At 37.7% G+C, this 71,597-nt stretch overlaps 5 protein-coding genes across 5 annotated transcripts in view; all 5 read right to left on the reverse strand.

Annotated features, from left to right (window-relative positions):
• The window catches only part of LOC100928205 (keratin, type I cuticular Ha1), a 3,591-nt gene extending 1,101 nt beyond the window's left edge, over positions 1–2,490 (reverse strand). The window contains exons 1-5 of the mRNA XM_003768230.2: positions 2,084–2,490; positions 1,811–1,893; positions 1,346–1,502; positions 381–542; positions 161–286 (exon numbers count right to left, since the gene is read on the reverse strand). Of these exons, the coding sequence (XP_003768278.1) occupies positions 161–286; positions 381–542; positions 1,346–1,502; positions 1,811–1,893; positions 2,084–2,431 (876 nt within the window). The 5' untranslated portion in view covers positions 2,432–2,490. The remainder of the gene's footprint in view (positions 1–160; positions 287–380; positions 543–1,345; positions 1,503–1,810; positions 1,894–2,083) is intronic.
• Positions 2,491–12,081: 9,591 nt separating this feature from the next.
• On the reverse strand, positions 12,082–22,108 carry LOC100929747 (keratin, type I cuticular Ha8-like). The gene is made up of 7 exons (XM_012548290.3): positions 21,688–22,108; positions 18,303–18,385; positions 17,177–17,333; positions 15,684–15,845; positions 15,464–15,589; positions 13,607–13,827; positions 12,082–12,521 (listed from the first exon to the last, which is right to left on the reverse strand). The coding sequence occupies exons 1-7, from the start codon at positions 22,051–22,053 to the stop codon at positions 12,395–12,397; spliced, it is 1,242 nt and encodes a 413-aa protein (XP_012403744.2). The 5' UTR covers positions 22,054–22,108; the 3' UTR covers positions 12,082–12,394.
• Positions 22,109–29,353: 7,245 nt separating this feature from the next.
• LOC105748988 (keratin, type I cuticular Ha8-like) lies at positions 29,354–34,255 on the reverse strand. The gene is made up of 7 exons (XM_012548293.2): positions 33,665–34,255; positions 32,893–32,975; positions 32,142–32,298; positions 31,513–31,674; positions 31,293–31,418; positions 30,511–30,731; positions 29,354–29,767 (listed from the first exon to the last, which is right to left on the reverse strand). Exons 1-7 carry the CDS (start codon positions 34,157–34,159, stop codon positions 29,632–29,634), a joined length of 1,380 nt encoding a protein of 459 aa, XP_012403747.1. The 5' UTR covers positions 34,160–34,255; the 3' UTR covers positions 29,354–29,631.
• Positions 34,256–41,843: 7,588 nt separating this feature from the next.
• LOC100929496 (keratin, type I cuticular Ha4-like) lies at positions 41,844–53,196 on the reverse strand. The gene is made up of 7 exons (XM_003768234.2): positions 52,646–53,196; positions 50,201–50,283; positions 47,056–47,212; positions 45,641–45,802; positions 45,421–45,546; positions 43,534–43,754; positions 41,844–42,237 (listed from the first exon to the last, which is right to left on the reverse strand). Exons 1-7 carry the CDS (start codon positions 53,159–53,161, stop codon positions 42,102–42,104), a joined length of 1,401 nt encoding a protein of 466 aa, XP_003768282.1. The 5' UTR covers positions 53,162–53,196; the 3' UTR covers positions 41,844–42,101.
• Positions 53,197–68,505: 15,309 nt separating this feature from the next.
• Positions 68,506–71,597, reverse strand: part of KRT32 (keratin 32) — a 13,423-nt gene continuing 10,331 nt past the window's right edge. The window contains exon 7 of the mRNA XM_012548291.3: positions 68,506–69,769. Within this exon, the coding sequence (XP_012403745.2) occupies positions 69,649–69,769 (121 nt within the window). The 3' untranslated portion in view covers positions 68,506–69,648. The remainder of the gene's footprint in view (positions 69,770–71,597) is intronic.

A 71,597-nucleotide genomic window follows, 5' to 3' on the forward strand; every position in this document is an offset into this window, starting at 1 on the left:
CAATGCTTCAACCATCAGCACTTCTTAGCCTTTGTAAATATTAAAGGATGTTTGATAAATATATAAGGATTCAGGTTTTCTCTCCTTCTCTATCACACTTTTAAATTCTTCCAGTCAAGATTAAAACAATTGACCAAGGTAGGACCCAAACAGAACCTACCAGGTTGTGCTGGGCCTGCAACTCAATTTCCAGGGCGTTGACAGTGCGTCTCAACTCGATGATCTCTGCCTGGCAATTCTGTAGCTGTTCGGAGCTGGACACCACCTGCTTGTTCAGTTCCTCTGTCTAAAAATATTCCAAGGGGAGAACCAAGAGGTGAGAATATGATCATTGGGACCCCAGGAAGCCTCAGGTTCTGAAGTTTCCATGAGCACCTCACCTGAGTGGTGAACCACTCCTCTACATCTCTACGGTTGTTCTCTACCAAAGTCTCATACTGACACCTGGTCTCATTCAACACCCTGTTGAGGTCCACAGTTGGGGCAGCATCCACCTCCACATTGAGACGATCTCCAATTTGGCAGCGCAGGGTGTTAACTTCCTATGGACACAGAAATTGTTAGGGTAAACAAGCTCAGAAAATATTTATTTCTAAAAAAAAAAATATCTTGGCCCTTAGAAATTGCTGTCTGCAAGCACATTTTATAGGAGATAACAGAACCAAAATAACTAATACAAATTAGTTAAAAGAAGGTCCATGCTTCATCTCTCCATGTTGGAACCCCTATTACCATTACATTGCCTTTAATATTTGAGTGGTGATGAGTTCCTATCGCTTCTGGGTTTTTTTGCTTCTTGAATGCTACTAAATTCAATCTATCTCTTGACTGTGTCTCCTTTGATATAAACATGCTTTCTCTCCCAATAGAATATACGGTCCTTGAGGGTAGAGGAAGTTTTTTTTTTTTTTTCCTTTTATTCCCAGCTACTTTTATGGTGCCTGACACATATGAGATTCTAAAATCTGATAATGATCAGCCAAATTTAACTTGTAGTTTAACTCAAAGAATCTATGGGTCTAACTTTTGCATATCTCAGAATTGAACTGAAAGGAGATTATTCTACTACTCCTCTCAGAAAAAATATGGTTAAGCATTAAAGAAGCTTCTGTAAGTGTCATTAAAACCAGATTTGAGGATGAAAATGAGTTTGCCCACATCATCAAAATGTCTTCCACAGTAAACTATAGTTTTCATGACTATCTGCCTTTAAATGTGGAAGCTCCTTGGAACTCTCATTTAGTCACCTTATTTAAAAGTAAGTCCTCTTCCCTCCTTATCCCTAATCCCACTCTTTGTAGTGAGATGTAACCAGTCTTCTTTTGTTCTTCCCAACAATCCTAACCTCTTCATGATTCCTCTTGAGACAGATCAGCTCTTCTTTCAGGGACTCCACTTGGGCTTCTAGATCAGACTTGCACAGAGTCAGTTCATCCAGGATCTTGCGTAGGCTATTGATGTCAGATTCTACCAGCTGGCGCAGGGACAACTCAGTCTCATACCTATGATCATAGGATACAATTGGAACCAAAATATACAAGTTGCAGGTTTCCCCCTTTGTGCAAATTATGCAGAAAAGACGAAGAATCTCAAGTTCTCTTGTTAGTCAATATGTCAAAATGTAATTCTGAGCAAGAAGCTTCTTAATGGATTTAGATTATTCTATTTAGCCAAAAAGGTGAGTTCTTTGGAGACATCTTTAAAGGCAGGAACACCCCTGGTATACCATCCTATATTTAATGTATCTATGTCTATTTATTAAATGCAAAAGAGGAAAGACAAGAGCATCCCCTCCTTCTGAAAAACTCACTTGGTTCTGAAGTCATCAGCAGCCAGCTTGGCATTGTCAATCTGAACCACTAGCCTGGCATTCTCTGCCTTAGTGCACAGGATCTTTGGAATGAAGAGTTACACATTGAGCAAGATTTCAAAATATAGATACAATCTTAATATAGGAAAAAAAAACATTTTTGTTAAAAATATCCAAAAAATAAGTTTGGACATTGCCCCAACTTCCAAGTTATGAAATCAATAAGTGACTTCTAGACACTAAAAGATTTACAAAATATCTGTCCATCTTTACCTTCTGCTGGAGCTCCTCAATGATCCTGAAGTAGTTCTGGTAGTCTGGGCACACGTAGGGAACTTGCTCTTGGCACCACTCCCGGATCCTAGACTCCAGCTCGGCATTCTCCCTCTCCAGTTGCCGAACCTTCTCCAGGTAGTTGGCCAGACGGTCATTCAGGAACTGCATAGTCTCCTTCTCATTGCCATTGAAGGAGCCTTCACAGAACCAGCCACAGGTGCCTATGTTAGCGGGGATGTTGCAGGCCCCAGGGAGGGTGCAGCCATGGCAGCTGGGAGGCAGGCAGGGCCTGGAAGCACAGCTGGTACGGCAGCTGATGCTGGGGAGGCAGCAATTGTAAGGCATGGTGGTGAGTAGGATGGTGGATTGGTTGGATGCAGAAGTCTTGTCTCCAGAGCCAACAGGGTTGTGGAGCTTCTATTTACCAAGGAACCTTTATAGTTCTCTAGTATTGGGTGTGGACAGAGTATCCAATGTCTTTTTTCTTTTTACTTCTTCACTGATTTTCAAAAGCCCTACCCATCAGTCTGTTCCTTACCTTCCTCAGAAGAGTCCCTCACCTCATAAAAAGACTTTACTTGAGCTTCTTGCTAAGTCAGGACTCCTCTGCTGTGCTCTACACCCATGAAATAAGAGTTTTGTGGTACATCTTCAAAGAGAAAATATTCTCCATACCCAAATACTTGCCCTCATTAAGTAGGTGTTGTTCCCTAAGATGGCATTCCATTTGTGTCACTTGGAAGGGGGAATGACTTTGTAGGACATCGCAGTGATGGACTTTTGTCCCAATTCTTTTTCAAAGCATTATTAGGTCCAGGATCTTGAGAAATTTCAGCACTAAGCATATGCCACCTTCTTCCATGGGCATGCATATGTTGATTTATTTCAAGGGAATGTGAAAGAAGACCATAGTATGTTGGTGAAGATTTAGCATAGTTAAGACTTCCATTGTAAACTTCTAAAAAATTTGAGGAATAGAGTGGTGTAAAGGTGGGCCCTCTGATGTAAGTTGGAGGCCCAAGAAAACTGAAAACTTGTGATCTGAGTTCATAGCATCTTAGATTCATGGAGTTTAGACCAGAAAAGATCAACAGAATGTAAACTTCTTGAATGCAGGGAATCATTTCATTTTTGTCTTTCTATCTCTAGTACCTGGCAAAACACTTGGAAAAGGATTTATTAATTGATTGCTCCAAGGTCATTGAGGCCAATGTATTCATTTTCAAAGTGAGGAAAATGAGACACAGATAGGTTGTGACTTGCCCATTTTCACAGATGTAGTAAGGAGCAAAGCTGGGATTCCAACCCTGGTCCCCTGATTTTAAATCTGGCTATGTTTCGATTATAACACACTCGCTTTGAAATAGAGGGGCGAAAGACAACTTAATGAATGCAAAACATAGAGACAATCCAGATAAGTGGACTGTCCTAGAAAAAAGCCAAAAGAGGAGGCAAAAAAAGGATCAAGAGAACAAAGCGCTTATTTAAATGTAAGGATCTGACTGGGGAAAGGAAAACCTAACAGAATTATTTCAATAACCTTTATTAAGAGCCTCCTATCTCCAAGGAATGGGATTTCTGAATAATAATCAGATAAATAAATAGAATTAAATAAATAAAAATACAAGATAAATTGGGGATATTTTTAGAGGGCTCTTAGGATTTGGGGATCCAAAATCTGAGCATAAAATAACATGTAGGACAAACACTTCTTTTTTATACATGTACGATAATTTTAAACATATTTCCATATTTGTCATATTATGCAAGAAAAAGTAGGCCAAAAGGAGAGAAAAAACAGGAGAAGGAAAAAAGCAAGCAAACAAACAAAAAATGAAAAAACTATGTTTTGATCTAAATTCAGTCTCCATAGTTCTTGCTCTGAATGCCAATGGCATTTTCCATTCCAAGTCTATTGAAACTGTCTTAGATCACTGTATTGCTGAGATGAACTAAGTCCATTACAGTTGATCATATATGTTATAATCTTGTTATTACTGTGAACAATGCTCACTTCTGTTCATTTCACTCGGCATCAGTTCATGTTAGTCTTTTCAGACTTTTCTGAAATCAGGCTTCTCATCATTTCTTAGGGAACAATAATATTCCATTACATTCATATACTATGACTTATTCAGCCATTCCTCAATTGATGAGCATCCACTCAATTTCCAATTCCTTTCCAGTACAAAAAGAGTTGCTACATTTTTGCACATGAAGATGCTTAGGAAAAATACTTCCTGACTAGACAGCATCTGTAACTCAAGTTGCAACATACCTGTTTTACTTCACAGGCATCCCTATTTTTACTTTAGACTTCTGCCAGGTTTACAATATAAAACTGCACTTCTTGTACTTTGCCAATCTCCATGGCAAAGGACCAATTGTGCTGTTTTCTATCTCCCGAAAGTTGTTTATCCCCCGAATTAAAAGGTTTTCTCACCATACAGGTCAGTGTTATTATCACTGATTATTGGCATATTCTTCAGATGAAAGACAAATGGGACTACAAAGGACAGCTGTGGTTACAATGGAATTACTATTTCTGTGTTTCTTCCCCAAGACAATTAAAGGGTGGGAAGGGCTATTTTCTGAGTGAAATGCTCCCAAGGCTTTTCAAAACCAGGAAATAAGATTGTTTTACTTGAAAGCATCCATCTTAAAGAGGGGCTTCTAAGCATTCCAACTCCTTCAGAAATCTATAAGCACTTGGGATTGTGACATATGGGAAGACCTGCAGTGGTAGCTGCTTCACAAAAGGGAGAAGAACTCCATATGGGGTGCAGAGTCCAGATCTTGTCCTTCCACAGCTCTCTACAGCCACCCAAATGTATTCCAGAGCATTGACTTTCCAAAAAGGAGAAACCTGTCCAGCACTTATCCCTTCTACTTGAGGGATAAAGGAATGGGCAATGTTACACAAAATGTTTGGACCAAATATCTGAAGTCTTTCCAGTTGGCATCACTTATACAAGGATATCTCCTGTCTTAACTGTAGCCTCTGAAAAACCGTGGTCTGCTGGAAATGTGTGGAGCCAGAACAATAAGACTGAAGGATGAACTGACAAGAAGCAAAGCATATACATACATATGTATGTATGTATATTTGAACATAATGCTGGATGCCAGGAGAAGATAAAGTAAGGACATTAAGAAAAAACCAAGATGAAAAGTTCTTCTGAGGATTTTAAATTAGCAAAAAGAAGTGATGTCAAAACTGTTGATAAATATATTCTGCTGGAAAAGTAAAAGAGGAAAAAGTCCAAAAGAGAATCTATCATTTGACAGCAGGGTGGTCCAAGCTGCTCAGTGCCCCAGGGAGACAACAGTGGAGCCATCTCTTGAAAGGATTTGAGATCACAGAAACCACAGAATGTCTGTGGCCTCTGGAAGAAGATGCTAACAGAAATTCCAAGTACTTCAAGGTTGTAAAAGTTAGTCCAGCAAAGGTTAAAGATCTCAGTAGAGAAGGTAGAAGGTGAATTGGAAGCTGAAAATATGCTGGTGTCTACAGCCAAGCAGTTATTGGAAATTAAGAGTTCTTTCAAAGCCTCGTTGTCACTTTTTTAATACTTATGAATAGCAGAGGAAAGGCTAAAAGGGGCTTGGAATGCCAAGCATGGGAGTATTGGGTCTGACAAGGTAAAAAGTGAACAGCAAACTCCTGGAAACAATCTTTACTGAAGAGAAGAAAGAACCTGCTGTTTTCTGGATTCCTTGCTTTTGTTAGGATAACAGCAAAAGACAAGAGATAATGAGAGAAATTAAAGACAAAGACTGACATGAAACCTTCAACATCTGAACAGTAAGTAGACAAAATTCTGCCATTTTCTGAATATCTCTTTCTTTTTCTAAGATGCTCAAAACGCTAAATGAATCATGAGGTTTTTTTGCTCCTTTAATTAATGAGAAAAATTGGTCAAGGAGAAGTGGAAAGTTGTTTCTGAGCTGAGATTGAAAAGCCCAGCTATCGATCCCAGCTCCACACCCATACCCATAAACATTGGCTGCTGTAGTGGGTGAGAAATGAGTACACACACACACACACACACACACACGTACACATGGCGCGCACACGCACACATGTGCACACATTGGCCACTGCAGTGGGTGAGGGATCAGGGATTCTGAATAGCTTGTGTTTCAAGCAGATAGAACAAATAAGGCAAAAATCTCCAAGAGATATGGAAACTGAGAGGAACTTAGAGGAATGACAGGGATATTATTTCATCTAAAAGCTAAATGAATATTTGGAAGTATGTGTTTGTTTACTTCATGTAATATAAAAAACAATGTAATATATGCATTTGTATAAAAATAGAGACTGCATCTTTGATTTTACTGATGTAGGAAAATCCTGAGTAAAATTTTTGATGAAGAATAGTACCTTTTCTTGCAAATAATGGTCTTGGAGAATTACCCAGTGAACTGAGAATATGTCAGAAGTAGGATCATTTTAATATAAAAAGTTCCCACATAATTTTTCAAAGAAGCTGACTTCTTTTTATGATGTTTAAGATTATTTAATAGCATCCTAATGGGATTTTTTTTTCTTTTTTCTCTTTTGCACAATTCTCTAGGTATCTTACTGATAACTTTAAAAGAAGTGCCAATAGATAGTGTGCTAAAAAATAAGCTAATTACTTAGCTCAGCCCTTCAAGGAACCCAAAATAGAATAATGTCCATTATTAGTTTTTCTGCCATTTTAATTTTTTAATAAAGAGAAGAAGATGCTATCAATCATGCTTATTAATTCTTGTAGCTCCTCTGATTTTTGAACATGAAAATTAGTTTAAAATAAAGGGAAAATCCTTCAACACATGGTATGGGATAAAAGAGGGTATGAATATAGAAATGGCCAAAAAACATTGAAGAAATCTGCTGACTGGAGCAAAGGAAAGGAAGAAATTAAGCATCTATTCTCTTTTTTTTCCCATGAGATAATTAGGGTTAAGTGACTTGCCCAGGGTCACACAGCTAGTAACTGTTAAGTGTCTGAGGTGGAATTGAACTCAGGTCCTGACTCCAGGGCTGATGCTTTATTCACTGCACCATCTAACTGCCCTGAATTAAGCATTTATTAAGTGCCTAATATGTACCAGGCCCTTTAGAATATTCTCTCATTTATTTATCTCAAAAACTCCAGGCGATAGATGCTATTATTATCTCCATTTTACAAATGGGGTAAACAGAGCTTAAATGATTTGCCCAGAATCACAAAGCTGGTGGTTAGAAGCTGGGTTTGAATTCCCATCATCCTGATTTCAGGCCCAGCACACTATCCACTGTGCCATCTAGCTGCCAGAGTAGGAGTAGGGGAGATGAGGAATATTAAACAATTATCTGGAATTAGGCAACCTAGATATAAATTCCTCCTTTGCTACTTCTTAAGATATGAATCCCACTGGGCAATATCATTGAACTTCTCCGGACCTCAGTTTCTTTATCTATAAAAATGGGAGGAATGGATTAAGATGGTTTCTAAGGAGTAGATTCTTCCTACAAACAGGACCAATCTGGCAGAGTAGCTTAGAGTAAATGACCAGAAATGACTATCCATGTTTCAGAACTGGGCAAGGAAGCTGTAGAAGGCTGGAGTGGTTTGGTTATCATGGTAGACAAGGAAGATAGCTTCCTACTCAGTGCTGGTACATCAGACTGACTGAAAGGCAGGAAGGTGAAGAGCCAGTCTATTGCAAATATCTGCCTTATTGAAATTAAATGCCAGGGTACTCAGCCTGGTTTAGTGTTGAGTTGGGGAAGGGACAATTTTGGACTTTGAATCAGGAAAACGAGTTTAGATCTTGCCTCTGATGCTCACTAGCTATGTGATCTTAGACTAGCCATTAATTTCTTGAGGCCTCAGTTTCTCCATCTATAAAATAGAGTAAATGGAGAGAATTGTAGTATTAACTCTATAAAGGTCAAATTAGATAATGTAGAAGCGCATTTCAAATGCTAAACAAATGACTATTGCCATGATGATGATGATGATCATAATAATAATGTTGATAGTGATGATCATGATGATCATGGTGATGGAAATGATGAAGAACAATTGGGAAAAACCTTTTGAACTCAAAACCATAGTCAGGATTTGAGCAATGAACTTAGAGATGTACTGAGAAGCTATCTAGACCATCATTTTAAAGAAAAAAAAACTAAAGTCCAGAAAGGGTTATAGAATTTGTTGGAACTTGTAAATTGGTGACCTCCTTATATCCTAGAAAGCTTTTCCCTATGAAATTTTCCAGAGCCACAATATCCTAGAATCTAAGACTACATAGAAAGGTAGAATAATATTTATACATCTTGCCCTTTCAGTGAATTCTTTACCCTTTTTCTCCTACTCTTTCTCCTCCCACCTCACTCCCATTTTTAGTATATTTAGCTTTAGCAGAAGGGTAAAAATATCATCCCATTCAGATACTAACCTGAGAGTATTAAAGAGGACATTGTGGACAATCATTTAGTAAGTACTTGCTGTGCTTCAGGCATTGTGTTAAGCACTGAGGTTACAAAAACCAAAAACAATATCATGCCATATAACGATAGCCCAGGAAGGGAAAATGTTGATCCTGGAAAAGAGAAAGCTCAGAAATGATAGCTTTCTTCAAGTATTTAGAGAAGTCTCATTTGTAAGAAAAACTAGACTTGTCTTGCTTGGCCACAGAAAATAAAAGTAGAATAGGTGAACCTTGCATAAAGGTAGATTTGGAGCTGGCATAAAGAAAAAATTTTTTAATGATTTGTTCACTTGTTTGTTTAGTTGTGTTCAGTTCTTCATGACCTCCATGGACCATATTCTCCATACTCTATATGGGTTAGTTGAGCATTTTTTTTGTTTGAGTTTTTGGTTTTTGTTGGGGGGATTTGCAAATTCAATAATTATAGCTGCCCCCCAAAAATGGAACAAGCTGTCACAAGAGATCCCCCTTTATTAGAACCATTCAAGTAAAGATTGGATGACCATTTCGTAAATACATTGTAGAAGGAATTCTTATTTGCTTATGGGTTAAAATTGCTAATCTCTAAGGTCTCTTCCAATTCAGATTCTGTGATTTCATAATTTAGTTATTGACAACAGAGCAGGGAGTATGGAATTTTCAGTCACTATATCCTTCTTTGCTATACAACTATTATTGTCCCTCTTCTCTCATTAAAAAAAAAAAAAAGAAAAGAAAAAATGTGTCTCTCTCTAGAGCAGGGCTTTTTAGCATGGGTACACAGACTCCCAAGGAATCTGTAAGTAGATTTCAGAGACTCCCTGAGCTAGGATAGAAAAAACATATCTTTATTTCCATATTATTGGTTTTTTATAATCCTATTGTTGAGGTTGGGAAGGGGATCCCAAAAGTTTGGGGTCATAGACTGGTGTCATGAAGTATCTCAAAAGAATTTGCAGGCTCGAACCCATTTCCTAATCAAGGAATTTTTTGTTTATTTGTAACTGTTAACACCATTACAATTACAAGTTCCAAAAGAATCTAGCAAAGTTCTAAGAGAGAGGAGACCTTTTTATCCAGCTTTCTGTCATTGACATGCTCATTCTATAGCCAGAAAGTGGTCTCTTCCCTATTGTTTCAGGAGTTTGATCTGTGGGACTATCCTGAGGCCAGAAGTTATCTGACTAAGGAGTGGTCTATTCAGAATCAGACAGATTGGGAGTGGGAATTTCCTGAGGCAGACTTCAAAGCCAGAAGATTTAGGATCACTGACTTATTGATAGAACAAAAGTCCCCCTAAAATCAGGAGCCCACAAAATTATTGTTATATTACATCACTATGTCTTATTTTATCCATTTAAAAACATTATTCTGAGAAGGGGTCCCATAGGCTTCACCAGTCTGCAAAGTGGTTCATGACACAAAAGAGTTGAAAAGACCTTGGGCTGCCAACTAGTGTCAGGATACCAAAAGGATTATAGCCCCATCTTCTTGCTAGGGAGACTTTGGGCAGAGTGGAATTTATTTGTTGCTTGCTTGCATTTTGCACCATCAGCTGAACATGGATGCCAAATTCCAAGGAAATATTCCTCTGTGTTTTATTCTGATGCCAAGGAATTACACTGTATTTTATCCCTTAGACTTACACTGGAACTTTTTCTAATTCACTTCTCTAATCCCCCCTTATTAGAACCATTCTAATGGTTCTAATATGTATGTCATCAAAAGTATGTCATCGAAACTCCAGTTTATTTGTTTTAGGGGAGAAGGTTGTATTTTTTAAAACTGTAGTGGGAGCATTGGATTTGACCTGGAGAAATACAGGTCAATCATTTCTACTGACTCATTTTAGAGAAACATGGAAATCTTTTCATTCCTCCACTGACTCACTCTCTCTTCCTTAAATAAGAATAATCATGTTTACCTAACAACTCTGTCATGATGCTGGGAGGATGAGTAGGTTCTTTGGGTAAAAGCTTTGAACTCAGATGAAAGGAGCTATTTAAGTACAAAGGAAGAGGAGTGGTTTAGTTGGATGCTAAATTAAGACTATTTGCAATTGTTCATTCTTAGGAGGAGCTTCAGGGATGTGTCATCTGTTCCAAACACCTGGATTGGTAAACTAAGCAAAAGCCTAGCAAATGACTAAATATAAAGCCCTGTCATAGCTTTCTCACAATGCCAGCAGGTCCTAAACCCTGGTCCCAAAGTCGCCCAAATCAGCTATGCCTTAAGATGTAGCCATTGGCCAAAGAAAATTCTGATGTTCAGAGATCTTCCCTAGAATTTGAAAGAAAAAACTGGATGACCATTTAAGATTTTCCAGTGGGCATTACTCTATGATTCTACAGCCACAGGGATTGATCTTATATGTGAAAGATATCTCACAGGGATGGGAATTTCTAAACAACATGCTATGATTGGAAGACAAAAAGCAATGGTGAAAAAAAAAACTTCCAGGAGAACTTTTCTGGAGCATTCACCCCTTGAAACTCGCTACTTAAAGCATAATTGTGACCACAGAGCAAGAAGACCTGATTCATAGCAGATGACAACAGACTCTGAGATCTTCTCACTCACCTGTTTTAATGCCTGGTCTGAAAGATCAGGACAATCATTGGAAAGGTCCTGGAAAGTAGACCCAGAAAAATGTTCTGCATAGGTGGAATTAAGGGAGCCCTTTTGGTCTGGTAGACTGGCACAGACCAGTTTACAAGACTGCTCAATTTCAGAGCTATAGTCTATTCCATAATTCTCCAAGGATCACTTCTACAAAATATGTGACAAACCTTTCTTTGCACATCTCAAGTGAAGAGGAGCCCATCATTAAGGAAATCTATTACACTTTTGGATCACTCCAATTGTAAGGAAGATTTTCCTTAAATCAAGTTTAAATTTGCTTCTTTGTAAAGGGCATCTATTGCTTTTAGTTCTGTTCTATGGAGACAAATGGCAGCTAGGTGGCGCAGTGGATAGAGTGTTGAGCTTGGAGTCTTCTTGAGTTCAAATCTGACCTCAGACACTTTCCAACTATGTGACCCTGAGCAAGTAATTTATCCCCATTTGACTCACTTTCTTCATCAGTGAAATGAGCTGGAGAAGGAAATGTCAAACCAGTCCCAGCATCTTTGCCAAGAAAAATCCAAATGGGGTCATGGAGAGTTGAATATGACTGAAGAATAATGTCTGCCCTTCCTGTAGGGTATCTGCTCCATCAGCTCAGTTTGCCAGAACTACTACCCTAATAATTATTCTAATAATCCTCAGTTTGCATTTCTACTGCTCTTACTTAAAAAATCCTCCTGACAGGATACATCTTAGTTAAGTCCTAGGAGGAAATGTGTCTCCTCTCTATGATGCATTATCCACATCTTCTTCCTTCTTGTTTCTCACAGACTTTGGCACCTTTATTCTGGTGTTCTGCACCAAACAAACAAACACCAACTTTATGGAAGTACTCACCAGTACCCATATGACACCTCACACGCTCACACAGCAGTTAATCACTTAAGATCAATGAGGACTGATATAATTATGCTGTGGGGAAAAAAAGTTTATTAACTAACAAGATTTTTGATTGTATCACAGAAGATAGGGAACTAGTAAAAGAGAGAAGTTAGGAAGCTGAATATATAAATATATATAAATGTAGCCTGGGATAAAGGCATTCTACATTAAGAGAGCGAATATTCCAAACTTTAAAACACAAATCAAGTCTGTTTACAAGTTCAGAATGATGGGAAAGTTGAGAATCTTAGAGGTTCCATAAGGGATTAAGTGGTTCTTCTAGTGGTCCATCAGACAAAACCTCAGGAGATGAAGATTTTTCCATAAGGTAAGTATGTTGGTCTGGTCAGACTTTCAGCATCGAGATGATGAGCAGGGAGCACAGATAGATCGTGGGGCACTTGGAAGGCAGGATGCGCAGGCAGCAGGAGGTGGACAAGGGACACAGGATACCGAATTAGCACATGGATTGCAGGGGAGCCTGTAGGGGGGAAAGTTGTTTTAGACATTTAGTTGTAAAACAAATAAAAGTTAAAAGATTTAGAAATCCTATAGCATCAGGAGTGGAAGAGAACTTGGAATCAACTAATCAATCCCTCTCATTTTAAAGAAGAAGAAACTGAGACAAAAGATCTTGTCCAGGGTCTTATAGATAAATAGTAGCAGAGCCAAGCCTATAACCTAAGTGTCCTGACTCCCAACTGGTACCTAAGTAGAAAAATAATGGGATCAAGGAGAAACAGAAACAGAGACAAGCAGAGACAGAAAGACAGAGAGAAAGTGAGAGACAAAGAAACAAAGAGACAGAGATACAGAGATAACAGAAATAGAGACAGAGAGAGACACAAAGAGAGAGAGAGAGATGAAAAAAGAGACAGAGGAAGGAAGGAAGGAAGGAAGGAAGGAAGAAAGGAAGGAAGGAAGGAAGGAAGGAAGGAAAGAGGGAGGAGGGAGGGAGGGAGGAAGGAAGGGAGGAAGGAAAGAGGGAGGGAGGGAAGGAGGGAGGGAGGAAGGAAAAGAAAGGAGGCAGCTAGAGTCTCAATCTACTGTCCTTTGTTGTCAAAAACAAAGATGACATCAGGGAGGTGATGCTGTGACATGCAGGTGAGTTGGATTTAAGTGGGGGAGGGCTGTGTAAAGTCACTTGCCTCACTTTCCCCTACAGAGCCATTTGAATCCAGTGGCCAAATATAGATCAAGATGACTAGAGATGGCCCTGAATGCAGTAGGAGACCTTGTCACAAATTTTACCAAAAAACAAATAATGCTGGACAACACAATATTCATAGTTTTTCAGTTTTCCCGTGAGAATCATGATTCCTTTTGCAATTAGCAAGAGGAGAAGACAACTGGAGGTAAAAAGTGTTGATATAGAAAAAAATACGGGATTTGGAGTCAGCCTGAGAGCAAATCACAGCGTTTCCTCATTTTTAAAACATGCAGGACAAATTATCCCTTCCAGAAAATAGTATTCCTACTATAAGACAACACACAGGTGCCACATAAACAACCATGCCCTCCTTTGTGAATATTGCTTTGAAACTGTCTACACAAGAAAATACTTACTTGCAATCTTCACTCTCCAACAGATTTCGGTAGGTGGAGATTTCACACTCCAGCCGGGCTTTAGCGTCCAGGAGCACCTGGTATTCATTGTTCTGGCGTTCCAGGTCAGCCCTGATCTCAGACAATTGCTCCTCCACATTGCTGATCAGATATTGCATCTGGGCCAGCTCAGTACTGTAGCGAGCCTCAGATTCACACAAGGAGTTTTCCAAACACTCTTTCTGAAATAACAAGAAACAATGAGATATTGGCATTTTCTTGCACCATTTCATAGACATTATCTTCCTTACTCCCATGAGACAGGTGCTAGAGACATGATTCTCTCCCTTTCTCAGATAAAGAAAGCCCAGATTGGTTAAGTGACTTAGTACAAAAGGAATTAATGTAAAAAGCACAATTTGAACTCAGTTCTTCCTAACTCCAAGTCCAGGACTCAATCTACTACACCCCACACTGCATTTCCAACTTTAAAAAAAAAAAAAAAAAAGACAGTCTCTGATTCAGCCATAATCTTAGGCAGTGTCTCAGACACAAAGAGAAGAAAAAAGTCATTAACCAGAGAAGCCATCTATTTTCATGCTCTATTTCTATAGTAACCCTCAATAGCAAACTCCTAGAGAATTAAGCAACATTGGATAGTGGAAGAGAACAAGGCATTTAGAATCAGAAGACCTGGGTTCAAGTTTTTACCTCTACAATTTAGCTATCTGTTTGATCTTGGGCAAATCACTGAACCTCTGATCCTCAGTTTTCTCATTTGCAAAATGGGAAGTTGTTTTAGATGGCCTCTGTCTTCATCCTCTTCTAGCTTCTAAATCTACAGTCTTATGAAGGTAACTCTGGAACAATCTAGTTTCCTATTTTCTCAGGCTTCTCATGAAGATCAAATGACAAAATATGGGCAAAGTGCTTTGTAAACCTTGAGGTACTCTATAAATGTCTGCTCTGTAATTCAGTTGGAAGAACCCTGAGTCTGAACTTGCCTTTCATCATAGACTTTTAAGATAATGCTTCATAGCACCCTGCCAATAAATAGTACTTCAAAGCACGTATGTTTATTCATTAGAGGCAGCATGGTGTACAGAGTGCATAAAATGCTGAATTTCGAAAAGAAAGATCTAAGTTTACATTCTGACTTCTGATACTTTCTCAATATCATCTGTAGAATGGGTATGATAACACCTGGCACACCTGAGGATGAAATGAACTGGAACAAGAATTATTTAAGCACCTGACACCATGAGAGTCAGGTATTATGCCAAGCCCTTTGCAAATATTATTTAATTTCATCCTCACAACAGCCCTAGGAGGTAGGTGATATTGTGATCCCCATTTTACAGTTGAGGAAACTGAGGCAGATGGATTAAATGAGATGTCCAGGGTCACATAACAAAGAAGTAGTATTATTTGAACTCAAGACTTTCTAACTTCAGGCCCAGCACTCTATCCTCTGCCTCCAACTAGATGAGCTAATAGATGCAAAGTACTTAACTTGCTCTAAATGTCAATTATTCCAGAGATATTTCCTTTCTTTTTTCTCTGTCCCCTACACAGTACCTTTCCCTAATAAGCATTTAATAAATAGATTGTAAATACATATTCCTTTGCTTTCTGTCCCCCCCTTTAGATCAAAAGCCCTTCTTTTTTGTATCCCCTGGGCTTAGCGTAGTGCCTATTTCATAACTGACTGAATTGGACATTCCACAGAAATTTTTGATAATATTATTCTAAAGGAAATAGAGATGAGGTTTGAAGTGATTGCCTGTTTTTGAACAAGGAAATTATTCAATTCAAGATAGTTGATAGAGGGAAAATACTGAATTTATCATATAGGAGTTATAGAAAAAAAAAACCTACCAGCTTGTGCTGAGCTTGCAACTCAACCTCCAGAGCATCCACTGAGCGTTTTAGCTCCAAGATCTCAGACTGACAGCACTGTATCTCCTCTGAACAAGACATTTCCTGCATACTGATGCCCTCACTCTGAAACACAGTGGAGGTACAAGGACAGATTCAATTATGAGTAGCCCCAGGAAGCTAGCAGCTACCTCCTAATATTGATCCCCACTGCCCTCACCTGAGCCAGGAACCACTGCTCCACATCATTCTGGTTGGTCTCCACCATGGCCTCATACTGGCACCTCATCTCACCCAGCACCCGGTTGAGATCCACAGGTGGGGCTGTGTCCAGTTCAATGTGGAGTTTGTCTCCCAGCTGGCGGTGCAGGTTTTGAACTTCCTAGAGAGTCAGAAAAGCAGAATGCACAGTGTAAGAAGGCTTTTTTTCTCTTTATACAAATCTCCCTTGCCTCCTGAGGGCATCATAAAGAAAGAAAATCTCCCAGGAACTGAAAAGCTCTTGCTCAACATCCATGAGAGGAAGAACCTGCTTAGAGAAATTTTTAAGCTATCAAACAAGTTTGTGGCCAGAAATGGACTTCCTGAAGGGGAATCTTTTTACCTCAGGGCTCTGTGGCTGCCTCCCACTCTAGACTACAGAAACCGAATCCCATCCAATGCCTTGATTTGGTTAGAAACTGCTTGAGTGATGTCATCATGCCATACTAAGCACTTCCAATTTCAGACATAAACCAACCAATGTTGTTAACTAGATCTGACAAAGCTTGGCACTAAATGGAATAGGAGAACAATGTTAACATACAAAGAGTAAATATACAAAGACAAGGAAGCAGAATTCAGATAGAATCCACCAAAGTAATATTGCCTGGGCTGAAGCATCTGCTCAGCTCAATGACCATCCATCTTGTCTCAAATGATCCATCCATCCAGCATAGTTTTATATATTTCAGAGAGACTTAGGATTATTAATTATTATTGATGTCCCTAAAAGATAGTATGATATAGAGGAGAGAGGGCAGCCCTTAATACAAAGCAGGAAGACCTGGGTCCAGGTCCCAGCTCTAACTCAGACTGGCTGGTGTGATGATGGTTAAGTAAATTCCTCAACTTCTCTGTGCTCCATGCAATGCTCTCTGAGTACTAAGTTACAGAGGAGTTGCTGATGTTCATAGTTGAAGAGGATGTCCATATTGAAGTTCTCTGCATGGGAGAATTCACAAGTCCAACTGAAAAATGATGTTATCACAAGATAGTATATGTCCCAGTATATATTCTGAGGCATGGTTTCAAGACATTTTCAGTACCCTCTTTTTAGTGATAATGGCTCCTGCTACTGCTAATAATGCTGATGATAGAGAACATTTACATGAATATATAAGTGGAAGGCACTGTGCCGACTGTTTTACAAATTATTATCTCATTAGACTGAATAGATTGTAAAATATCACTTTTTTGGGGGGAGCAAATCTTTCCCAGGGGATTGGGAGAATAAAACTTGATCCCATTTGTAAAGTGCTATGTAAACCTTAAAGCACTATTTATGTTATTCCTTATAGCACTATATAAGGTACTTAGGATTTGTATGCTAGCAATCATTATTTGGCCTTCAGAGATTTCTTCTAGAAAAGAAGCCTAAAATTTTCCACCCAAATGGAATGGATAGCTTCAAATAGCCTCAGCTCAGGACCTGTGTTTGATGTATTAGCCTACCTGCTCATGGTTCTTCTTGAAGCTCAGTAATTCCTCCTTTAGGGACTCCAATTGGGCCTCCAGGTCACATTTAGCCAGAGTGAGGTCATCCAGGTTCCTACGCAGGCTTCCAATATCAGCCTCCACCAGCTGATGGAGAGAATGTTCAGTCTCATACCTTTCAACATGGTAGAAGAGAGGAATTCATAGTATGTTTCAGAAAATGGCAGACCCAAGGCAGCCATCATTTTTATCTTACCTTACTGGCTCTCTCCATTTAAGCTTTATTTTTGTTTTATTTATTCTGTAAGTTTTTCACCAATATATCTAATAGGATACAAGAGTATACTCCTCAGTACTCACATGGATAAAGAGAGTTCCTGTCTCTGGTGAGAAGTGATGTGATTTAGAGCAATGGTCCTCAATGTGGGGTTCACAGACTCCCCAAAAGGTAGATCAATTTGGATAGGGAAAGGAGTATATCTTTTCACTAATTTTTAACTGAGATTTATCATTCCCTTTCATTATGAAGGTAGGCAACAAAGTAAAGTAGTATTGGGCTTCTCTAGACTGCCAAAGGGTCCATGATTCAAAAGAGATCAAGAACCTCTAATAATCCCAAGTCAAGGAATGATAGTATCAGAACTTAGAAGAGAACTCAAAGCTTTCTTAATCCAATCCCCTCATTTTATGACTCCAACATTCTGTCCACTTCTGTCATTGTCCCTCTTTTTTGTGACCTTTTATCGGGTTGCTCAAACTGTATTTAATTTTCCACATTTGAAAGGTAGGAAAAGTAATTTCTGTCACCTTGGTTGCCAAGGGAGGAAGCCAAGAGAGAGAGGGAAGAATTAAGAGATGAGAGAACCAGAGCCCTTCTTTCTCTCCAGTTGTATGTCATTAAAGGGTCTCTGGGTCTTTTCCTCCACTCTATGGAGAATGAGTAGAAAAGCAAACAGTCTCTAAGATGCCTTCAGCTCTGACAGTCTCTGATTACTTCCCAGCCCTTTGGGTTGGAGTGTTACTTTGCCTCCTATAATAAAAGTTAGACTCAGACCTGAGTTGATTCCATTCTTGGCCAATGGGGTCAAAGAAGAACAATAATGTCTCCTAACTCTCCTGCTCTCTTACTTCCAGCCCAACTTACTTGGTTCTAAAGTCATCAGCAGCCAGTTTGGCATTGTCAATCTGTACGACCAGCCTCGTGTTCTCAGACTTGGTACACAGGATCTAGAGATGGAGAGGTGACATGGTGAGTCTTATATTGTGTCCAGACCTCCTGAAGACTTAGGTATGGTTACATTTTCATAAATTTCACATGCAATTCCAGAGCATAATTTCTCCCATGGGCAATTCAATTCAATTGCACAAGTACTAAATTGAACTCAGTTAATTTGCTTTATTTTTCCTGGCATACTTACCTGGCACATAATAAGCGCTCAATCAATGTTTGTTGATTGACCAACTCCCTCATTAGAATGCAAATAGGAATTTCTACCTTCTTTGTATTTGTATGGCTGGCGCCTAGCATGATGTCTGGTACATAATGAACAATTAAGAAATATCTGTTATGGGGCAGCTAGGTGGTGAAGTGGATAGATTACCAGCCCTGCAGTCAGGGGGACCTGAGTTCAAATTTGATTTCAGACACTTAGCACTTCCTGGCTGTGTGAGCCTGGGTAAGGAATTTCCTGAAGAAAAAAAAAAAAAAAACTGAAATATCTGTTGATTCGTTGATTGAATTAAAAACAACTTTCCCTCTTCAAAAAACTTCCCATGGCTCCCCATTGCCTATCAAATACAATTCAATCAATTAACCAACATATATTTATCTACATACAACATACAAGCACTTTCTTTTCACCAAACATACTACAAACTACAAAGCAGGCTACTAAGACAAAAATGGAACAGCTCCTTCCCTCAGTGAGCTTATATTTCATCAACCAAGACAAATGCCATGGCCTAGGATTCCTAGCTCCAACTAGATGATACAGTGCTGGATCTGGAGTGCTAGGCTGGGAATCTAGCCCTAGACTCCTACCAGCTGTGTGACCCTGTGAATCGCTTTACCTCTGCTTGCTTCAGTATCCTCAACTATAAAATGGGGATAATAAAAGCAACTAGCTTAGAGGGTTATTGTGAAAATCAAATGAAACATTTGTAAAATGCTTAACATAGGACCTGGCACATTGTAGATACTTAATAAATGCTTATTTCTTTCCCTTGACTCTCTGTAATCAGGATACAATCTACTTATGCAGATTTATTTCATACAACTACCCCTTCCCTATACACCCAGGCCAAATAAAGTGCTTACCGTTTTCTATGCTATTCTTATTCTTTCCTCAGGCCTGAAATTAGAGAGATATGAGTTCAAATCTAACTTCAGACATGAGTTATGTGACTTAAATCACAATTTCTTTTTGCCTCAAATTCCTCATCTATAAAATGGCAATAATAACAGCACCTACCTCCCAGGTTTGTTGTAAGGATCAAATGGGCTGATTATTATAAATTTCTCAGCACAGTACCTGGAACATAATTAACACTTTCTAAATTTTAGCAATTATTGGTTGTTGTTAATTCACCACTTGCCCTTCACCTGAAACATCTCCCTTTCCATTTTTGCTTATTGAAATTCTTTTAACTTTTAAAGTTCCAGGGATGATTCTTATCCTATAAGTAATATGCTCCTTCTTTCTGCCCAAACCTCTCACACCATGTGCTTATGCCTTTAGTACATTATATCTTCTATTATATTTTTTAGGGTAACTGTTTTTGAAACTTCTAAGCTCTTTAGGAGCAGGGATAAACCCCAGCAACTAGCACAATAGACAGCCCATAGTAGGTGCTCAATTAATATTTGTTGAATTATATTGAAAACTTTTAAAGGCATCTTCATATATCTTATATATTGGGGACTGAGCCATATACACAATGGAACTTCTGAAAAAAAGGAAGATTGAAGGACAAATAAAGTAGGTCCCCAAATAAAATATAAACTTCTTAACTTGCATTTTTGTTTACTTTGGCTGTAAGTGATCTTTCTAGACTTGCTGCATATTGTGTATGCATAAAATAGACCTATTATATCTATGCATATAATATGCATTCCAGCTTAAAAGTCTATGTTCTGTTTCCCAAACTTGGTACTTCATCTCCCATCTCTTTGCCTTTGCATAAAACCATCCTTCCCATCTAAAGAGGCATTAGCCTGGAATTCCTGGCACTCCTTACCTATATCTATTAAAATTCGTAGTTTCCCTCAGCACCAAGTCATATTCTGTGAATTATCAAAAGCTTTTCCTTAATCTCCTCAGTTGGCAGTTAAGTAAGAATGCAAGATAGAAAAAAGTTAGCATCAAGCAGACCAGAGTTCATCCTACTTCAAATATTTACTAGCTGTAATGAATCTCATTAATCTATCAATATCAGATTCCTCATCTGCAAAATCAGAGTTAGATTAAAGGCTCCAAGGAAACTTTCAATTCTAAATCTTTGATTCTATGCTTCTTTTCATTCTCCAATTTAAATTGTATATGTAAATCTGCCTATACTTTGTTTCCTTCTAGTAAAATGTAAATTCTTTTAGAAAAAGGAGGGGTTTTTTCCAGCTTTTTAATCAATGTAGCTCAACACATAGTAGATAAATAATAATTTTTGTTAGATTGGATTGCATCAGAAGAAAAAATGGGGACAATAGTATATTTCTTTTATATCACACAAAAAAGATGCCACCTTCCCTCAAGGCATAATTGTAATGGATAAGTTAGGAAAAAACAAAAGTAAGCAATTAGTGCAAAAGACTATGATGGAATATCATATTTTCTCAAGAAAACAGTTACATTCCAGAAATTTAAAAAAAAAAAAAAAAAAACTTTCTTATTCACTAAGCTTACCAAGAATCTGCTTTTGGCTTCTCGGTTTGGAGCAGATGATGATTTGGAAAATAGTATTTTTGTCTATCCCAGGGTTAAACAAAATGGCCTTCTGAAACTGGGCTGACAGCACATGAACCCTGTGCAAATGCCCTACGTCAATGGAGATGAATTTACATCATCTGTGAGTCCTCTAAAGATCCCACAATTTCAGGCTCGGAAAAGATTTCAAAGACCATTTTGTCCAAACTGCACCCAAGCAGAAACTGCTCAACAACATGCCCAAGGAGTGGTCATTCAGTTTCTAACTGAATACTTCTAGTCATGGGGAACCCTATTGTCTCCTAAAGCACGGCATTCCATTTTTTAAAGTCTGTTCTTCAGTTTAGCTGAAATCTACTTGTCTGAAATTTCCAAGCCTCTGACTTCAATTTCTTGAGTCAAATTTTGCCTTTTCAAGAAATTTTCAAGAAAATTTAAGGTTCATTTGTATCTATCTTAAGAGTATAAAAAGCCCATATCCACAATCCCAAAAGGGCTGTTTCTGCTTTTTTTTTTTAAATCTCCTTCCACGAATAAATGTATGATTTAGCCATATTTTCACACTACATCCTAAGATTCTACAAACCAAAAGCACCCCCCAAATATTACCTTCTGCTGGAGTTCCTCCACAGTCCTGAAATAAGATTGGTAGTCTGGGCACACAAAAGAAGGATGGCACTTGCTCCACTCCTGAATCTTGGTCTCCAGCTCTGCATTCTCCCTCTCCAGTTCCCGCACCTTCTCTAGGTAGTTGGCCAGACGGTCATTGAGGAACTGCATGGTCTCCTTCTCATGACTATTCAAGAAGCCTTCACCATAATTCCCACAGTTCCCAATGTTGGCAGGGATGTTGACAGCCCCTGGTAGAGGGCAGGCTGACCAGCAGCTGTTTGGCAGACAGAGGCTGGGTCGACCCAAAGAAGTTGTTCCAACACGAACTCGATTGTTATGGGCCATCGCTGCAGAAAAGCACATGGAGGCAGCTTGAGGTTCCAAAAGTCTTCCACTCCTGATGAAACCTGAAGAGCCAAATGTTCTACACAAATTAGCAGCCATGGCAGCAGAACAGAGGTGTTGGGTTGTGTCTAGGTTGTATTTACCCAAAATTAAGCAGCTCCTTTTTTCCTAGACCTATTATATATATATGCATCTAGAAGAGGGTGTTGGTGCAGGAAACTAGCATTCCACTCAGTATTTATGTTATTGTACAATGTCCTGATTAGTCGGAAATATGGTTTCCTATAAAGAGTTAATTAGATCATAAAAAAGATTTTTGTCTAACACAGAATGGCTTACTATCATATGGCCCTAAAATGCATGCAAAAAACCTCATTCTTCAAAGACTTATAAACTCAACAACCCAAATTCAGCCTTTGAATTACTCTTTGACCTCCCATTCAAGTTTGTAAAATTGTGAGGAGTCATGCCATCCACTTATGGACACCAAAGGGCCACATAATTTCTACTTCAAATCCTTTTTCTGCTCCCAGGAAATTCATTTGAATAAATCCTTTGATCCCTGAAAAATCTAAAAAATTAGAAGAGTCTAAAACACATTGTTGTCCTGTTATGCCTGTTGTCCAGGCAATTGGAGTTGGAAGAAAGAATCATAACTATCCTCTTCTTCATCCAATGACTTTGTGTGTAAGGTCATATAAAGGACATTCAAAGATGGATTCCCAGATTCAGGACACAGATTTTCTGAGCAACCTTAGACAAAACTGAAATCATAGGATTTAAAGTTGAAGGAAAATTGAGAGCACATCTAAATGTATTGAGGCCTAAAGAAATGAAAGGACTTCCCCAAGACCATGTAGATATTGAATGACAGAATCAAGACTAAAACCTTGGACTCCAAAATAGCTCTAGAGTAGAACATTGATAAGTGCTAGAGAAAGCATTCATCTGGAATTATGAGGGGGGAATGAAATTCTAAATACATTTGACAAGGTAGCTTTGAAAATGATTAAGTCTAAAAGAAAATGAACATTGAGAGTCAGAGGGGAAAAAACAAATGTATTTTAAATATAGTTTCAAATTCCCAGGAGAATGTGTTCTCATCTATTAGAACTTTGTGAGTTGGCTAAGATCAACAATGATTAATATTTTATGATGTCTATTCTCAAAGCTTCCCATGTCTTCCTTTCTCAGCATCTCCACTTATTACCTACATTCCCACCTGCTCCTCTCTTAGGACTGTGTTTTCCTTCAACTTGTTTTGTCCAAACTCTTGGACTTTGATCTCCTTTCTCTTGAAAGACTCTCACACCTTTGAAAAATACATCTTCTTTGATAGTCCATTAATAAAAAGACTCCTGCACAAAATTTGAATTTCCTTAATCTTCAGACATACTCACAGCATCCAAAAGCTTTATTGTCTTACTCTGACCCATAACAAGCATATGCCATCAACTTGTTTCTCCATAAACCCCAGAAAAGGATAATTAACCATCTAGCTTCTTTGCTATGCTAAATAAGATGCCATCTTTGACCCCATTCCCAGGATGTGTACATTGACTCTTGGCTTGGAGGCAGTGAAACAATCTAAAATGCAATGCTCTTGATGATGAACCAGGATTCAAAAAAGGTGAACAGATAACCTCTTTTCTAAGGGTCTCTATCCACCTCCCTCCCCCTTTCACTATTGACTTTGGATCATCATCTGAGTTTAGCACAATCCAACAAGCCTTTATTATGTGCCATAATATGCAAGCCCTCAATACTGATCCAGATAACCAGGAATTGGCCCCAAACATCCATTGGTTTAAGGAACTCCCAGAGAGCAAAACCAGAGTCAATGTATGAAACCCACAAAGAAGTAAATTTGGTCTTAATATCTAATTAATTCTATTTTTGAAACTTCCAACTTCCAACACTAACAATTAGTGTTTTCTAAAAGTAAAATGAGCTGCATCAAGAGATAATAGATTACTCCTTGTTGGAAGTCTTCAAGCAATAACTAGATGACCATTTGTCAAGAATTTTTAATGAAAATTCTTTTTGCATATGGGTAGAACTACAGGATTACAATTCCTTCTATTCTAAATTGTGTGATCTTCTGGGTAGGAAAATGATAGAGAAATGCTAAGTCAGTGAACTTAATTTGTTGCTGTGGAATTGAAGGAAAGGAGCCTAAGGGATAGACAAATAAAGAAAATATCAATGGAACTCCGTGACAATGGAAGGAGACATGATAAAAGAAATAAATGGTTAGAAAAGCAGCTGAGGATATCATGCAGTAAGAGCAAAGAGTCACAAGTGGATAGTTTGTGCACTGGATTGAAATGTAAAGAGATTGAGAGAAAGCCTTTGATATGTTGGACATATCTTTTATGGAGGCTCTATGGAAGAACATCACCAAAAAACACTTAAAATGAAAAGTCATGGATTGTTTGAAATCTGTACCAAAATATTCCTAAACCACTCCCTGCTCAAGAACCTCCACTGACTCTCTATTTTCTGTCCAAGGGTTCAATAATTTTTAAGAGTATAAAGAGAACCTGAAGCCAAAACCTCTGCGCACTATCCATAAAGAACCAGCCTTTAAGTAAATCAGATCAGGATTCAAGTCACATTTCTGACACCAATTGGCTGTATGACCTGGAGCAAGTTCCCCTTACCTTTCAGCATCCTAGGCACCTATTTAAAACTATAAAGTACAGGGGCAGCTAGGTGACACAGTGGATAGAGAATCAGCCTTGAAGTCAAGAGGACTGGATTCAAATCTGGCCTCAAACACTTAACACTTCCTAGCTGTGTGATCCTAGACAAGTCACTTAACTCCAATTGCCTCAGCCAAATATATATATATATATATATGTGTGTGTGTGTGTGTGTGTATATATATATATATATATATAGAGAGAGAGAGAGAGAGAGAGAGAGAGAGAGAGAGAGAATAGAAGAGTTGTTGGTACAGAAGTTGTTGATCTGAATAAATGCAAGAACTTTCTGCACTGGGCACTGAAAATATCAGTGGTACAATCCAAAAAAAAAAAAATTTTATTCAAGTTCAACGCTTTCTGCTATAATAGTCTGCTTCTGCAAATGGTAAGAGACCATTTGAGTTATCTGGGAGTTTTTCCTCATTTCTACCATTAAAACTATTCTTCAAGTAGCATATAGTTAACTCTAGTTGCTAAGCCTTATAACCCATTCTTTGCCTTCTGCAAATGAAGTAACTAGTGCTTAAAACAGATTTAGGTTCACTCAGGATAATAAAAGTTCTACTTTAGATCAAAGTGAGTCTGTGAACACCAACTCTTGTGATTCTCAGTAGAAATAAATTTGGTGCAAAGTATAGTCAAAGACTCAAAAAGTGACCATCAACACATGCATACAAAATAAGCTTTAGATTTTCTAGTCCAACTGTGATCACATATCATAAACAAGAATGTTGTTTTGGGGAATTAAGAGAGGATTTTCCAGTTCTAAATCCTATGATTTCCTATCATTCCTTTCTTTGCCAGCAAAGTCATTGACATTGCCAAATGGTTCAATATCAGAAACTAATATGAATGGAAATTGCAATAAAGAAGGTGAATTACCATCATTTTACCATCATGCTCTAAAGATCATGGAGCCTTTCTATTTGATTTGTAGCTGAAACCGCTGATATTTTCTCCCCTTATTGGAAGGTAAGTTCCTTGTCTTGCTTTTCAATTGTATTCCTTATGCTTAGCATAGGTACTTTGTGTGAAATGAGGGCTTAATAAGTGCTTTTGTTTTCCTTCATATTACATATGCATAAAGTAATAAGCATAAAAAGTGATTGCACATTTATAATCTATATCAAATTTTTACCTTCATTCCAGGGAAAGGGGAAGGAGGTAGGGGGAGAATTTAGAATTTATTTTTTAAAAAAATATTTTAAAAAAAATTTTTTTAATTATTAAAATTAGCTGTACTACAAGTATATACAGCAACAGTACATTCAGAACACTGGTACATTAAAGAAATAAAACATTTTTAAAATAGAAAACAAAATACATCTTTTATGTATGCATTAACACATACAATTCTAGCCAAAACATGCATTATGTATGTCAGCCGTAGCATCCTGATTTTTAGTCATTGGAACCGATGACTTTGTGTGCTACTTAATGTCAAGAATTTTTAGGGGAATTTTAGATTTTTATTAAGCACTTGGGTGTCTCCCAAGGTATTCAGGGCCATCTCCAGTCATTCTAATGTATATCTTGCCACTGGGCCCAGATGGCTCAGGAAGAGAAAGTGAGACTAGTGAATTTACACAGTCCACCCTCACTTAAATCCAACTCATACAGCATGTTTTGACATCACCTCCCTGATGTTATGGTCTTCTTCAAAAAAAAAAGGACAAATGGCAACAACAAAAAGTCCTTCAGCAGCTAGGTGGTACAGTGGATAGAGAGCCAGGCTTAAAGTCAAGAATACTCATCTTCACGAGTTCAAATCTGGCCTCACATATTTACTATCTTTGTATGGGCAAGTCATTTGACCTGATTTGTATCAGTTCCTCTTCTGTAAAATGAGTTGGAAAATTATTGGTCTGCATCTAAAAGAGATTTTTTTTAAAGAGTGGTGGAGCAGGAAGGATTTATTGGTAGAAGAGTATAAGAACTATTTTATGGTGGCAAAAGAATTGCCATTTGAGGGGATGTCCATCAATTGGGGAATGGCTGAACAAGTTGTGTTCTATGATTATATTGGAATACTACTGTGCCATAAGAAATAATGAGTAGGATTTCAGAAAAAATTGGAAAGGAAAGGAAAGTCTAGGAAAGACCTGGAAAATATAAACTGATGCAACGTGAAATGAACTGAGTCAGGAGATATTATACACAGTAGCAATATTGTACAATGAACAACTGTGAACAATTTAGCTCTTCTTAGCAATACCATGATCCAAGACAAACAGAAAGGCTTTAATGATGAAAAATGCTTTCTCTCTACAGAGAAAGAACTGATAGAATCTGAATGCAGACTGAAGCATACTAATTTTCACTTTCTCTCTTTTTTTTGGTTCAAGTTTTCTTCTACAAAATGGCTAATATGGAAATATATTTTATAAGATTGCACATTTATAATCATCTCAGGGAACGGAAAGAGAGAGTGAGAATCTGGAACTCGACAATTTTAAAAACAAAAGCTAAAAATCATTTTTACAAGTAATTGAGAGGAAAATAAAATATCATTTTTTTAAAATGAGCTGGAGAAAGAAATGGCAAACCTCTGCAGTATCTTTATTAAGAAAACCCCAACTGGAATCATGAAGAGTCAAACGTGACTGAAAATGAAGGAATATCAAAATTAAGCCTTGATCCATCTAGTCTCATTCCTAGACAATTCTAAGAGCAATCTGGGGCATGAGAAAGTTTAGCATGTTTCCGCTGTCCTTTGCTGAATGGTTTTGTCCTCAGAGACAAGCACAATAACCTATCCAATAGCATTTGGTGGGGGAAAGATCAATTTATCCACAAGGAACTGTGTCTTTCTTAGTATCAAAATTTGATCAAAACTGCATTCTTGAGCTGAGATGGCAGCATCCCAGTAACACAGGAGTGTAAGATGCAGAACAGCTTGTTCCCTCCCTTTGACAGTAAGCCTCCTTGGGTGCAGGTCAGATTCCTGTCAAAAAGACAAGCAGGGATCGGCCAACCCCATGATAAGATCTGCAGCTCTTAATGCACCAGCACTTCTAGGTCAGTGCCAGAGATACAAACACAGGAGTCATTGGAAATGATCCTCTTTAGACAAAGGAATCAAACTGAGAGGGAAATAGGCCAAGTGCCTGGGGAGTCTCTTCTGCTCTGTGATTTGGGCCTCCCAGTTTCAAGAAAAGTGATTTCATCTTGAAGTCTCATGAAAGGCTCAGCCTTCCAAAAAGAGAGTTAACTCGTAAGGTAAACCCAAGAAAGGCAGCTCTCAACAAGATCTTGTCTTTGCTTAGGCTACGTGACCTTACTTTGCTGTTGGATTAAATGTCACAGCTCATGCCAGAAAACTTTGTGTAGGCATGTAAAAGAATTCAGTCTTTCTGATACTGGTGTTTCTCCCCCTTGGGTCTACAGGCACTGGTGAGAGAGGAAGATTGGGGGACTTTCATAAGAATAAAGGAAACATGGTAAGCAGCTAGCATGACAGACTTGGACTTGGGAAGTCCTGGGGTCCATTTCTATCTCTGATATTTGCTAATCAGGTGGTAGTAGACAAATATCACAAGTGAAATAGATCCTGATCCCTCTAATATCTCCTAAGAAGGATATAAAAAGTGCTCTGAACACCTTAAAGAACATTATTGTTTTATATTAATCAAGCAGAAATTCCCAGATTTATCAGAAAAGAACCTTCTTTTTAAAAAAAATGCAGACACTTATTTCTCCATCACCTGCATGATTATTGCATTTTCTCAATCTGTTATTATTTCCATATTTCATATGTCAGCAGGAATACTGACTGATAGGATAGAATATGGAATATGGAAATATAATTTATTTTGAGCTGGATATAAAATTTCTTCCACATAGGAAATCCCCATTCCCTAGCAGGGAAATTCTTTACTCAGTTATAATCAGCCATCCTATCTATTACATCATTTAGAAAGTTACCTGGGACTCTAAGAGAATAATGCCAATAAGTATGTATCATCTGAACCCAGGCTTTCCTGATTCCACTTATGCCAAGCTATATTACCATAGAGCATAACAACTCATGTTTTCCTAGAGCTTTGCAAACACTGAGAATTTTGCACCTAGGGATGGTTGATGTGCCATGATATGAAAAATAAAGAACTGGCCCCATATCCAGGAAAATCTGGGTTCAAGGCCTATCTCTGACATATGCTACTTTGGGTCACCTCACCGTAGGTCAGTTTCTTTTCCAGGCATCCTTCTACAAAAGGTTTTTACTAAAGGGAGTTTTCACTCACTCATAATGGACTTCCTACACCAATAAAATCACAGATTCTAGTCCATAGTTCTTTATACCTACAACAACTTTGTGATATAAGGAGGAAAAATATTGCCAATTTATAGATAAGGAAAACTGAGGTTCAGGGCAGTTAAATGATTTGTCTACATTTAGAAAATATTGAGCTTGGGAATCAAATCCAGATCTATCCAGATTCTGAAACCCAAGTTCTTTTTCCTACAATACATTGATTTATTTGCATCTAGAGGCATTTGAAGTAACCTAGAGGTTTCAGTATCTATAGGATGTTTAGCTTTAACCCAACTACCAAACTCAGAAGATAAACCCAGCAAAAGACACACAGTGAGACATTAGATGCTGCAGAAAACAAGTTTATTTGCAAGATAATGAGAGCATGTCAAAAGATATTAAGGCAGCAAAGCAGATTCAACATCCCACAAGAATTATTTCCCAAAAAGCAGTAACTGAAATAGCAATAAATTGCAGGAGTTTTCCAGTATTCGTTCCTCTCAGCTGCCCACTTGGTCTTCTTGACGAGCTGCAGAAGAATCTGGGCACTTTTAGAGTAAATTCAGGTAAGCAAGATAAAGGTGGCCCTGTAGGAGGTTTTCAACCTTTGACTCTCCGCTGGGAGCACAGATTTCAGAATCGACCGGACATGTTGGTGCCACAGGCTGAGCGAGGAGGGACACAGGTGGTTCGGGGAGCACAGCTGGGCCGAGGACCACAGGGTGGAGGGACACAGGAGGCAGGTGTCGCACAGGGATTGCATGGAAGTCTGAAGGGGAAAAGTCCATCCAGGTAAGATTAAATTGAGAAGAGGAAAGAATATCCCAGGAATCTATATGAAAAGACTTTTGGCATTTAAAGCCCTTCACTATCTGATTCCAACTCTTTTCAACAGTCAAGAAGTTTAGGTTCAAATACTATCTCAGATACTTACTAGCTGTATGCTCAAGTTACTTAATCTTTTTTTCAACTATCAAATAAGGGATACAATGTATATTCATTTATAAAAACAAGCCTCTAAGGTCCCTTCTAAGCATAAATCTATGATACTAAGAATTAGCTGTCACATACAGAACAACAAGTAGAAACTAAGACTTTCAATGAAAAGCTCACTTTTAGGGAATCTACTCCTTTGCTAGCAATGCTTTCCATTCCAAAGCAGAGGAATATTGACAAGGAAAACTGCAAAAGTGTAAAAAGAAAAGTCCCTCTCCTCCCTGAATCTGCAGAATACATAAGAAAATCTCAATCTGTCTAGATAATTCATTTCTTTTCCAACTTGTCTCTACATCAACCCAATTTCCTTAGGGATCTGGCAAATGTGCCCTCATCTCAGCTGAAGTGGCCTTTTTATTAATTTAAACTATACTCAATCTTTTCTCACATAGATTCATGGAACAAATATACAAACCAAAAACCAACAAGCTTCCCACTCTTAAGCCCTTCTGTTTTGAACTGAGGGACACCCATGAACTTCATGTACGTGCCAAAAAGTGCCAGCATCCTACTTACTTGCAATCTTCACTCTCCAACAGATTTCGGTAAGTAGAGATCTCACACTCCAGGCGGGCTTTGACATCAAGAAGCACTTGGTATTCATTGTTCTGCCGTTCCAGGTCAGCCCGGATCTCAGAAAGCTGCTCTTCCACGTTGCTGATCAGATATTGCATCTGGGCCAGCTCAGTGCTGTAGCGAGCTTCAGATTCACACAAGGAGTTTTCCAAACACTCTTTCTAAAATGAGAAGCACCAAGATAATCATGGAACAATGGTCCTAGCAAAACAACTCATCAGAAATCCAAGAGACAATTTCCAGAGTCAGACCATCAGAGCAACATTCTGGTAGCACAGAAGGCCTGATATTTAATACAAGGTACTTAGATAGTTATTGAATTGAATTGTTCATGACCTAACACATTTAGGAATTCTTCCAATTTAAGAAAATATTTAATTTAAATCCAGAAAACTTAGGACTTAAGTGAATTGGTTTAGAAGATCTATGAATTCCCTTTCATAAACTTCAGTCCTATGACTCCTTCATTAGTACAGGTTGAACATTTCCATCCTGATAGGAGAAAAAAGGCCTTCTTCATATGTAAAGCTATCAGACAGTTATTGAAACATCAGATGTGTTGGAAGGGAGCTAAATTGTTTTTACATTTCTATACTATTTGTAATGATATTTTTGGTTGTTTCTTGCCTTCTCAAGAAGTAGGGGAGGAGAGAATTGAGAACTAAAAATAAAAGAAAATCTAATTGGAAGCATGCTAAAAATGGAGGAGGACGGACACTCACCATTTTGTGCTGAGCTTGGCGTTCAATTTCCAAAGCATTCACTGAACATCTTAGCTCCAGGAGCTCAGATTGGCAGCACTGTATCTCCTCTGAACAGGACATCTCCTGCATACTGATGCCCTCACTCTGAAACACAGTGAAGGCACAAGGACAGTTTCAATTATAAGTAGCCCCAGGAAGCTAGCAGCTACCTCCTAATATTGATCCCCACTGCCCTCACCTGAGCCAGGAACCACTGCTCCACATCATTCCGATTGGTCTCCACCATGGCCTCATACTGGCACCTCATCTCACCCAGTACCCGGTTGAGGTCCACAGGTGGAGCAGTATCCAGCTCAATATGAAGCTTGTCTCCCAGCTGGCATTGCAGGTTGTGGACTTCCTGGAAAGACAGAAAAGCAGAATACCCAGTGAATGAAAGGTCATGCTCTTTGTAGCATCCTCCTTTGTCCCTTGACAGCATCATAGAAAAAGAAAATCTCCTTGGAACTGAAGAACTTTTGTCCAATGTCCATGATAGGAAGAATTTGCTCAGATACATTCTAAAATATATTAGAACCTTTAGGATCAGTTACAATCAATTAAGCTCAGCACAAACTGGTGAGAACTCTTCTTACCCAATTATCCAACATGTTTTAGGGGATAAAAATGCTTTAAAGAGTCTCTCTGAGAGCAGAAATCCAAAGAGCCAAGAATTCATTACTGCTGAGTCTTTCAGTCAGGTTCAGTTATAAAAATTAGAGTTCTATTCCTGTAGAATTCTCTTCCACACACACTCTTCCCCATTCTCAATACCATAAGTGGCCCAGGACCCCTTTGTTTCATCATTGCTTTTTGTTGTGACCAAACCTGCTCATGGTTGCTCTTGAGAGACAACTGTTCTTCCTTCAGTGACTCAACTTGGGCCTCCAGGTCACACTTGGCCAGGGTTAAGCCATCCATGAGCTTGTGCATTCCACACATGTCAGCCTCCACCAGCTTGCGCAGGGACAATTCACTTTCATACCTTGAAAAATTGAGAAAAGAAAGTCAGAACAGAGCAAGCAAAAGATAAACCAAGACAAGACCAGACTGGAACTCACTGAAAGTGAAGTTCCTTAAAATACTAGATCAGAGACTTCTTGAGGACAAGAACAATGTCTTATTTATTCTGGCACTCCCCTAGCCATACTTTCTCCCAAAACTGTGTACTTTGTTGGTACTTACTAAATGTTTGTTAAACTTAACTGAATCTTTGATTTACTTCATTTTTCTAAGGTTTAGAAATACCTTTTTTCATATCTTCCCCTTGAGAGGAAAGAGAGCTGGCCTCAAAGCCAGAAAGCCCTGGGTTTAAGTCCCATCTCTTATACATTCTGGCTCATCCTCCCTCAGACTATATAAAGTTGCAGAGAAGGTACCAATCTGCAATCTGCAATGATAGAGGGACTTTGCTTACCTGAGAATTTCCTATAGAAATGAATTACAGGTCCAATTCCAATCCTAACCGGAGTCCTTATTTCTAATACTAGAAATGAAGGAGTTAAATAAAGTATTTGCTTAAGAGGGTAAAGGGTATAATAGAGGGGACAGTTCTAAGCCCCAGCTCTGCCAGACTTACTTGATTCTGAAGTCATCAGCAGCCAATTTAGCATTATCCACTTGGATAACCAGCCGATTATTCTCAGCCTTGGTACAGAGAATCTGAGGGGAAACAATGAGATATTTCAATTGACGTCCTTTGTAGACCACCTGTTCTCTGTGGCTGATCTCATAATGTCCCAAAGCATAATGTAAGTTCAGGGCTTCTTTTGGGAACTACATTTCCCATGAGAATATGCAACCTTCAGGTGCTCTTTTCAAAATTTCTCTGCTTTTCAACAGCCTCTGCCCTGGAGGCTACTGGGAGGCAGTATGAAAGCGAGAATATCACCATACTGTGGCACTGTCACCCAGGCTTATGGAAATGTGATTCCTCAAAAAGAAGATGTCCATTCTCCTTACTTTTTAACTCAGAGTTTTTGTCCTTCTCTTTCCTGTGTTTCCTAACTCATTCCCTTTAGGTCAGATTTTGGATGGTAGAAGCCTTAGAGGCAAGTAGGGTGCACAGTAGATAGGAAGCTGGCTCTACAGTCAGAAAGGTCTCAGTTCAAATCTAATCTCAGACACTTATTGACTGTGTGATTCTAGGCAAGTCACTTAACTTCTGTCTATCACAGTTCCTCAACTATAAAATGAGGATAGTAATGGCATCTCCCTTACAAAGTTGTTGAGAGGATCAAAAGAGATATGTATCAGGCATTTATTTAGCACAGGGCCTGGTACATTTAGTACAGGGTCTACATAGTAGGCACTTAATAAATGTTTATTCCTTCCTCCCTAGAAAACATTACCTTTTGCTGTAGTTCCTCGATTGTCCTGAAGTAAGACTGGTAGTCGGGGCACACAAAAGAAGGATGGCATTTGCTCCACTCCTGAATCTTGGTCTCCAGCTCAGCATTCTCCTGCTCCAGCTGTCGCACCTTCTCTAGATAGTTGGCCAGACGATCATTGAGGAACTGCATGGTCTCCTTCTCATGACCATTCAAGAAGCCTTCACCATAATTCCCACAGTTCCCAATGTTGGCAGGAATATTGACAGCCCCTGGTATGGGGCAGGCTGACCAGCAGCTATTTGGCAGACAGAGACTGGGTCGACCCAGAGAAGTCGTCCCAACACGAACTCGATTGTTATGGGCCATCGCTGCAGAAAAGCACATGGAGGCAGCTTTGACCTGTGCCCCAGGTTTTCCACCAACATCAATGGAAGAGATGGAGATATTCGTTGCTCCAGGAAGCTTGCTGCCCAGAGGATAGCAAGATGATGTTCGGATGATGTTAGAAGTCATGGTTTCAGGTGCTGAAGCTGGAGGAGTATTTCACGTGAGGTGGATAGGTCAAGCTGCCACAGTCTGAAGATCTCCTTCCTTCCTAGGTCTTTTATACCTCCTTCAGGTGGGTGTTGGCTCCACGCACAGACCTCTCTTCCCAGGTGATTTGTCTATTGTCAAATAATCATCACATTAGTCAGTTATTGAGTTTGCTGTTTATTAAGAGTTCCTCACCTCATTAAAGAAATTTTTACTCATATGAAGCTGTGGTGAGGGGCAGGAGTGGTGAAATAATAACTTTTTAAAAATAAGATTCATATTGCTTTACAAAGATCAAAATCCTTCTAGATCTTTTATGTGCTGGACAGCTCTCACTGACATTACTGATTTGCACATCCCCACCACCACCACCACCACCACCACTTTGGACTCACAATTTTTCTCTTATTTGCCAGAGAACAAGAGTTCTTTGGTAATACTTATTTCTGAAATATCCAAACCTCTTAATGTCTTTGAATATGCAGGCTGTGATACCTTCATGGAATCCAAGAGATTCCATGAGAATCAATCAATAAGAAGAATTGACTATCATGACCTTCTCTTCCAGTTTTTACAGTAGGACTAGAAAATGCCAGAGCATTTTACTATTAAAAGTCTACCACTAATCCTTCTTCCATAAGTTAAGTTTCAGATTCCCTTTGAGAATAGAATATACACATTGCCAGTGAAATCGATAGTTGGAAGTATCTAGTCACAGGGAAAGGAATGAGCTGTGGGGAGAATAAAAGGAAAGCTGTGAGCTTTTTAAATGGAATTTCTTGAGAACATTGCTCCCATGGCAGTAACTAGAGAAAGAAAAAGAAAAGTCTTAAAGAAGGTAAGGAAAGCTCAAGAAGTCTCTGGAAAGCTTATTCACTGGAGCTATCCATTATAAACATTATTCACTAAAAGCAAAACCCTTTTGGGATACATAGAAAGAAGATAACAGAGGACCTCAGAAAAAGTTTTAAGATGAACAGATGTTGATATCAACAATGAAAAGAGTAGAATGGCCCAGGAAACAAAAGGAAATTGAAATAAAGGATTTTCCTAATTTTCCCCAAATCAGGAAACTATGTCCCACTGCTTTCTTTTGAGTATCTTTTGATGTTTTGTCTTTCACGCACCCCTAAAAACATTAGCTCTCTGAGAGTTGGGATGTCTTTCTATTTGCTTAAATTTGTTTTGCTTAGCATAGTGCATGAGTGCTTAATAAATCCTTTACTTATCTAAGTAAAATAACTGTCTTAGTGTATTATATTCGATTAGTTTCTCAGGTTATGGGAAGATCTGATTGTTTTGGAAATCAGGACATTATTACACAAAGTTCCTTTGTCGCAAAGCTAGTAAAAACAAAATTGTGTGTCTAGAATGGAAGATTTAGACAAATCACCACTGTCAGTCAGAACTGTCCTCTGCTATTGGGGGAAGGTGATATGGAAGTTCCTTTCCCAAAATTTTGAAGAGGAACTTTGGAGGTACTTCAGGATTTAGATAAAATGACTGCAGTGCTATAAAAGTATGAATATTCAGAATGAAATATGTAAGCCACTGTCCATAAGAACCAAGAGCTCTGTTTTTGTGAAGTACAGAGTGTTAGGACTGAATTAATAGACACTTAAACAGAGTCTATATCTTCTTTGTGTCATGGACCCCTTGGCCATCTGGTGAAATTTTTAGACTCTTTCTCAAGACATATTTAGAAGCTTAAAACAAAATCCATGAGATTACAAAAGAAGTCAACTATACTGAAATATAGTTTTCATTTTTTTTTAAATGTTCACAAACCCCCAAGCTAAGAATGCTTACACTAAAGGGATTAAGGCATTCCAATTCCAGTAGACTTCAGATGGAAAATGCCATCTGCATCCAGAGAGAAAAATAAGGAGATTGAATGTATATTGGGGCATGGTTTGTTTGTTTACTTTCTCATGACCTTTTTCCCCTTTTGATCTGATTTTTCTTGCACAACATGGCAAATATGAAAATATGTTTAAAAGGATTGTACATATTTAACCTACATCACATTGCTTGCTGTCTTGGGTTGGGGGAAGTAAAGGACAGAGAGAGAAAAATTTGAAACACAAAGTCTTACAAAAATGAATGTTGAAAACTATCTTTACATGTATTTGGGAAAATAAAATACTATTTTAAAAAGTTTTTTAGAAAACACTCCTGCCCAAATTTGGATTGCATCAGAAGCCCTGTGTCAAGCCGTAGGATCATTTGACTACGAGTAATTCTTTATGGTAGCTCACTTCAGAAGTTCACTTCATTCTTAGAGATCTCTGTATATAATCTAAATCTGTTCCATCTTCAAACATGTCTTTGTTGACCTATCCTGCCCCACAAAGAGTTTCTCCATAAACTTTGAGAATGGACAATTAAAAGTGCTTCCTTTGATTTGCTAAATAGGATCTTGCTGTGGACCTTACTGACTGACCAGAATCATTTCCCTGGCTGAAGACCATGCTTCTCTCATCTTTGACTAAACAGCATATTTTACTTTATAAACATCACTGCCCTTTATGTCTGGAGGTGACTCCTCTCCCTGATGGCTGAACTGACGCTGGATCTATGGATTTGATGAGGTTTGAACTTAAAAACTGTTTTGCATAATAATATAGCAGCTGCTGTCTGCTTTGTAAAGAGTTGATACTCAGCTGATTAGTGTACTTCTCAAAGGAATGGGCAGACAGTAATGGGCTATAGAAATTGCAGCCACATGTGAAGGGAGGAGCTAAGGATAAGCCACACCCAAGAACTCTGCTTAACCTACTCCCCCACAGAAACCCTTTAAAAGGATCACTTTGGGACCAGCAGATAATACATGAGCTAGGAGGAATGGCAGAAAGTTACAGAATAGCATCAGTGGGAAATAAGGAGACAGGCAGTCTTTATTCCCACCAATATAAACATGTCTTTACATCTCTTATTAGTTCCTGAAAGTGAGGATTGTGTCTCCAGAAAAGAGGTGGGGACTTAGTTCATCCCTATGTCCATAATGCTCAATGATAGGCTCATACATAGGGAAGCAGGTTTAATAGAAAATGACAATAAACCAAGAAAATTAAGTCAAATTATAGAAGGATTATTCTCAGAAGAAATCTAGTCATTCTTGGAGTTCATCTCAGACAGTTTTGTAGGAAAGAAGAGAAGCCATTTACTTTCAAGCTAAATGGGAATTTAACCTCAAATTATGGAAATCTACTGGTTTAACTATGACATTGCTTCTTCCTCTCTTGTACTTCTCCTTCAGGATATACACCATATTTGTGTTCAGACTTGTTCTTTCTTTAATCCATATCACAAAAAACCAGATGAAGGAAAGGAAATCTAGGGCTCATCAAGAAATGCTTTAAAATACCAAGCATGGCTTCCTCCAAGAAGCATGAGGAAATGAAGATGAATAGCAGGATCCTAAAGAGTCCTCAAGTCGACCTACGTGAAGCAATGGATAGAGGGCTGGGCCTGGAATCAGGAAGATCTGAATTCAAATCTGGTCTCAGATACTTACTAGCAATTTGATCCTGGACAAGTCACTTAACCCTGTTTGCTTTAATTTCCTCATTTGTAAAATAAGCAGGAGAAGGAAATGACAAACCACTACAGTATCTTTGCCAAGAAAACCCCAAATGGGGACATGACTGAAACAACTGAACAACAAGAGCAAATCAGAATCCTACAGATGTCTTGTGCCCAAGCTACTTCCTCTGCATGTAAGTTCCTTAAAGACAACACTTTTCATTTTTGTCTTTGTATCACTGGTGCCTAAGTAAGAGGAATAAAATGGGCACTAAATCAAGGCTTCTTGACTTGATTTAACTTGAGATGAATCTAATCCAATCAAATTGAACTGAACTGAACTGAACTGAATTGAATTGACAGTTCTAGCCATCATAAAGATGTTGATTTCCCCACCCTTCGCTACTCAGACTATTTCTGTAGCTTTTCTTCCTTAGAAAATAAAAATTGACACAAATTCCCTCTGTAAATCCATTGAAAATGGGATTGTTGTTTGTTTTTTTTACTGTTCAATCATCTAAACTCCCCAAAAAACCCATTTGCTTTCTCCAGCTGGTTATGGGTATAGATACTCTAGAGTCACTGACAGTTGTTTACTAAGGCAGAACAATTGAGCCACAAACCAATGGGCTCAGAAATAGGTGAAGTCTGAAGGTTTCTTCATTGCCTTCCAGGAATTATTAATAAAAGCCTGGAATCCTGAGTCAATGAAACAACTAGTAGACTATGTCCTACATCACATTTTTTGTATTCACACGTATAACCTAAATCAAACTGTTTGCCTTCTCAGGGAGGCAAGATAGAGAGAAGGAGAAGGAGAATTTGGGACTCAAAAAAATTTCAGTAATATTAAAATTTGTTTTTACATGTAATTGGAGAAAAATAAAATATTAAATAATTTTTAAAACATTGTGCTTGAAGGTTTCTTCTTGAGGTTTAATTCTCTGGAGCGCAAATAGAGTTGTCCATTTGATGGTAAGCCAAGTCTAGCTAAGGTGCTTCTAACTCAACTTTCTAAGCCAAGGTTTCCTTATCTGTAAAATAAAAGGGTTAAATTCAATAACATCTCAGGTCCTTTCCACCTCTAAATCTATTATCCTTTGGGATTAGCCTATAGGAAAGGGGAAAAATATATAATTTCTTATTCAACCTTCATAGAAATAAGTCTTAACTTGTTTAGAGATTGCTTTTAAAATGCTAATAAGAATAATAATTAAGCTTCATTTTAATAATGACAATAGCAAACATTTACATTGTACTTTTATTCCATAATGTATTTGAGCCTTATAACGATCCTGTGAGGTTAGTATTATAGGTATTATTATACCCCCTTTACAGATGAGGAAACTGAAAGTCAACATTAGTAGTTTGTCAGTCATTTAAAACACTATTGAGCTTTAGAGTATGGATTTGAACCCAGGTTTTTCCTGACTCCAATCGCAGTGCTTTCTCCACTATTCTTCACTGCCTCTCAACCTGACTAATTCACTAGTGAAGTTGCTTAGCTCCTGAGGCCTCACTCTGGTTCCTAAATAAAGCATGGAAATCTTTGAGGAATGAAAAACAAAAACTAAGTTGCTAAGTAGTTGTAGCATCATCATTAGGAGCCTATTATCAGGGGATTCTTTATCAGGACAGCATTGGTTCCTCCAGTCTCTGAGATTCTATGATTCTCTTACTTCTTTGGGATTAATGGTTCATCTTCCCCATCAGAAGGGTATATTCCCATTCCCTCTCAGTATAGAGAGAGTGTGTCAATCTTTCTCTCCCCACATCTGGTAATCCCACAGAAATACATTGCTGTTACACTCTCCCAAAAAGATTTCTAAAAATGAACCCAAATTATTTGAATAAATCTATCCAAATAATAGAGGTGCTTTGGGAATTCAAGAACACTAATACTTTGTTGGTAGAGCTACAAACTGATCCAATCGCATTGGGAAACAATTTAAAACTGAGAGGGAAAGGATAGTAACTTTTCATACCCTTTGACTCAGGAAATCTTACATCTAATCATATACCCCAAGGAAGACAAAAGGTCTCATGAGATAAACCAAAATATTCATTACTATACTTTTACAGCAACAAAGATCTGTGAAAAGTGAGGACTCATAAATTTGGGAGTGGCTAAACAAATTGAGAAATATTAATGTTATGAGGTCATAAGAAATAATAAAAATATTCAAAGTAACATGGATAATATTTGGTAGATGGAATTTTCCAAAAAAGAATAAAATTATAGAGGAAAAGGATATTGATGCATCCATCAACACAGCATCCATATTAGTGTAGTTTTTCTTTCCCCAGTTGTACAGAAATAGATGATAAAGGAACTTTCCCTTCTCTGAGAAATGATGCCATCAGTTTGACACAAATATCTGCAGCTAAATATCCAGAGATAAAACGGTGCCCTGGACACTGGAATATTAGTACAGCAAAGAAAGCAGCACAGCACATTAGTACAAAAAAAAAAGGAAATACAAAAACTTTTGCTAGCGCTTCTGCTTGGTTACAACCAATAAAGCATCACAATTATTATTGACTATCATCATCATTTATATTTATGTAACACTTTAAAGTTTACAAAACCCTTTATAAACATTATTTCATTTGATTCTCACAACCCCCCTAGGAGGTAGGTGTTATTATTATCTCCATTTTAGAAATGAGAAAATTAAGGCATACAGAAGAAAGGGACTTGACCAAAATCACTTCACTGATAAGTGTCTGAGGCTGGCTTTGAACTTAGGTCTTCCTGATTCTAGATCTATACCATACAGTAGCCTATTTATGTACCAAAAAAGTACTTCCATGATGCTGGTACTGAGTCTTTGTTTGTAAGACTAACGCTCATTCAATATACAAGTAATTCTGCCCATGGTTGTATAGAGTAAGTATGGTGGATAAGACCCTTGTATAGTTCAAGCCTTCTATCTTATTATTTTGGTATCTCTTCAGGTTCTTTTCCTATTGCATTTAAAAACTGTTTTTGATAAATGTGTTACCTAACATATACTTTGTCCTGCCCAATTACCATTAAGAGTTGAAATTAACTAATTAGTGAATTGATGAAAAACATTTATTAAATGTGTTTTATGCACAAAACATTGTGCTAAATGCTAGAGACACAAATACAAAAATAATACAATCCTTGGAGGAGCAAGGCTCTGGATGTTTTTACTTAGATCAGAGGGAATGTAGTGGTCAAAGTGGTGGATAGCCTGATGCATCTGGTACAAGCCCCTGAACCCCTTTTCAGGATGCCTTACTCTTTCAGCCAGTTTGTCTTGCTTGCCCCATTGATTGCAAGCAATTGACCTTTGGTGTTTATGATAGGGATGTAAGGCCCCTTTGCCATAAGAATTGTCCCTACCAATAACAGCTAAAGGAGATCCTTGGGAACTGCAAAACCATATGTGTGCCTGTGTATATGTGTTCTTAAGTCTTATGTTTTGCATCCTTAATTGTAGGCATTTAATAAATGTTTATTAAGTTGAATTTTTAAAAAATTAATTAGGCCTGCCAGTTCTTAATGGAATTGGTCAAGGCTCATCTGCACTTTTTACCCCGTAATTCCTGGAAAACCTTCTTTATCCCCCAATTGTTAGCTTTTTCTCCCTTCTTAAGTATATATATTCTTAGAAATTTACATATCACATCCTCTCAGTAATCTTTTAAGAGCAGAGACTGATTTTTCTTCTGTCTTTTTATTTCCAATACCCAGCATAGTACCTATCTGAAAATGTTACTTTTTACTTAGGAAAAAACTGAAATTTCATTGGGATAAGGGACTCCTGGTGCAAAAAATTTCTCCAGTAATACAGGCATATAGCCCATCTATAATTTATAATCTTGGAGATTTTCCGGGGGCATGGAAAGATTAAGTGGCCTGAAGTATATGTCAAAGACAAGACTTGAACAACAAATCCAGTCTTCTTTATCTCTTCTATCCTAGGATTCCTCTCAGCCTATATGTAATAAACACTTAATGCCTCTTGCATTGTATTTGTCTAGATTGACCGAAGAATTCTGCTCTAAGTATAACTGCCAACATGCTGTGAAAGAGCTTTTGATGATATAGGTACAGCTCAATATACTGAAGCTAACAGACATCAGTAAAACTCACAATGTATATGCAACAGAACTTGTTTATTAGATTAAGGCAGGAGAGATGTCTTGCCTCAGAAACAGGAAAGATGCAAGGTAACACCATAAAGAAAACTCCTCAAAGGCCAAAATATAGGCTGATTTAGAGACTGAGTGACATGGAGGGAACACAGATTCATTGTGAAGCATTCAAAAAGAGCACACTTCCTGATAGGATATGCTCTATCATAGCAACAACAGAAGAAATCTTTCTTCCTGTTGCTCTTTCTCTTCTGAAATGGCAAGAACATCAGAACTGCCCCTGTGTGGAGGTTCTGTTGCTGGTCATTCCAGCTCCTCGATTCTTTGGAAGACCAGGAGAGAAGCTCAAAGCAGGAACTCCCAAGGTATGGCATGAAGAAGTTGCACACAGGTTACATGGAAGCCTGTGGGAGATAAAAAGAAAGGAAGTTTTTAGCTGTTGGCATAAAAATCCCAAATGTTTTAAAAAAAAAAAGAAACCAAGAATAATCCAATGAACTAAATATGTATGTAATGTAAAAGAAGATAGGTTTTAGATGTATGATTTCATAGGCCCCTTCCAATTTTAAATCTTAAAGCTTAAGATTCCAAGCACAGTGCCCAGGAGCTCAATTCACACTTTCTACTCTCAATATACCCTTCTCAAAAAAAGAATAAAGGTGTTGAATCACCCTGACATGTACCACATTGCCTTCTAACGAAGACTTCTCCCTGGATAAAGACAGGAATAAATTATCCCACTCCATTTCAGAAAGAAAAGGAATTGAGGCACAGAGAAAGAGCAATACAAGGATTGCTATATTTTAAACAGAATAAACATTTAGGAAGAAATATTGGAGCTAAGATTGCAGGAATGAATGAAGCAAGTATTTATTTAATACCTTATATGTGCCAAGTACTATATAAAAGGCATTATAAATATTATTATACTTGATCCTCATAACCTCCCTGGGAGGTGGGTGCCATTATTATTCACATTTTGCAGTTGAGGAAAATGAATTAAGTGACTTGTATAAAGTCACTCAGCCAGTATATGTTACAGGCAGAACTAGAACCCTTATCTCCCCTAAATGTGGTCACAAAGAATAGAACATGACTAAAAAGGCTGAACAACAACATTTCCCTAAACTCACATGCCATCTATAACCTGATCAATTCCTGGAGGATGGTGTGGTACAGTAGATGAGTATTTATTCTATAGTCCAATTCCCACCTGTAGCATTTTACTATGACCATGTCATTCAACCTCCTTGAACCTCATTTGCCCTGTTTATAAAATAAGAAGGCTGGACCAAATGGCCTCTGATGTCCCTCACTCACCTCTGTTTATAAACCTATTATCCTATGATGATTGTTGTTGTTCCTTCTTCATTTTTTAAAAGGCCCAGTGACATCAGAAAGGTGATATTTAGTTGCAAGGGAATTGTATTTAAGTGAGGCAGAATTGCACAAAGTCATTAGCCCTACCCTCTTCTCCAGAGGTGCCAAAATCCAGAGGCAAGTCATAGATCAGGAAAACTGGCAACGGCCCCAGATGAAGCAGGGGTCCCTGACTTTTTTAAGGTAAGGTTTTTCCCACTACTCAATTTGATGAAGCTCTCACATGAATCTCACTTCTGCCTAAAAACTGTGAACCATCAAGATCTAGTCAAGTGAATGTCTAGGGTTTTGCTAGAAATCACCAACAAAAAAAGTCTTACTTTCTGTCCTCCCTTTCCAGCAGATTTCGGTAGGTAGAGATCTCACACACCAGTCGGGCTTTAAGATCCAGGAGCACCTGGTACTCTTGGTTCTGGCGCTCCAGGTCAGCCCGGATCTCAGCCAACTGCTCCTCCACATTGCTGATTAGGTACTGCATCTGAGCCAGCTCAGTGCTGTAACGAGTCTCAGATTCAGTCAATGAATTTTCCAAACAATCTTTCTGAAATGAGAAGTATACAAACAGGTAAAGGATCTATGATTTCACCAACATGGAAGACTCTCAACAAGAGAATGCCTTCCACTAATACAGATCAGAGCTCATCTATAACTGAAAAGATAAATCCTATGAATTTGCTTGAGGTCCATAGAAATTAAATGATTTGGACAGTCATACAATTACTAAGTATCAAAATAGGAGATTTCAGACTGACTTCAGACCCTAATATGCTACTCTTTAAGCCTTAACAAATGAGAAGTGTAAACAAAATTTAAAAATAAGTAGGTAGTTTAGAAAAGTCTCTGGCTGGTCCAGTGAGGATTTCAGATCATATTTCTGTAGTGCTAGGGGAAAGAAATGGAAGAAAGAGTGTGGTACCAATATAATAAAGATTACAATTGTACCAGATTAATTTATAATTTTAATCATTGTATTAATCAAACTACAAAGGGATGCTTTGGATTCATTTGGTAAAACTAAAGATCTAGAATATCAAGGTAAGTAATAAAGAGAGTTAGGAACAAAAAGGAATATTATTTCCAGATTTCAAACTATATTATAATGCAACAGTTGTCAAAAACATCTGACATTGGTTAAAAATAAAAAGCAGAATAGATGAAACAGACTAGATAAAGAAGAATGAATGAATGAAATAGTTGGAATTAATAATCTAGATTTTTATAAAGTAGAAAATATAAATTACTTAGGAAAGCATTCCCTATTTGATAAAAACTACTGAGGGAACTATAATCTGGAAGAAATTAGTTTTATGCCTTTTTCAGTTATTTTTCAGTTGTATCTGACTCTTCGTGACTTCTTTTGGGGGTTTCTTAACAAAGATATTGGAATGATTTGCCATTTTCTTCTCCAGCTCATTTTACAAATGAGGAAACAAATGAGGCAAAGTTAAGTGACTTGCCCAGGGTCACACAGCTAGTTATGTATCTGAGGCCAATTTTGAACTTAGAAATATGAGTCTTCCTGACTCCAGTTGGTGCCCTATCTACTGCACCAAATAGCTACCACTTTTATGCCACTATCTTATAGCATATCATGCAATACTTTCTAAATGGATATGTGACCAAATATTTAAAATCATACTATTTAGAAAATTAGCAGGAAATCATATACTTCTCACATCTATAAGTAGAAAATGTTTTTTTTTTAACAAAACAAATGATAGAGGCAATCACAAAAGATAAAACAGATAATTTTGCATAAAATAGAAAAATCTTCCCTACGGACAAAAAAAATGCAGCTAAATTTAGAAGGAAAGCAATCAAGTAGGGAAAAAATTATATTAAATTTCTCTGTTAAGGGTTTGATTCTTAAGATATATAAACAACTAACAAAAGAGACAGAGATAGAGAAAGAGAAAGAGATGGATATCACTAAAAGCCATTTCCCAATCGATAGTCAAATGATATCAATAAACAGTTCTCAAAAGAATTACAAACTATTAATGAAGGAATGTTCCAGCTCAACAATTTGTACAAAAGAAAAAAGCTAATCAAAACAGCCCTGAGGAACGGAAAGAGAAAGGATATGTGTTTTAATGATTTTATAATTGATCCATCCACAAAGCCAAAGGCTTTTCTTCCAGAGAGCTTCCTTCTACCATCTTTTACATTTGCAAAAAATTAAAACAAACCAGTGCTATTTAACCCACCATCTTGTGCTGAGCCTGCAGTTCAACTTCTAGAGCATTCACAGAGCGTTTCAGCTCCAGGATCTCAGATTGGCAGCACTGTAACTCTTCTGAACAGGACATCTCCTGCAAACTGATGCTCTCACACTGAAACACAGAAGAAGCGCAAAGATAAAATTAGGTAGGAGCACCTGCAAGAAGCTTCTAGCAACCTCCTGGACCCTGAACCCACTGCCTGTACCTGAGTGATGAACCACTGCTCCACATCATTCCTGTTGGTCTCCAGCATGGCCTCATACTGGCACCTCATCTCACCCAGCACCCGATTGAGGTCCACAGGTGGGGCTGTGTCCAGCTCAATGCGGAGCTTGTCTCCCAGCTGACGTTGTAGGTTGTGAACTTCCTGAAGTGGCATAAAGGTCAGGAACTGATTTATCCAACAGATTGCCTGTTTCATGAGAAACAACTAATTTCCCTATCAGGTAAGCCAGTCCCCAATATATATATATAGTCCCCAAGTACATAAAGAAAGCATTACCCTCCTCTGCATAATGTAAATATTGCACCATTCATTTATTTCCCTTTTCTTCATTGAACTTAACGTTGGGGGATCAGAGTCCTATCTCAGCCATTAATTAGTAGTTATGTGACCTTGGACAATTACTTTCACTCTCTGGACCTCAGTTTCATCATCTGTAAAAGGTGAGGGTCAGCCTAGATGTTTTCAAGGGTGCCTTCCCACCCCAATATAGGAGACTGCATGATGCAGTGGAAAAAGCACTTGGTCTGGAATCAGAAGATCTGGATCCAAATCACAGCTCTACCATTTACCAGAAGTGATATCTTGGACAAGTTATTTTTCTTTCCTAGACAACTTTGGTAGTTGATAAGTTTCCTATAGTTCTAAGTTTATGATAAAGGAATGTTATTTGCCATGTATATGTATGTATTTGTCTTTCTTGAATTATAATCTGTCCTTTCACCCTTCCCCCTAATGGTTTCACAGCTCCCTTTGGGCAGCCAACATGCACAAATGGATACTCAGTCAATACAATTTATACCTGAGGAATACAAATACAAGTATTGGGGGGCAGGGGAAGAATTCCCATTGTAGAGACCAATCCCTGCATCCATAGAAGGTAAACAGAGCTTGCTCTTCCTAGTAGTGCTGCCTAATATTTCATGTTTCCAATCCTTTACACGGGCTGCTTATTCCTCTAACCCCCAATCTGAAATACACCACCTCCTCACTTCCACTTAACATCCTAACTTCAAGGTTCGACTCATCTTCTATAGAAAGCCTTCCCTTACTCTATTAATTGGTAGTTCAACTTCCTCAAATTATTATGTAGTTATTTCTCTGTTTACATGTTGCATCACTCCAGTACATTGTAAGTACTTTTATAACAGAGATTTTTTTTATCTTTTCTTTTTATCACCAGCCCCTAACACAGTTTTATCCATAGTGACTAATTCATTAATGTTTGTGCATTGGACTGTATAGGACTAAACTAGACTGGACTGAACTGGATTGGACTGGGTTAGACTGGATCGAACTGGGTGGGATTGGGCTATGCTGAGCTAAGCTAAACTGAATTACACTGGTTTTGGTATCTAATACATTCTTAATTTGTATCATTCCTGAATATCTCATACCTGTTCATGGTTCTTCTTTAGATACCAAATCTCTTCTTTCAGGGACTCCACCCGGGATTCCAGGTCACACTTAGCTAGGCTCAGATCATCCAGATTTTTATGAAGGCTATTTATGTCAGCTTCAACCAGCTGACGAAGATATAGCTCACTCTTGTACCTATACATATAAAGGTAGATCAGAATCTAAAATGGTAACCATTCCAAATAACTGCTTAATTTGTTGTCTGTCTCTTATAATTTGTGAGGGGGGATATTTTCTTTATTTGAAAAATAACTTTGGAACTGAAAACTTTAAATATAAAAATATTTCAAAAGTTGAAAGAAAAAAAAGTAAATCAACAAATATCTATTGAGCTCCTACTATGGTCAAGAATGATGGGGAATACCAAGAAGGATGAACTATGGCTCTTACTATCAAGGAACATACAATGACCCCTCCCAACCCCAACTCTATAAATTACAGTGGCTCCCATTACCACCAGGATCAATAATAAATTCCTATTTGGCACATAAACCTCTTAATAACCTGGCTCCTTCCTACCTTTCCAGTCTTCTTATACATTATGCTATTCCATGCACTCCATGATCCAAATATATTGGTTTATTATACTTACTATACTCTATGCATACATCTCCAGAATCAATGCCTTTGCATTTGTGTCTCCCCCATGTTTTGAATTGTCCAGGCCATCCTCTCCACTACTAGTTTCCTGGATTCTTTCAAAACTAAGCCCAATTCTCAACCCACACCCACATATACACCAACTGTCTTATTATCTCGGATTGTTCTCTGTCTTCTATGTGTGTGTCTTGTAGATATCCAGTGAGTTTTTGTTGTTGTTGTTGTTTCTCTCATTCAAATGTGAGCTCTTTAAGAACAGGGATTGTCCTTTGCCTTTCATTGTAGCTCCAGAGTTTAGTACAGTGCTTAGCACAAAATGAGTGTTAATAAATACTTTTTAACTGATCGACTTGATGATTAACCAGATACAGGATTTCCTGAAACAATGGGAGGGTTTAGCTTAAAGAAGAGAAGAAATATAATAGGCATGAGAGCAATTTTTAAGTATTATTGTTGTTGTCTATTGTTTTTCATACTCAACTCTCCATGACCCCATGTGGGGTTTTCTTGGCTAGGATACCAGAGGGATAGAAGTGATTCCAGCTAATTCCAATAGACTTTGTGATAGAGAGAGCCATCTGCATTCAGAGAGAGGACTGAATGTGGATCACAAGTATTTTCACCTTTTTTGGTTTTGTTTCCTTGCTTGTTTTTTTCTTTCTCATTTTTTCTTTTGATCTGATTTTTCTTGTGCAGCATGATAAATGTGAAAATATGTTTAGAAAAATGATTAGAAGAATTGCACATGTTTAACCTATATTGAATTGCTTGCTGTCTAGTGGAGAGGGAAAGTAGGAAGGGAGAAAAATATGAAACCAAGGGATGAATGTTGAAAATTATCTTTGCATGTATTTTGAAAAATAAAAGGCTATTATTATAAATTTTTAAAAAGATACCAATATGGTTTGCCATTTCCTTCTCTAGTTCATTTTACAGATAAAGACTCTGAAGCAACAGAGTTAAGAGACTTGCCTGGAATCACACAGCTAAGAAGTGTCTGAGATCAAATTTGAACACCTGATTCCAAGTAGATTTGAACACCTGATTCCAAGTTCAGTGTCTATGCATCACATAACTGCCCAGTCTTTAAGTATACAAATAGTTATAATGAGAAAACAGAGGCCAGAATCAGAACTTACTGGGGGCAATTGCAGAAGAGATTTCAGTTTGGAAGAGACAGATACAGAGAGAAAGACACAGAAACAGACAAAGACAGAGACAGAGACACTGAGACAGAGACAGAGATAGACAAGACAGAGACAGAGAGACACACAAAGAGAGCTATCCAAAAACAGAACAGGATGCCTTGAAAAGCAATTCATGAGTTTCCCATTCCCATCACTGTGGTGTCTTCTCGATGACTAGGGAATGTTATGGAAACTTTTTCCTGTTTCTATGAAGAGTTGAATTTAATGACCTCTGAAGCCTCAAAAGAAGCATCATGACTTAGTAGGTATAGCACCAAATTTAGAGTCAGGATTCAAATCCTGCCTTAAACATTTTCTAGTTGTTTGACACTGAACAAGTAACAACATCAGTTTCCTCAGCTGTAAGATGAGATAATATTAGCAATTATCTCCCAATGTAATTTGTGAGAATCAAAAGAAATGATATTTGTAAAGCACTTAGTACAGTGTCTGGCATATAATAGATGCTTAATAAATGTTTGTTTACTTCTTTCCTTCCTATAAAATGAGAGGTTTGGTTCTGATGGGCTCAATGTAAAAAGCCAGAAGGGTCTACCTCTAAAATTATGATACTTTTGGTTTATCAATTATCTTTTAAGTGAGTCAGTTGATGACTCAGGGAATAGAGCGCTGGACCTGGAGTCAAGAAGACTTGAGTTCAGAACCAGCCTCAGATATGTGACCTGGGACAAGTCACTTAATCTCTGATTGACTGACAAAAGGATCCATTGGGGAAGAAGATGGCAAATCTCTCCAGTATCTTTGCCAAGAAAACCTCATGAACAATTGGTTCATGAGATCACAAAACATCAAACACAAATAGCTGACTCCACAATAAATCTTCCAAATAGCTCTACTCAAGAAAATTTCTTGGGTTTAATTTTTAACTTCCTGATAAGAAAAAAATATATACTTAGAGAATACTATGTGCATAAACTTTTGAAATTCTGTTCCTTCCTTCTTCCCTTTCTCTCAACCTCCCTTCATCCCTCGCTTCTTTCCTTCCTTTTTCTCATCTTTCTTTTTTTGAATACTTAGTTTTCCTGATGCCAAACAAATTCAAAGGGATTTGTAATAATTCACATTTATATAGGACTTCACAAAGCACCTTCCTGTATATGTAGTGTCAGTGTTATAATTCCCATTTTACATACAATGAAACAGAGACTGGAGAAATAAATGACAAACATATTTACATGGCTAATAAGTGACAAAGCAAGGGCCTGAACTGAAATCTTTGGATCTCAAGACCAGTATTCTTTCAACCACACTGCGTTATCTCTAAGAGTGTCAACAACTGGTAATTCATTCTCAGCCTGGTTCCAGGCAGACTTACTTAGTCTTGAATTCATCTGTAGCCAGTTTTGCATTGTCAACCTGCACAGCCAACCTGGAGTTCTCTGCCTTTGAGCACAGAATCTAGAAATGAGAAGGTTCATACTTGAAGATAAAATTTTGAGGGGAATACATTCCAATCCCCTAACAAGGTACTTATGTTAAAAATAGAGGAAAATTTCTTGCATAATTTGTGCCATTATTTTAAAATTCCTTGTTTTTCCATTATTAGTCATGAATTAGTTCCAAAGATTTTCCCTACATCTGTGTTAAGCAATGCTGAGAGAGAAAGAGATTATTATGACCCCAAATTATAATAATAGCTACCATTTACATAATACTTTAAGATTTGCAAAGTGTTTTTACAAATAGCATCTCATTATCTTCACAACCACCCTGGGAAGCAGGTGCTCTTATTATCTCCATTTATAGATGGGAAAACTGAGACAGAAGTAACATATATTGACAAAATGACAGCCACATATACATATGTATGTATATTGTGTCTTGTTGGGTTATTTCAGTCATGTTCAATTCTTCATATCCTTATTTGGGATTTTCTTGACAGAGATACTGGAATGGGTTGTCATTTTTGCAGAAGAGTAAACTGAGACAAACTGGATTAAGGGACTTGGCCAGAGTCACACAATAAGTATCTGAGAGCAGGTTTAAGTCTGGAAAGCAAGTCTTCCTGATTCCAACACTATATCCACTGTGCCACCGAGCTGCCTCCATCACAGAACTAATAAGTATCTATGGCAGGATTTTAACTCAGGGCTTCTGGACTCAGTATTAAGTTCAGTGTTCTATCTATTATGCTATTGAGCTGCTGATATACTAAGAAGATCAAAGTATAAACTAATAGAGTGAAGATTTTTTTAATTATTCCAACATAGCTTCCATGTAAATGAGAAACAAGACTGCTTTTTAAAAAATATGTATTAATATCACTTTTCCTACTACCACCTCCCAAATTAAACAATAACAAAACAAAAAACAAAACCCTCACATCAAATATGCAGAGTCCAGCAAAGCAAATTTCTCTATTGGGTATGTCCATCAAACATGAGTGTACCACCTACTTGTATCTATTCTATGCCAAACACCATGACCAGGAAAGTAAAGATAAAAAGTTGTCCAATTCTTAACCCTAGGGGAACTAATATTATAATGCAAATGAGAGGACAAATACACCAAGTATACAAATAAATATGCTAAATAGATCTGCAATGGGAAAAAGCAAAGATCCAGATACCATAATGAGGAAAATCTGAGGATAGAGAGAACATGTCTCTTCTATCTTTGTATTTGCAAAAATGGTCTGCATATGTTAGTGCCCAGGAAGTACCTGAGGAATGAATGGATGTGGTGACATTAAATAATATAAGATTCCAATTATAACCAAATAAATATATGCTTCAGAATGATTTCTTCTCGTTAAAAAAGCACAGTAGTAACCAAAGAGGGCAATGACTAAATGGGGCAGGGGGGGGGGGTGGTAGAAAGGGGCAGGATGTTTGACTACATCTTAAAAGTTCAAATCTGGCCTCAGACACTTACTAGTTCTGTGTCCCTGAGCAAGTGCCTTAACCCTGTTTACCTCAGTTCCCTCATCTGTAAAATGAGCTGGAGAACAAAACGACATACCACTTCAATATTTTTGCCAAGAAAAACCCAAACAGGGTTACAAAGAGAAAGACAGGATTGAAACAACCAAATAATAACATATATATATATATGTGTGTGTGTGTGTGTCTATATATACCCAAAGAATCAGATAGAATTGAAACAGGTTCTTTGTGACCCTACAAATGTCTTTGTGACACACATTTATGTGTGTGTATATGTATATATAACATGTATTTATGCATGTGTATATATACAAAAACAACATATATATCTACTACATATGCACACATATAGATATATAAATTAAATTTATATTCATATGTATATATACAACAAATATATCCATATATTCATTATGTGCATGTATATATACATATATAATACCCACATATATACATGTGTGTACATGTGTGTATACACACATAGATATAGATAGACATATTGGATTGCATACATACACATACATAATGTATACATATATGTAGCTATCATCTTGTCAATATAAGATGACCAAAAGTTTTAATTAGTACAAAGGTCACTACTGTACTCAGACTTTGGGGATATCCTGTGTGATTGGTTTCCTTTTTAATCCTCCTATATTTTATTCTATAAATTTAAAAACATGATTCCAGGTTTCCCCAGCCCAAGGGATCTATGACATTAAAAAAGGTAAAGAAACACTATTTAAGAGTCAAAACAATGCTGTTTTTCCTTTCTCTATCAGCCCAGAAGATTTCCCAGCCCTAACCTCAAATTCTCCTGTCGTCATCTTTTTCTTTCTCCCATTTGGTTCTGGACTTCAAAAGTCTCTCCTTACCTTGCATTGAAGCTCATCAATGGTGTTGAAATAAGAGGTATAGTTGGAGCACATGTTAGGGACTTGGCACTGGCTCCATTCCTGGAGTTTTTGCTCCAGTTCTGCCTTCTCCCGCTCCAGTTGCCTCACTTTCTCCAGGTAGTTGGCCAGGCGATCATTCAAGAACTGCATGGTTTCTTTCTCACTGCCATTGAGAGCAAGATCACCAAACCAGCTACAGGTGCCAGCACTGGCAGGGATGTTGTGGGCTCCCAGAAGAGAATGCATTGAGTGGCATCTGGGCAAGATTCGGAGACTTGACTGGTCTGAAGAGGACCCAAAGGTCTGGGGTAGACTGTCACTGGATTGATAGCTTTTGGCCAGGTGTGGACTAGATCTCATGCTAGGGAAAGGGTAGCTTTTAGGCACAGAGCTTCCAGGATGACCAGCTATAGAAATAGCCTTTCTGCCAGAAGACTTCAGACAACTCTTAAGAGAACCCCTAGAAGAATTGTTTCCACGGGTGCTAGAAGTCATGGTCTTAGAAATAGTACTTCTACTGGATTCCAAGGTCAAACTACCCAAGTGTGAAATTTGGATTTCCTTCTCTGACCTTTTATACACTATCTGTTGTGGGTGTAGATGCGATACAATAGGTTTCCCCCTATTAATCCTCATTTCTATTGTCATCAGAACATCCTATTACTCAGTTTTTAGTCTCCCATGAGCAGTTCCCTGTCTCATAAAAGGGCCATTTAACTGCCTGGGGACTCCCTATTACTGGCATTTCTTGCTGAAAGAAATGTTTCATGTTATCTCTTCAAAGACATATCACCCAAGCCCAAAGATGAGCTCCGCTTCCCTGCATGACTGTCCCGTGTCTATCTGGGTGTGGCATTGCCTTCAGATTAAACAACCCACTCATCTGTCTTTCTAAACTCCCAGAGAAGATGGGGTGTATTCCCATGGGATGGTGATCTGTTCTGCTTGCATTGGGATCCTTGGGAAGAAAAAAGCTTAGAAAGATTTGGAGAATGAAGGAAGAGAAACAGGAAGGAAAAAGTTTCCAAAGAGGCACTGGGGGACCCCCCCAAATCTGAACTTTGTTCTCAGTTCTTCAGCATCCTGTGCAAACCACTGGTCAAAGAGTGTTCCAACCGAGGGACAGAAACAAAGGCTGCTAACTTAGTCTCAGAGGAGACACACCCTAGGAATGAAACTATCCCCTGAAGGGCTAAATTTACCTTAGATGCTCCAAGACCAATCAAGTCTCCTGAGAAAATAAAAGAAAGGATGAATAGAATATCAGTATACCAGGGGAAAAGGGAAAGATTTTATGGCACATCAATGTAGAATCCAAGTCAGATCCAGCTGGGAGAAGGATAAAAATGAAATTCAAATGAAACTCAATTCTAGAACATGGAAGGCTCCTCATCAAGATAGTAATCAGAAATTTTTGATTATATCATATTGGAGAAATGAGGATGGGGAGGATACAAAAAGAGACATAAATCAAACACTGGGAATAAATAAGCAATAGGAACCAATGAACCCACACATGTCATAAATCAACCATAAACAAAACCTGGGAACAGACAAACTACTTCTTTTATGTAATGAGTTGTCCTGGCTGAATCATAAGGAGCCAAAGCTGAAAGGGACTTTGGAAATCACATAAAATTCAGCTTACCTACCTCATTTGATAGAGGAGTGAAGAAACTGAGTATCAGAGAAGTGAAACAAAATGTCCAAAGTGTGGCCCTAAATGTACAACTATAGCACAGTGCTTGGTAACAGTGCTTAGCACACAGTAAGTACTTAATAAATGCTTGTTGGTTGACTGACTCCCAGTCCTACCTCTTCCTCTTCCTCTACATTGCATAAATAACTAATGGCTATAAATTGAATTTAAAGAATGAAGAAGAAAGATGATAAAGTGAAAAGATTGCTGCATCTGAATTCAAAGGACCTGGGTTTGAATCTCACTTCTGCTACTGTGAGATCTCTGACAAGTCATTAGACATCTCCAGATCTCAGTTTCTTTATCTGGATATTTTTCCTGTCCTCACCCCACCCTCACCAAGATCCCTTATAGTTTTAAATATAGGTTGATTGTTGTGTTTAGTTCTCATAGAGGACCAAAATGATATCTCTATGCTGGAGTCAAGGTACAATGTATCTGAATGTAGTTGTTAGGTTTTAAATATATTATTCTTGAAAGCATCTTTACTCACAATTTTAAGACCTAGAAGAGAAACTTACCTGATGAGCCCATAAGCAGCACAAAGAATTGCCACCAGTCCCTCAAACCTTCAGCTCTATCAAGGACCACTATGGGAGTGGGCTCTCCTCCAGTGCTCTCTGGAATCATGAAAAGCAAACAGAGCTGTGATTTTGTTGATTTAGGGAACTCCCAGATGAGGAAATTCCTAAAAATCCACATCACAACATCTGATAATTTTAAAGAGCTGCCTAGACTATTGAGACAGTTAAATGATTTGAAGGGTCACATAGCCAGGTGAGAGAGGTGGAATTGGAATCAAATTTTTCTGACTCTGAAGCCAGCTCTTTTCCATTCTACCATGTTTCTTATTTAAACACAAAATCCCAGAAATTACAGATTGCCTTATATTTTCTTCTTAAATGTTCTTTTCTGTCTGCTGAGATGATCAATTTAAATATCTTCCACTATGGTCTGAAAAATCTGCTTTTCTTTTTCTATATCATCTTTATAAAGGAAAAGCATGAAAATAGAAGTGAACAGATTGTCAAAATTATCTGAGTCCCAAAAAAATAAATAAGGAAGACTGCTACTCAGAAGGGGTACACATCTTCATCAAATGGTTGTTATATATAGTAATCATAATATTTAGTAAAATATTGATCCTTAACAATAACCAAAGAAAGGGGGCAGATTGATGGAACAATGGATAGAGAACCTTAGAATCAACAGGACTTGAATTCAAATCTGCCTTCAGACACTTTATGCTTACTAGGTATATGACCATGGGCAAATCATTTAAGCCCAAATGCCTTGTTAAAAAAAAATTGACAATAACCAGAAGAAGATTCCCAATGCAACCTCCATCCAAAGATGTAGAATGTAAGTATTTTAAATGTAGAAACTGCTCCAATTTTGGTGTTGTGTCCTGGTAAAGAACACAGATTATTGAATCAATTGAATTGAACTAAATACTGTAGCCCTCAGAAAAATGAAAGTTCCTTGAGGGCAGGGACTGCTATTCATTTTTGCCTTTGTATCCCCACCTCTTAAGATGTAGCCTACCCTGTAGTTGAATGAAGTAGTGAATAGAGTAGCATGGACTAGAATCGGGAAAATCTGAGTCTAAATTCAGTCTTTGATACTTACTAGCTATGTGATAGTGGGCAAGTCATTAATCTCTTTTTGCCTGTTTCCTTATCTGTAACCTCCCAGAATTGTTTTGAGGATCAAATGAGATAATAATTGTAAAGTGCTTAGCACATAGTAGGCACTTAATAAATGTTTGAAGGACATTAATAAATGTCCTTCATTCCTCCCATCAATTTGGAGTAGGGCGGGGAGAGAAAGGAACACCCCCCAATGTGCAGCGAAGAGGCTTTCCTCACTTTTCCATGGACATCTCAGGGTATCAGTATAGCACTCTAAAACTATCATCTCTCACCCTCACCATATGATCAGCTTATCTCATCTTCCTATCGTCCACTTACCTGACAACATATTTTACTCCTATTCTTCAATATTCTTCCTTTATTATATGTTATACAGCAGCTTGCTCCTACCCACTTAATAAATGCTTTTTAAGCTGAAACAAGTGTTTTTCTTTCTGTATATTTTGTAAAATGCAAGAATGAATTCATAACCAAAGAAAAGTAAAGAATTAAGATAGCACAATTCCAGCTCTGGAACTGTATACCACTATGGTTTGAAGATTCAGAACTTGAACCTTTTTTAGTGTCTTGGACCCCTCTGGAAATCTGGAATGTTTGTGGACCTCTTTTTTGTTAAATAATATTTTTTTAAAAATTGAAGTAAATGTCCAATTTCATTTAGGAACTGTTTAAAAAAAAATAAAGATTTTGGGGGCAGCTAGGTGGTATAGTAGATAGAGCAGCAACCCTAAAGTCAGGAGGACTTGAGTTCAAATCTGACCTCAGACAATTAATACTTCCTAGCTGTATGACCCTGGACAAATCCACTTGACCCCAATTGCCTCAGCAAAAAAAAAAAAGTGTTTTTATTCCAATGCAAGTTCATGAATGCCTGAGAATTCCCATTGACCCCAATAAATTAAAAACAGAAATAGCCAATACAAGATCATCAGTTTCAATATCTGGAACTTCATAGATCCATATAAGCCAGAAGAAATTCTAATGTAAATAGAGGATTCTAATATTCCAGCTAGTTCAAAATTCTATCATCCTACATACCCTAAAAAAAAATTACTTCTTCAAATGGCATCCACCTCCAGAGAGAGAACTTTGGAGACTGTGGATCAAAGAATAGTATTTTCACTTTTTGTTGTTGTTCTTTGTTTGCTTGTATGTTTTTTTCTTTCTCTTTTTTTTCTTTTTTGATCTGATTTTTCTTTACAACATGACAAATATGGAAATGTGTTTTTAAAAAATGCATATATTTAACTTAGATTGCTTGCTTCTTGGGGAAGGGAGAGATAAGAAAAGGGAGGGAGAAAAATTTGGAACACAAAGTTTTACAAAAATGAATGTTGAAAACTATCTTTACATATATTTGCAAAAATAAAATACTATTAAAAAATTTTAATTAAGAAAAAAATTGCTTCCTCTCCCATAGCCCAGTGATTGGTGGTCAATAACTTCCTGCCTTACAAGCCATTTTCTGAGTCTGAGTTTTCTCAGAAGGTAGACCCGACTCACTGGTCTCACCAATCAGAAGGAACCTAGGCCTACACTCCCTTGGGGTGAGAGGAATAAATGTCTCAGACTTTGATCTCCTTGGGAGAAAGTTCTGCCTTTGAAATGTATGTCCTTTCCTAATCTCCCACTCTGGGAGGGTCCTTGTTAACTGAGGGTGTTCCCTCAGACTTCAAACATCCTGGGAGGTTTATTACCCAACATGGCCCAGCCCTTGAGAGTAAGTATTTCTTATAAATCCTGAGCAGCAACATCTGTGACTTTTCATATGAGGAAAGAATTGTTCTAGGACAGCAGTTCCAGTAGGCATTGGCCCAAAGAATCTCCTGGACTTCACAAAGTGGTACTGAGGAGCCATCCTTAGTGTTAATGTTACTGGGGCTCTGCCTTTCTTAGGCCAAGCTTGAACTCGTGAAAACAGTTTGAAAGAGTTTGGCAAACTGTTGGCTGGTTGAGGAAAAAGAAAGAAAGAGAGAGAGAGAGAGAAAGAAAGAGGGAGGAAAGGAGGAAGAGAAGGAAGGAAAGAAGGAAGGAAGGAAGGAAGGAAGGAAGGAAGGAAGGAAGGAAGGAAGGAAGGAAGGAAGGAAGAGAGGGAGGGAGGGAGAGAGGGAGGAAGAGAATAAGGGAGGGAGGGAGGGAGAGAGGGAGGAAGAAAAAAGCCCATTTATTAAATGTTGAAGATACAAATAGAAAACATAAGATAGTTCCAACTGTCAATGAGGTCACATTCAAATTTGGGAGGGACAGGGGAACGACATATATAGGTTTCAGCAATAAGTCAGATGGAAAATTCCCATGATCCTTAGAGGGCGAGATAAGACAGATAACAATGCATTTTTTTTTTCATGTTGATTCCACTGCTAAAACCAAATCTTTTTCCAATGTTGAACCATCTGTCACTACCAAGGATTCTGGTGTCAAGGACTTTGGGGATTGTCAGTAGCTGTACCTACTGAGGAGGAAAGGGCCCTAGAATCTGCAGTGGTCAAATCATTGTTTCCCTCAATAATGGCTGAGACATTATAATGAAGTATTTTAATGGCATGTGGTAAAAACTGAATAGATGTTGGTTTTTTTTTTTACTATTGAGGGCCAAACTGAAAACAGAACTATTGGTCTAGGGAAAGGAAGAGATGTTTAAGAAATAAGCATTTATAGAATATCTACCATGTGCCAGGCATTGTGCTAAGCACTTTACATATATTTTCTCATTTAATCATCATGACAACACTGGAAGGTTGAGAAAACTGAGATAAAGTGACTTGCCAAAGGTCATACAGCTAGTAAGTGTCTGAGGCTGGCTTTGGACTTAAATGTTCCTGACTCCAGGCCTAATTCTCTGTTTATTGCATCAGCCTCCTAATTTTGAAGTCAATCTTTATATGTATTTTTTTAAATACATATAAAGATAGTTTTAAGCATTCATTTTTGTAAAAGATAATTTTAACATTCATTTCTGTAAAACTTTGTGTTCCAATTTTTTCTACTCTCCTCCCTCATCCCACTACTTTAGACGGCAAGTAATCTGATATAGGTTAAACATGTTCAATTCTTTTAAACATTTTTCCATAGTATGCTGCACAAAAAAAAAAAAAAAAAATCAGATCAAAAGGGGGAAAAAAACATGATAAAGGAAAAAAAAAAAAAAACAAGCAGGCAAACACCATCACCAAATAACATGGTAGGTGTTTTATAAATGCTTGTGAGCTCCCTACCTGAATGAGAATTATGTCCCTTCTAAATATTAAATATATCTGTTGCCTTCTCTGTGACCTGAGGCAGAAGTGGTCAGCTCAGCAATTGGCTTTTTCCCCTGGGAAGAAGTAGCACTGGAGATATATTATGCCTGAAGGCAAGGTAGTTCCTAGGCTATGTCCTAATTATTTCAGATCTCAGGGATTTTAGAATCAAGAACCCTGTCTACAGGATCTCAGCAGTCTGGGAGAATGTAGGGTCATAGAATCATAATTATTGTTAAAGGAAAATTTCAAGGTCATCACTTTATTGATGAGTAAGCTGATACTAAGATAGATTAAATGACTTGCCCAAGATCACACAACTAGTAAGTGTATAAAATGGAATTTGAACCTATGCTTTCCAGTATCCCATCTATACTATCTTTTCATCCCTACAACCTCTCCATTAGCCAGCATTTGTTGAAGAAAAAAACTGCCCTTTTTTGTCTTTACCACAAATACTCTAACATAAAATAAGAGTTATGAATTAATTTGAGCAATTTGAGCCAATCCTGATCTCCCTAAGTCTCATTGTACTATACAGAAATAAAGCCCTCTGTTATTTCCCAATTGACAAATGGTCAAATAAAATAAATGGGAAGCTTTCAAATAGAGGATTAAAATTACCTATAGTCACATGAAAAAATGTTTTGAATTACTATCCAATTACAGAAATGCAAATTAAAACAATTCTGAGGTATTACCTTATACCTATCAGACTGGTTAATATGACAGAAAAAGAAAATTATAATAGTTAAAGAAGATGTGAAAAAATTGGAACACTAATGAATTGTTGGGGAAGATGTGAACAGATCCAACCATTCTGGAGAGCAATTTGGCACTATGCTCAAAGGAGTATAAAACGATACATACCCTTTGAACCAGCAATACTTCTAGCAATCCTAGATTCTAGCAATACTAGATCTGTTTCTCAAAGAGATCATTAAAAAAGAAAGAAAGAAAAAAATGCACAAAAACATTTATAGCAGCTCTTTTTGTACTGGCAAAGAATTGGTAATTGAACAGATGCCCATGGACTGGAAAATGGCTGGACAAGTTGTGGTATATGAACATATTGGAATACTGTTGTGCTCTAAGAAATGATGAGCAGGTGGATTTCAGAAAAAACCTGGAAAGCTTGGATTAATTGATACTGAGTAAAGTGAGCACTACCAGGAGAACACTGTATATAGTAACAGCAAAATTATATGATCAGTTATGACAGACTTAGCCCTTCTCAACAATGCAATGATCCAAGACAATTCCAAGGGACTTGTGATGGAAAATGCTACCTACATCCAGAAAAAAAAATTTTGGAGTTTGAATGCAGATCAAAGTATGCTATTTTCCCTTTTTTGTTGTGTTGTTTTTTTTCTCGTGGTTTTCCCCTTTTGTTCTGATTGCTTCTTTCACAACTTGACTAATGTGGAAATATGTTTAACATGATGGTCCATGTATAACTTAAATCAATTTGCTTGCTGTCTTGTGGAGAGGGGAACTCAAAATTTTATTATAAAATGCATGTTGAAAACTCTCTTGTAATTGGAAAAAAAATAAAATACTACCAAGTGGGAGGCAGAGGAAAGAAGTAAAGCCCCCTAATCATGCCTCATCATGGGTGAAGATGATCCTGAATGATGCCAGAGGAATGCAGGCTCTAGCATGAACTCCCAACCTGGAGAGAGTTCAGGAATGGGCCCAGAAATGGACTATGCATCTATCATCTGGAGACCAGCCCAGCTACATGCAAAGAGGCCCAACCCAAGATAGCTACAGTATGACAAATGACTGGCCATAATAACTCTTAAAGGCAAACTTCCAGAATAGAGAAGGGTTGTAGTTCTGTTACTATAAAGAACGTGGTCTTATCTAAGAAGTGTTGAAATGTAGAGAAGAGAAGTAAATTAGAGAGGAATGTATTAAAATGGAATTGAATACATTTTGCTGAGGAGAGATTCAGGGGATTGAGAGGAGTAAATCTTTTTTTTTTTCATTGTTGTCTAGGCTCAGGTTTTCAGAATATATATTTTAGGGGTCTCATCTTAAGCTCTTTTGTTTTTTAGAACATATTCTATTTCCCTTTAAGATTTCTGGTGGATGAAAAATAGTCTCATGTCATTTGAATTTCTTTTTCTTTATACTTAAAGTTCTTTCCCCTAACTGTTAGCAGAATTTATTGTTTATCATTGAAATTTCTAAATTCAAGATTATGTGTCTGGAAGTTTTAAACATTATTTGTTTTTCTTTTGGGGGCTGGGAGACAGAAGGGGAGATCCATTTGCTAGGGTTCTTTTTTTTATTTTTGGTTGACTTACCCCCTCAATGTTCAGAGAAGAAAAGTATGTCACACAGCTAATAAGCACCTGGGTCAGGTTTTGAACTCAGTTCTTCCTGACATCAATCACACTGCTCTAAACACTAAGTCATCTACCTTCTATTTGAACCCTGGTGATTTGATTGTGAGCTTCTGGAGGGCAGGGACTGTCCTTTTTTGACTTTCTTTTATATCACCAGTGCCTAACATGGTGCCTAATACATACTTGTTGTTCATCCTTCATTCTTGAAGATCAATGGCATCCCAAGGGTGATGTCTTAACTTATTCTTGAATTGGATATATATAAAGCAGAGTTTTGCAAAGTCATCAGTTTCATTCTCTCCTCCAGCATAAAAGTGAAGACAAGTGTTGGCCCAGGATGTAGTGGGTGATCTTGATTTTTCTAAATTAAGGTCTTTTCCATACCTCAGTTTGTGTGAGGGACCAATGAGTAAGGGTTAGGTAAGAACTGAAATAAAAGATGGCCTAATTTACCATCACACACACACACACACACAAAATATATATATATATATATATATATATATATATATATATATATAAGGGGAAGACACTCAAAGTTTCTGTACTTAATAAATACTTATTGATCTCTGACTCTAGAGGCAATACTATTTCCACAGTATCAAACTGTCTCTCTTAACCTCTCTTAAATAATTCAGGGTTCTCACTGTAAAATGAATTAGGACACCTAGATGGTATTAAATGTCCCTTCTACCTCTAACAGTCTGTGATCTTAAAATCCTTCTTTCACTGTCCAGGTCACCATTAGCTTCCAGTAGGAGGCAGGATGCACCACATCCTAGGATGACCCTGCTTGATCTTCCAATAAAAGGATATTACTGCAGCTTTAGGCTTTAGGCAAATTTTGGCAAGTAGACAGGTGATAAAGACTGAAGTTGAAGAGCCTACAGACCAGAAAGAAATGTGAAAGACTCACTACCCAGAGGTAGAGAAACCTTGGGCTGAAACATTGCTATGCATTCATCCTCTGGCCAGCTTCCTGCTGGAATAGACTTGTTAATTACTTTGGAAAAGCTCTGAATCTCTCACCATTGTCTGGAGGAGGTGGGAATAATTAAGGCAACTAAGGTTTTCATTACTTTCTTTAAAAAATATTCTAAGACCTCCCACCTTGCTTACCAATCTAGGACTGCCAGCTCTGCCTCACTCATAATTCAATTGCTAGTCTTCTGTTCTGTTCTTTGGCTCCAGCTTGCTAATTCGCCCCAACATAGATACCCTTCATCTGCATTTCTCCATCTTCTAAGTTTCCTTTATGTGTTGCTTTCCATGCTTAGAATATAAACTCCTTGGGGGAAAGGAATGTCTTGCCTGCATTTGTATCCTCAAAAATTTACACAATGCCTAGCAAATAATACATATTTATTCATATAGTTTAAGCACATAGTTAGCTAGTCATCGCCTCAGAAAAGAACTTGCATATTTTAAGAATTAGGCATCTTATTTGTAGATCTAAGTTGGAAGTCCCTGGGTAGCACTGGAATCTAAGGGAAAGAAAACACATGGGGTGAGATGTCTCAGCTTTGGGAAAGGAGAGCTAAAAGAAACTGGTCATTTTTGTTAGCATGAAATTAATAAATAAACAACTTGAGAGTGCTAGAGGACAAATGACAGAAGGTAGAATATGAACTAGTGATGAAAATTGAAAAAGTCAAAGAAATAAATTGACATTGTTCAAGCCACGTATCTTGACAACTCAATGAGTTTCAAGCACTTATAATTTGCAGAGCTTTTTGTAAGGCTTAAGATACAAAGTTAGGAAGGTAGGTTCTGCTCTAAAGGTACTCACAATCTTGGAGTGATCATGCAAGTCACTTGTAATTGATATTACAATAGACGGAGCACTGGGTTCAAATCCCAAATATGCTACTAGCTTCTGTATGACAATGAGCAAGTCAGTTAACTTCCCTGAGACTCAGTTGCCTCATCTGTAATGGACAGAATAACCTGTAAGTTCTCTTCCATCTTTATTCTAAGTCAAATTATTATAATGAAAAAAAAAAAGTGTGACACTGTTATACAATGTAAAAATTGCTAGATTTGGACTCAGAGATCCTGGGTTCAGGACCACTTATGGTACTTACCACCTATGTGATTTTAGCTGGGTAATTCATCTCTCTAATGAAGGAGTTGTATTCAATGATTTTTTAAGATCCCTTCTGTCTCCAAACCTATGATGCTATGAGCCTAAGTCCAAAAGAGGAATGTCCAGGGAGTATGTGATATTTTAAGAGGCACTTAGAACCTTGGACAGAAGATGGGCCCTGAACAGAGGGATGTCAAGTAAGAGTAAGGAAGGGGAAGGAGAAACCAGCAAACAATGGTGTGAAAAGATAAAAACAGAGATACAATCAGTCAACTAGCATTTATTAAGCACCTACTACATATCAGACATTGTACTAAGGATTGGTAACACAAAGAAAGGCAAAAGATTCTTGAGCTCATAGTCTAATGCGAGAAACAACAGGCAGACAACTACATACAAACAAGTGAAAGGATAATTGGAAAGGTCAACAGAGGGAAGGCATGAGAGTGATTGTAGAGTGATATACTATATTGGAAAAAAAGAGAATATGGTGTAATATAGCTTCTAGGGGAGACAGCAATAATTTTAAGGTCCCCAGACCTTATGGGGCTTCTGTTCTAACAATCTGTCAGTGATTCTAAAGTCCTTTGGCTTTGGAATCTGTGACCCTGAAATCCCCCATCCCAACCCAAGAATATTATTGTTCTAATTATCTGTCAACAAACAAATCTGTGTTTCCTTTCTCCAGGTTCCTTGCCAAATTCTCTTGGAATTTAGACCACTTCAATTGGCATTACAATTACAATAAACTTTGCCTCTTGATTTAGAAATGGGTTCAAGCTTGCAAATTCTTTTGAGATACCTTGGGACACCAGTCTGCAATCCCCAACCTTTCGGGATCCCTTCTCAACCTCAACAAATAGAAGAAATAATAAGCTTTTATACAGGGTAGATAGAGGAGATAATGGACAGTGAAGAGAAAGATTTGGTTTTTGCTCCTCATACCTCCTCTATCCCTGGGGAAGAGAAGAACCTTCACACTAGGAAGAACAGAAAAAACATGACAAACAGGGAAATAAAGCCAAGTTTAGTAAGCTTCCGGAAGAAAGAACTCATCTGTCTTTAATACCCTAAAAAAGGAAATCCCCAGAGTTCTGAAAGAACTGGCCAATGTGATTGCTGAACCCATCAATTATCTCTATAATATCATAGAGAACAGGAGAATTGCATCATGTAGAGAAGGAAAAATATTGTCCTAATTAAAAAAAAAAAAAAAAAAAAAAAAAAGCAGAATGGACCTTCTAAGCTAGATGCTACTGAGCTCAATTTTGATTCTCAATAATTGTTATAATATATTATAAAAGAACATTGGTGGACAACTAGAAAGGAAATAGAGATCCCAGAGGGACAGTAAGCATAAACTATGCCAGACTAACCTCATTTTCCTTTTTGATAGGATTATTGGACTGAAAACTCAAGAGAATTTTGCTTTCAGGCCCAGTGCCTTATTGTGACACCTAGTGGCCTATAGAGAGATATAGTTTCTAAAATTGGGAGGTGGTAGTACACTGTTTCCTTATCACACCAATTTTGGAGCATCCGTTTCAGTTCTGGATACCACATTTTAGGACCTTGGAAGAGCATCCAGATTGGAACTGGAGGACCTTGAGATAAAAGTTAAGGACTGGTTGAAGGAATTGAGAATATTTAAACTGGAGATGAAAAAAAGTAGAAAAAGCATGATAACTATAGTCATGCATTTGAAGGGCTTATGCTATGAAAAAGGAATTTGACTGGCTCATCTTGGCCCCAGCAGGCAAAATGAGGGGATAATGAGAGGAAGTTGCCAAGAGGAAGATTTATATCTGATCTGAAAAATAACTTAACAATTTATTTATTCTTAACTATTTAACAGAGAAATCTACACTTCCCACTCACTAGACATCTTCAAATCAATGCTTCATGAAGGTATAATGTAGAGAATATTCTTGTTCAAGTACAACTTGAAGTAGGTAGCCTTTGAGATTCCTTACAACAGTAGGAGGCTATGATACCATGAGAGAGAACTCAGGAATCTCTAAGCAATGAAGAAGGGCAGAGAGGCATGAGCATTGGATGGAGGATGGCAGTAAAGAAAGTATGAGAAGCCTAGGCCAGAGAGCCTGGGGATGGGCTCCAAAAGAAGGGGCCCACCCATGTCCTAGCTTTCATCTTCCTGGCCTGACATATCCCCACTCAGCCCCTGGGCTTTAGAACATCAGCCTTGCCAGCTTCCATTTGCTACCTTCCAGATCCAAGAAATCTACAGCTAAGCTGAAAGGCATACCAATGAGCAAAGACCTCAAATCTGGAGCATTTCATTCTTAGGGGGGAAAAAAAGATCTATAAACTTGTGAAAACAAAATCATATTGGGATCTGTTCCCAAAACTACTTCTCAGCATATGTCCAGGAATTAGAAAAACCATGTCCCCAACATCTACAACATAACATAGGATCATAGAAGAGTTTGAAAGGACCTTAGAGATAATCCAATGGAAGGTTCTTAAACCAGGATCCATGAAAAGAATATATTAATTAATTTGTTTTTAAAAATTTTTTTAAATCAGATTAATTATTGTTAGTTAATTGTTATTTCTTTTTTTTTTTACTTGCCTCTAGCTGAAACTTAACATTTCCTCCAATTTTTTATTTCTAGTGGGAGTCCATGAGTTTCACTAGATTCTCCCTAAGATCCATGACGCAGAAAGTTCAAGAAATGTTGGTTTAGTGCAACCTCTTTACTTTATAACAAGACAAAATGAAGCCAGAGGAACTGAAAGGATTTTTACCCAAAGCCATAGAAAAGCCAAGGCAAAATTCAAACTCAGGTCCTCTGATTCCAAGATTAGCACTTATAGCACTAGAGCACTGCTCTTTTACACCAGGGGGTCAATTATAATTGTTGTTTAGTAGTATCCAACTCTTTATGAGCCTATTTGGGGTTTTCTTGGAGAAGATACTGAAATTTGCCTTTTTCTTCTTCAGGTCATTTTACAGATGAAGAAATTAAAACAGAATATACAGTATCTCATTTGATCTTCATTTCTATTAACCCAATGTTACAGATGAGAAAACAGACTAGAGAGCTTGTGACAGCTCTAAACTCATTAGTATAATTGGTGCAACAATTTAAATTCAGGTCTTTTGACTTCAAGTTCACTTTCCACTAGATCACACTCCATTCCACCATGATATTCTTGACAAGACCCTCAATCAAGAAAAGGCCATTTGATTTGGTTTCATATAATCTACTCATTTAAGCAAAAAACATCCTAGAAAGCCTTTTCAACAAAGGAACAAAAAAAAGTTCATGTTCAATTAGCCAGGATCATTAGAACAAAGATTTAGAGCTGACAGAGATCTCAGAAATCATCCTTTTTAATCTCCTCACTTTTTACTAATGGTGAAAATGAAGCCAATAAAGATTAGGTATCTTACCCAAAGTCTTTAAGTTTGTGGTGTCCATGCTTGAATTCACAAACAAATCATTGAATCATCAGCCTAAAGCTCAGAAGGACCTCAAAGGCCATATTATCCTACCCCCTTAGTTTAGTAAAGCCTAGAAAGGGTATGTGAAGTCAGGTACTCTGACTAGATAAGTGGCATAGTAGATAGAGTGCCAGCCTAGAAGCAGCAAGATCTTAGTTCAAATATGGCCTCAGATACTTACTTCCTAGGTATGTGATCCTGGGAAAGTCACTTAACACTGTTTGCTTCAGTTTCCTCATCTGTAAAATGAACTGGAGAAGGAAATGGCAAACAATTTAAATGTCTTTGCCACGAAAACTCCATTTGAGTCAGACATGAATGAAAAAGACTTAGTGGCAACAATCTCTGACTCCAAAGCTAGGTAGGGCTCTTTCCATTGTACCAAATTCTCCTAAATTCAGACCTTCTGCTCCTTCTGTTGTATAACCACAGCTATTCTCACCCCCTATTCCAAGTTGTCAATTTCATTTTACCATGAAATTAATAAATCTATGTAGACTGGCTAAGCAAAGCATGCTCTTGTTACCATCTTTTAGGTAGATGGCCTCGTCTGCCAAACATTGCGTGTAAATTTGCTCTTGGAACACCTCAAGCACGAAAAGATATTATTCATAATACTTGGAAAGGTCATAGAGCAGAATCTGAATAGAAACATGAACCCTGCTTATTGTGTGGGGTATTTTAATAGCTGTTTCAAAGTAGCATTAGTAATCTCTACCTTTTCCAAAGGTTCCGTTAATTCTCTTCTTCCTTTCACTACCCCACCTATCAATTAGTGCAAAGCTGTATTGATTCATCTTTCACCAAGTCCCTTAAATCTTGTCACCACCCTAGTCCACACCCTCATCACCTCACATCGGAATTACTACTGATACCTCCTAACTAATCTCCTCCCTCTTCAACATATCTCACTTGGGAAAGTATTGTTTTTATATTCTCTTTCTCCAGCTCAAAACCTTTAAAAGCCTCCCAGTTACCCATAAGATAAAATCCAAGATCTACAACCTAACACTCAAGATCCTCAATTGCCTGGATCCAATCAATCTTTTTTTTAATAATATTTTATTTTTCCAAATACATGCAAAGATAGTTTTCAACATTCATCTTAGTAATTGTTTGTTTTTCAAATTTTTCTCCCTCTCTCCCCTCCTTCACCCTCCCCAAGAAAGCAAGCAATCCAATATAGGCTAAACATGTGCAATTCTTCTAAACGTATTTTCATATTCATCATGCTGAGCAAGAAAAATCAGTTCAAAGGGGGAAAAATACTAAAAAGAAAAAAACAATAACATTAAAAAAAAAATGAAAATACTGTGCTTTGATCCACATTCAGTCTCCATAGTTCTCTCTCTGGATCCAAGTGGCACTTTCCATCACTAGTCTATTAGAATTGCCTTGAATCACCACACCCAATCTATCTTTCAAAGCTTATCTTTGATTACTCCCCTACAGAAGATCTCCACTCTACCCATACTAATTTTCTTATCCAGAATACCTTGCTCTTTCCTCCTCACATATCTTTTCTCATGCCCATTGCCCCACCTGAAATAGCTCTTATTCTGAAGTCAAAATCCTACTTTCCATCTCTTCAACCTCTTCAAATCTTATCTACACCAAAGCTTTCTCTGAATATTCCAAGCAGCTTCTTCTGCAGCCCTCTTATCCCATCTACATCTGGATCAAATTTAGAACTGGAAGAGTCCTTGGATCTAGTCCAACATCCTCATTTTATGTAGAGAGAAACTGAGACCCCATGCTCTAGTAAACACTGAAACAGAGACAAGAAGTCTATTATACAGCTGACTTGAGATAGAATATTCCTTTCTACCATGCCATGTTATTTATTTAGGACTTGACAGTTATGACTTTATGTTGTAATATTTGTTGTTTTGTTTGGGGTTGTTGGTGTTTGGTTTTCAGTTTGTTTGAAGTCTTTTTACATGTGTATTTATATTATAACTTACTGTAAGCCAAAATCATAAATCATTTTTGTTTTGTCTCCCCCACTCCATCCCATATCTTCCCAGCACCTGATATAGGGGCACATTGTAAATTCTCACCAAATACATGTGAATTGCTGAAATCAGGAGTTATGCTAACCCATTCCTAGGGATCCAAAGGCACAAATCTGCCCAAGGAATACAGCTGTACAAATGACTTAGACAGAAATTTGGTTTTGTTGAGTCCCTGAAGATAGCTTCCTTTATTAACCAATTAGCAGCTGGAACTAACTTCTCTCTGGAAGTTCTGAAACAGCAAAGAAAATGGAAACCACCCTGATGGAAACATGTTTCAACCAAGGAAAAGACAAAATGTACAGTTTGGAGGGTAAAGACTTGGTATATGATAACATCGCGTTGAGGAAGCTTCAGTCATCTGCCAGGCATTGTGCATGCTACCTTATTGATCTTGATTGGCCAGAGGTCTCAAGAGACACCAAAAATTTTATCTAACTTGAATTCTCATTTATTTCAGTGAAGACTTCAGTACCGGCTCATCGGGGTGCAAGGCGTGCATGGCACGCAGACAGTGCGGGGTACACAGATGGTGCGGGGTACACATGGAGTACAGGAAGAGGGAGTGGTACATGGATTACAGGGAAGTCTGCAGAAGAAAACATCATTTGGGGTGGATTTAGTACAACATGAATGGATAGTACGTAATACATTTCAAAAGAGTTATTTCAATTCAGGAAGCTTTTATTAAGTACTTATACATGCCAGTGTCTCTATTTTTCAATTTCAAAATGAATTTTCAAATTTTCAAAATGAAAAACAGGGGTCCCCTAGGGGGTACAGTCAATAGATCACTGGCCCTGAAGTCAGGCGGACCTGAGTTCAAATCTGAACTCAGACACTTAACACTTATTAGCTGTGTGACCCTAACTGCCTTGCAAACCTCCCTGAAGAAGAAGAAGAAGAAGAAGAAGAAGAAGAAGAAGAAGAAGAAGAAGAAGAAGAAGAAGAAGAAGAAGAAGAAGAAGAAGAAGAAGAAGAAGAAGAAGAAGAAGAAGAAGAAGAAGAAGAAGAAGAAGAAGAAGAAGAAGAAGAAGAAGAAGAAGAAGAAGAAGAAGAAGAAGAAGAAGAAGAAGAAGAAGAAGAAGAAGAAGAAGAAGAAGAAGAAGAAGAAGAAGAAGAAGAAGAAGAAGAAGAAGAAGGAAGAAGAAGAAGAAGAAGAAGAAGAAGAAGAAGAAGAAGAAGAAGAAGAAGAAGAAGAAGAAGAAGAAGAAGAAGAAGGAGGAGAAGAAGAAGGAGAAGAAGAAGAAGGAGAAGAAGAAGAAGGAAAAAGAAGAAGAAAAAGAAGAAAAAAAAAGAAGAAGAAGAAGAAGAAGAAGGAAAAAGAAGAAGAAGAAGAAGGAAGAAGAAGAAGAAGGAAAAAGAAGAAGAAAAAGAAGAAAAAAGAAGAAGAAGAAAAAAGAAGGAGGAGGAGGAGGAGGAGCTTCAGTTTTTAGGGAGCGTATATTCCACTAAATGGAGAAATTGGATGATGACAGTTTGAGATGTGGAATTTCATTGTTGTAGGGAATTCTCAATAAGGAAGCTCCCATTTTAGTTTTAGACAGTTGTCTGAGATAATGAGAAGTTAAGTGACTTGCCCAGGATCACACAGTCAATACATGTTAGAGACAACTCTTGAATCTGATTGAGTTCAATTTTTTTCTCTGTGCTTAATTGTACAACTGAAACTCAACAGGATATCCAGAGCAAACTAAAAACATTCCAAGAAGCCTTCCTAGCTATGTTCTCAGCTAGCCAGCAATTATTTGATGATCCATATCTCCTTTTAATTACTGGTTTTCTCCTGGATATGTCTGTAGCTGTTTCCTTATTAAAACAGCCTATGTTCCCTTAATCAGGAAGAGAATCTGTTTTTTCTGGCTCTGTATAATGTATGTAGTAAAATGTTGCTTCTAATATAATTCCCTGTGCCTCCTAATTGTTCATCACTCTGCAACAGTCATGTGGAATTTCCCTGACAATTACTGGTCCTGCTGACCCAAACCCTTTCTTTCTATCTACTGTTTTTGTTGTCATTATTTTCAGTCATGCCTGACACATCATGATCCCATTTGGGGTTTTCTTGGCAAAGATACTTTGTTTCTCTAGTTCATTTGACATAAAAGGAAACTGAAACAAACAGGATTATGTGATTTGCCCAGGTTCACTCACCTAGTTAGTGTCTGAAGCCAAATTTGAACTCGGGAAGAGTCTTCTTGATTCCAGACCCCATGTTCTATCCACTGGGCCACATATCCGTCCTATCTATTATTTACTCTACCATGCTATTTCTTATGAACTAAGTAAAACATTTAAATACAATAGTTTGTGTACAGTGTAGATGGAAAGAGTGAAATATGGGAAACAATAAACAGAACCATTATATGAGATATCTGGGGATTAATTTACACCTAGACAAAAGTTTATGCTGAACC

The sequence above is a fragment of the Sarcophilus harrisii genome, chromosome 4 (assembly GCF_902635505.1).
Source record: "Sarcophilus harrisii chromosome 4, mSarHar1.11, whole genome shotgun sequence".
NCBI classification, from domain to species: domain Eukaryota; kingdom Metazoa; phylum Chordata; class Mammalia; order Dasyuromorphia; family Dasyuridae; genus Sarcophilus; species Sarcophilus harrisii.

Excerpts from the sequence above, each read along its gene's own strand:
- LOC100929496 (XM_003768234.2), bottom strand. The coding sequence starts at position 53,161 with ATGACTTCTAGCACCCGTGGAAACAATTCTTCTAGGGGTTCTCTTAAG. Across the intron at positions 45,547-45,640 it reads AGCAGTGGTTCATCACTCAG|TGTGAGAGCATCAGTTTGCA; the intron begins GTACAGGCAGTG and ends TCTGTGTTTCAG. Across the intron at positions 42,238-43,533 it reads CTGGAAAGGGAGGACAGAAA|GCTTCCATGTAACCTGTGTG; the intron begins GTAAGACTTTTT and ends TATCTCCCACAG.
- LOC105748988 (XM_012548293.2), bottom strand. The coding sequence starts at position 34,159 with ATGACTTCTAACATCATCCGAACATCATCTTGCTATCCTCTGGGCAGC. Across the intron at positions 31,675-32,141 it reads TCAAGAGCAACCATGAGCAG|GAAGTCCACAACCTGCAATG; the intron begins GTTTGGTCACAA and ends CTGTCTTTCCAG. Across the intron at positions 29,768-30,510 it reads TTGGAGAGTGAAGATTGCAA|ACTTCCATGCAATCCCTGTG; the intron begins GTAAGTAGGATG and ends TTTCCCCTTCAG.
- LOC100929747 (XM_012548290.3), bottom strand. The coding sequence starts at position 22,053 with ATGTGCTTTTCTGCAGCGATGGCCCATAACAATCGAGTTCGTGTTGGA. Across the intron at positions 15,590-15,683 it reads AGCAGTGGTTCCTGGCTCAG|AGTGAGGGCATCAGTATGCA; the intron begins GTGAGGGCAGTG and ends ACTGTGTTTCAG. Across the intron at positions 12,522-13,606 it reads TTGGAGAGTGAAGATTGCAA|GCTCCCCTGCAATCCATGTG; the intron begins GTAAGTATTTTC and ends TCCCCCCTACAG.